The 72,089-nt window shown below is 34.3% G+C and overlaps 2 protein-coding genes and 1 non-coding gene across 8 annotated transcripts; 2 read left to right on the top strand and 1 right to left on the bottom strand.

The window, feature by feature from the left end:
- The first annotated feature begins 26,476 nt into the window (after positions 1-26,476).
- TRNAM-CAU lies at positions 26,477-26,560 on the top strand. The gene is given in 2 exon segments: positions 26,477-26,514; positions 26,525-26,560. It is a non-coding gene; the product is annotated as a tRNA-Met (tRNA).
- Positions 26,561-27,009: 449 nt separating this feature from the next.
- On the bottom strand, positions 27,010-44,498 carry LOC117918891 (N-acetylglucosaminyl-phosphatidylinositol de-N-acetylase). Of its 6 annotated transcripts, XR_004651968.1 has the most exons (13): positions 44,358-44,496; positions 41,652-41,771; positions 41,512-41,572; positions 41,017-41,087; positions 34,664-34,728; positions 34,361-34,405; positions 34,197-34,277; positions 33,476-33,543; positions 29,106-29,157; positions 27,715-27,875; positions 27,465-27,527; positions 27,217-27,300; positions 27,010-27,131 (listed from the first exon to the last, which is right to left on the bottom strand). XR_004651968.1 is itself a non-coding variant. In XM_034835858.1 (12 exons), exons 2-12 carry the CDS (start codon positions 41,758-41,760, stop codon positions 27,279-27,281), a joined length of 798 nt encoding a protein of 265 aa, XP_034691749.1. In that variant the 5' UTR covers positions 41,761-41,778; positions 44,358-44,496; the 3' UTR covers positions 27,010-27,278. The 6 variants fall into 6 exon arrangements, 5 of the variants coding, with proteins under 5 accessions (XP_034691749.1, XP_034691750.1, XP_034691751.1 ...); XM_034835858.1 differs by having other exon boundaries at positions 27,010-27,300; positions 41,652-41,778; XM_034835859.1 differs by having other exon boundaries at positions 27,010-27,300; positions 29,106-29,154; positions 44,358-44,494.
- A 13,492-nt stretch (positions 44,499-57,990) lies between these two features.
- Positions 57,991-59,019, top strand: LOC117918137. Its single transcript, XM_034834660.1, has one exon. It carries the CDS (start codon positions 57,991-57,993, stop codon positions 59,017-59,019), a length of 1,029 nt encoding a protein of 342 aa, XP_034690551.1.
- Positions 59,020-72,089: the final 13,070 nt, after the last annotated feature.

A 72,089-nucleotide genomic window follows, 5' to 3' on the forward strand; every position in this document is an offset into this window, starting at 1 on the left:
CCAGATTCTTTTGGAGATATGTCTTATAGAACGTGCAATACCTCTTTTTCTTAAGAGGTATATCAGTTTATGAGATATCCAAAAGGATTTCAAGGGTCATTACCTTTATATGCAAGATCCTCAGAAGGTGTTTGTTGATATAAATGCCAGACTTCTTATGAATACTATATGATAAGGAATTAAACAAAGAGTGATATAAATTAGAGAAAATATTAGAAGATAGTCTCTTTTTTGCACAAGATACAATGGATTCAAAAGGTAAGAAACATACCATTCCTATGATTTCCAGTACATCAATACCTCATTATAGTGGGAGGTTTATATTCCATATATGGTGATGAAGCAGTGAGTAGTATCTATGCTCACTTAAGACAATGAGCTATGAAAAGGTAGTTAGAATCTTTGTATTCTAATATAGTTTAAGTTCCTATAGAAGCACCTAAAGGAATAAAACCTATAGGTGTAAGTTGGTTTAAATGAGGAACACACGAGTAGATAGAAAGCTTGAGTTTTATGTGGTTAAGACTATAGCTAAAGGTTATAGTTTGAAACTTTGTTTCAACTATGAAAAACCTTTTCAATAGTGGTCATACTCAAATCCATCATATTTCTCCTATCTATTGCAATGTGTCTCATTTATGAGATATAGCAACCAAACATTTTCATAGAAAAGGGCCTTGTCATTACAAAAAGGCATAGGGAAGCATGGTGATGTTTTAAGATCTTGTAGGTAGATGATAATCTACTCATTAGATATGATGTAAGGATATTGTAATTAGTCAAGATCTAGTTGTTTACTCAGTTCTAGATAAAAATCTTAAGGCACAATATATTCTTGGGGTTAAGGTCTTTTAAGATTGCAAGAATAGGAAATTGTGTCCTATCACATACATTGATGGGCATTTTATCAAGTACATGATGCAAAACTCCAATAAGGGTTTGTTATTCTTTGGGTTTGGAGTTGTATTTCTCAAGATTAATGTCCTTAGACATCTGTGGAGAAAGATCGCATTAAGGCGGTATTTTATGCCTCTGCAACCTTAAGTATGTGATGCTATGTGCTAGACTAGATGTTTGCTTTGTTGTAGGAATAATGAGTGGATATTCATCCAATTCCTAATTAAAGCTTTGGGCGGATGTCAAACATATACTCAAGTATCTTTAGAGAATGAAGGATTATATGTTTGTGGCTCTTTACAATGATTTGGAACTCCCTCTGTACCGGGAAATTGGAATTTCAATTTGATAAGGACTATCACAGGTTTACGTTTGGGTTTGTGTACACTCTAAGTGGTCTTTATTGCTTCTATAGCAACAAAGGAAGCCTTTTACCCTATGGGTAGTTCCCTTGGCTATATTGTTTAAGATCCTGTTACGTAATAACAATAAGACGATGACATAGTCTAAAGAACTGAAGTACCACTAGAAGAGGAAGTCCTACCTTATTATGAGATAGAATAGAGAGATGATATGGTTGTGGAGAAAAATTTTTCTACGATACCCAGTCTGTTTTTTGTGCTAGTGGGAGTTTGTTGGGATTGAGTCCCTAAAAGAATGACATGGTGTAACAAAGTTAGACTTAACTATCTCATGCCTATCCTTTTGGTGTATTGAATTCATTTGAGCATTCAACTCATATCTCTTACATTGTATATGACTTGTGTGCATTAGGAGTTATATAGAAGATACAAGTCATGGGTTCCTTGTAAGTGGATAAGTTGTCCACAATCGATTCATGATTTAGGCAATCTAGTAGAGACTGTAGTGCATCATCTCCTAATTGGGAGAATGGCTTATCTTGGTAGTCAAGATGGGTTTCTTATGATGAGTACACTAATGTATGTGAAGCACACTAGACATGACCTATGGTGGATCATAACGCAAGGCTATCAATTGCCATGATTCACCAAGCTACTATACTGCATGGACTCTTAACCTTAAAAGGATATTGAGTTTGTACCAAAATCAACAAAAGGTTTTGACTTATAGGTGAGACCCTAAGGTGGTCATATATTCCTATAGATTGGGTCACTGTTGATGGAGGTTGGTGGCAATAGAGATTCTCAATAAAGGCACCAAGATATCTCAAGGGATTGAGACAGTGTACGTGTCTCTTTAGGTGATCCAAAAGACTTGTGATCATAAAATCTATTACCATAGTAATTCCTTTACTGGAATTTGACATGTGCTCCTTGGAGTTAAAGTATGTTAGTTGATCACATAATAAGTGGGATCTATAACTCAAGGATCTAAGAGGTAATATTGATATGTTATAGCACTACCTTGTTAGATTATGGACACTAGTTTATGGGGAGTCTGCATGTAGTGGATAATAAGTCATGGACCCAAACTTCATCTCATTGTTATTTACATAGGGTACTAGAGTGCAATTGATTCTCTTTAGTGAAATGTTGAATCAACTTCAAAATTAGATTTTAAGGACTCTTATGTGTGTCAGTGGTCCTCACTTTGAGCTCATATACCATGATGACACGGTTTATAAGGGTTAGATTGGATCTAGGTCCATTCTTATTCATAAGGGTGTTTTGGTAATTTTGTAAGGTTATACAAAGAATAATGAACAAAGTCTCTGGATTGGAGTAATTGATTAATTAGATGACCTTATATAGTTAATTAATCAATTAGGACCCATTTTGGGCTAGATTAAGTGACTCAAGCCTTGATGGACTCCTATCACTTAAGCTTAATGGGCAACTTTATAAATACCCCTTTTATGAGTTAAGGTTTCCTAATGACTTTTAATTAGTCGCCTTCAACCTCTAAAAAGAGAGAGAGAGCCAAAGTTTCCTCTCTTCCATTGTCCATGCTTTGGAGTGTCAAGGTCATGATTCAAGTCATCGGGTAGAAGATCTTAGGTATATGAGACCTCCAGATTTTTTAAGCATATTCTTCATCAAATGAATTTTAGTCTAGGAACATGCCATCCTTATCTAAGATCGTATGGTCATTGAAAGATGACTTACTTATTGATACAGAGCTCCAAACTAACATAAAAGCCCATAAAAGCAGCAATGAAACCCTCACATTCTCACACCCAACTACACCATTGCCATTGCTAGTGAGTATGGGGTTAAGGGTTAGGTTTTCAAAAAAAAAAAACAGGTAAAGTTGAAGAGTTATGGTTCAAACTGCCACAAAAGCCCACATAAGAAACAATGAAACCCTCACATTCTCACATCCAACTACATCATTGTCATTGCCAATAAGTATGGGCTAGGGTGAGGATTGTAAAAAAGAAAATGGGACCTGAGGGTTGCAGAAAAGAAAATAGGACCTAGAGGTTCAAAAAAGAAAATAAGACTTGAAATAGAGAGGTGTGTTGCATATGGGGTGAAGAGTGAGGGTTGTAGGAAAAAAAATGGAACCTAAAATCGAGAAGCAAGAGAAAAATGAAAAGTCAAAGAAAAAAATGGTAGAGGAGGGGGGGGACGTAATTCATAACTATGTTTTTGTTTGTTTTTTTAAAAAAAAAATACTGCTTCTACCAAACAGATGTCCACATGGGAAAAAGGTATTATATTGGATATTATTTTCAAATCCAATCTATTTGTAGGAATTGTTTTTCTAAAATAGTAGTATTTTGTTCCAAAACTCTCAATATCTCCATGTGAATGTAGTTAAATTTAGCACTCTTTGGTTCAAGTTTCTATGTTGTTTAAATGATTTCAAGATCATGAAATGACCATAATGCTTTTAGATTTACTCAATCTTGCTATATGAAATGTCCACAATTTGATGGGGCTTGTAATGGATCTTTCCGTGTAAATAGTGAAATGGGTATCATGATATGACCCATTTAACCCATTTATTAAATGGGTTAAGTTCATTTGTGTATAATTTGACATGATTATAATCGGTTACCACCATTCCAACTCACCAATACGAATGTAATCCCTTTAACCTCTAAACAAAATTTTAATACATTTAACCTATTTAAAATTTAAAAGTTATAAATATATTATTTAAAAAAAATTGTTATTTTAACATTTAAATTTTTTTTTAAATCTTAATTAATTTAATTATATAATTTTATTTATAATATGTTTATAATATAGAACTAAATTAAAATTTTAATTGTACATTTTTTTTTATTTTGTTTATTTTAATTTCTTGTATGGGATAATAGAGGTGGTATTATCTAAACTATCTTGAAGGCAACTAGTTGTGGTTTTCTAGAGAACTTTATTTCTTTCTATTTTTCTCTAATCCACCAATATTCTTGCACATTTTCTATTATTAATTAGAAATGGAAAAATCATATGTTTGGGATGAATCAACATTAGCAAAACCTTCATGGTTTTTGTTTATCCCTTTCTAAACTCATAGCAAAAGCTCACATAAGCAACAATGAAACTAAAAATGAATAATAGATGGGAAAAATAAGGCATATCATTCTCATCAATGATGATGAATATTTATATACAAATACAATTGAGTTCTATTATAATTCAAATTATTTTCTACTTTAATTCATACTAGTAGACTTCTACTAAGATTCAAACTCTATATTTTACTCTAATTTAAACTAATAATAAATAGATAAATACTAATAGTTAAATTAAGGATAAATACATTTTCTTTATTATGCCACTGCAAAATGGAGCTCCGGGAGAGGGTCCAATCTTGGTCTTAAGATTAAGTAAATGAGCTCACGGAAGAGGCTTTGTGAGAGTATCTGATAATTGGTCTTCTTCCAATGAGACATAGGTAACACGAAGAGTACCACACTGAGCTTGTTCATGAATGAAGTGATAATCCAAAGCAATATGTTTCATCCGAGAGTAGAATACTAGATTTGCACAAAAATTTGTAACACTAACATTATCGCAATAGATTATAGGAGGAATAGACAAAAAAAAAAACTCTAAGTTCAATGAGAAGTGAGCAAATCCAACTAAGTTTTGCAATAATAGTAAGCAACCAATCTATATTCAGATTTTGTTGAGGGGCCAGCAACCATTCGTTGTTTTTGTGAACTCTAAAAAATAGGATTGTGACTCAAGTAAACAAGATAAGCACTCGCAAAAGTATAGTCATCTTTATTACTGCCCAATCAGCATCGAAAAAAGCATTGAGTGATAAAGAAGATTGTTGATAGAGAAGAAGACCATCAATAGGGGTCCCACAAAGATATCACAATAGTCACTTCAAAACATTCCAATGGTCACAAATAGGGTTGTACATAAACTGAGATAGTTTGTTCACCACATATGCAATGTCAGGTCATGTGAGCAATATGTATTGCAGACTACCAACTATGGTCTAATATTCAAATGGATCTAAAAGATCAGTGTTGGAGTAAAGATCAAGAGTTAGAGTAATAGCAAGTTGTGTAGTAACTGGCTTTGCATCAATCATGCATGTACAAGCTAAAAAAATCCTTAATGTAATGACATTGAGAAAGAAGCAAGTCCTGTGGATGGGAAGTAACTTCAACTCTAAGAAAATAAGTGAGAAGACCAAGATCCTTGATAGAGAAGCGTTGAGCAAGAAGTGTAATGAATTTTTGCATAGCCCCATTACTGTCATATGTAATAATAATATCATCAACATAAACAAGAAGATAGATCATGGTACCACTGGTGATAAAGACAAAAAGTGAGGAATCTACATGAGAGTTGACAAACAAAAGGTAACAAGAAATTGATGCAACTCATGATACCAAGCACGTGGTGCTTGCATGAGACCATAGATAGCCCGACATAATTTGTAGGCATGATGAGGATGATCATGATCAATGAATCCTTGCAAAACATTGTTCACATCAAGTTGATGAAGCGACCAACCATAAGCAACCATAATATTGAGAATAAGACAAATGGTGATAGGCTTGACAATTAAACTGAACATGTAATGATAATCAACTCTAGGACGTTAATGAAACTTTTGGCAACTAAGCATGCCTTATACCTGTCAATAGAACCATCAGGGAAACGTTTAATATGAAAAATCCACTTACAACCAACTAAATTCTAAATTGGATCTAAGAGAACAAGTTCCCATGTTCCATTTTGAACAAGCACATCATGCTATTCTAATATAGCATGATGCCACTTGGGATCTTTAATGGCTTAGGTGACTATGGTGGGTTCAAGATTAGTGTTGGTTACAAGTTGGGTGTTAAGATTAAGTTTATGAATTGGCTTGTGAATATAATGTTCTTTGATTGGGTAATAATAACACGTGTAGTTGGGTCAACAGGCATAGGAAGTGGAATGTGAGATGATGGAAGGAAGGGAAGAGGTTGGGGTTAAGTTAGGCTAGGCATTGATTATGAGATGGGTGGGTTAAGGGGCGTTGGGCTTAGATGTGATGATGGGAGTGGTTGTGGGTTTGGTATAGAAGTAGGTGGGTTTTGGGTTTGGTCGAGAAGTAAAGAAGTTATGGGTAGCAATTAGGTTTGGCTCGGAGTGATAAGAGTGAGCAACATGGTAGAGTCAAGATCTGCATAGGAGTGTAATTCAATTGTAGGTGTAAAAGGTGTAGATGGGTGAGGAGATTATAGAGGCGAGGGCCAAGACAAATATGCAAGTTAAAACTAGTGAGAGAGAGTGACATTCAAGGAACAATGAAGATAAGAGTGGAAAAAAGAAAAAGAGAAGATGTTTTCAACAAATTTAATATGACGAGATGTATAAACTTTAGAAGAATAAGGTTTAAGACACAAGTAAACAATTTGAGTAAGAGAGTAACCAAGAAAAACACATAAAGCGGAGTGAGGAACAAGTTTATGGGAGGAATATGGATGTAACCAAGGATAACATAAACACCCAAAAACACAAAGTTTTGAATAATTAGGTAAGGATTGAAAAAGTTTTAGATAGGAAGAGGAAAGTTAGAGTATGGGAGATGGCATACAATTAATAAGATAGACTACAGTGGCAAAAGCATAAGACCAATATGACAAAGGCATGGAGGCATTAAAGAGAAAAGATAAATCGATTTCAACGATATGATGATGATGACGTTCAGAATACCCATTGTGTTCCAAAGTATGTGGGGGTGAAGTGAGATTTGAGATTCCCTAAGATGAAAAAATAGGATGAAAGTTCTTGATATTCCCCCAAATTATTAGAATATAGTGTGACAATTTTTTTATTAAATAATTTTTCGATAATTGATTGAAATCATATGAAAACCTCATGAACCTAAGATTTATGTTTAAGAGAATAAAACTAAATATATCTAGTAAAGTGGTCCAAAAAAACAACATAATATTTAAAATTATCAATGGAATAAATTGGTAATGTCCACACATCAAAGAAAATAATTTGGATAAGAGAAAAAAATGTAAGGGTATAAATTGAAAAGGGCAATTTATAGCTTTTATCGCATTGGCATGCATTACAATTGAAAGATAAAGATAATAGACTTGATAATTCTAAATTGAAATTAGAAACGAGATACTGAAGTATAGATGATAAAGAATGTCCTAATCTATTATGTCACTTAGATAAAGTGGTCTTGACACTAGAAAACGCAACTAAAAGAGATGACTTAGAGAAGACCAAACACTCGTACACACCATCTTTAGTTCATCCCTACAAAAGGATTACCCCCCTAGATAGATCCTCCACAAAATAGAAGAGGGTAAGAATTCAACAAAGGTATTATTCGATTTACAAAACTGAGAGATAGAGATAAAATTCATATGCATGTTAGGGAGAAAGTATGTTTTGTAAAAAAAAAAGTATGAAAAAGAGTAAAGAGAAGTGGAATCAGTGTGGGTGATAGGAAGACTTGAGTCATAGCTAATCATAATGTCATTAGAACCGTCATATAGAGTATGAATGGAAAAATTATTCAAGTCAATGGTGACATGGTGCGATGCGTCACTATTAAGAAGCCAACTAGAGTTTTTAGAAAAAATGGTAGTGGCAAGATTTGCCTGTGGTTGCCAATGTTATGAGGGTTAAGGCTATTGTTATTGGGGAGGACAAGGTTGTCATTGTTGTTGTAGTCAAGAAGACGAAATTGAATTTAGAGTTAATGGCAATAACTAATAAAGAAGACATTGTTGAGTTGCATGTCCTTATGCTTTGCAACCCTAACATTTACCCAAATAAGGACCACAAGGAAGGTGATCGCCTTAAGGGTTGGTAGAGGGGTTGTCAGGACACAGAAACGGGTGACAAAGTGGATGACACCCACTACAATCGAGGAGGACCTAATTGGTTGTTTTCGGAATTATGGTGGGTGTGTATCAGGTTTGTAGAAGCAAGTAATGCCAAAGAAGTGGATTGATTGGCACATAGCGAAAGCTCCTTATTAATCAATTTTTCATAAAGTTCATCAAAGGAGATTAAAGTCTCACATCCTTTAATAGCATATACAATAGATTTGTATTCATTATCAAGTTCACCGAGAATCTTTTCAACAAGGTCTTCTGTTAGGATAGAGCTCTTAAAAGCATGACATGATGTAATAAAATTGGAATTCATTATTTATTTAATGATGTTCCAGTTTCACTTTTATCTATCCTCATTCTATGTATTATACTTTATGAGCATCGTTTCCTACATCTTTTGCATTATACATGACTTACGTGCATTAGGAGTTGCACAAAAGATTTAAGTCATGAACTCTTTGCAAATAGATGGCTTGTTCAAAACCGGTTCATGGGTCTAGGCAACCCATTAAAGGTTGTAGTGCACCACCTCCTAATTTGAGGGATGGCTAGTCTTGGTTATTGGGTTAGACAGGACCTATGGTGAGTCATGACTTAAGGCTATCAAGTAGTCATGACCTCGCCAAGTTGTTTCATTATGTTGTCTCTCAACCTTGAGATAATATTGAGTTTGTGCTAAAGTTAGCAATGACTTTGACCTACGGGTGAGTGTGGACCCCATATTTCGCTCGATGTGTTCCCACTCGATTGGCAAGACTCACTTTTAATTTATTTGGTAAAAAATATGATTTTCTTGAAAAAGACTTGGAGTCACCACTTTTTTTTAAAAAAAAAAGGGGAAAACAAAATAAGAAAGAAAGCCCTAAGTATGACTCCTTGTTTGAAAAAAACAATATGTGGAAAACCAAAGTCAAATACGGGGGTCAAGTTACTTATTGGGAAGGTACAGTAAAGACCATAACACCCCTCTAAGCCCTTAAAAATGGGTTTCTACTAAATAAGGTGGCAAGCATGACAATTAACTAGGAAATCAATGAATACCAAAATTATCATAGATCAAAAGCAAGTCATGATAACGAATAAATAAACAAAGTGAAAGTGAGAGCGTACCTTAGCAGCAAGTAATAAAGCACTATCATGAAATAGACTTAGTGCATAATAATAAATACAAAATATATCACATGCATATCAAAGAGCAAGACAAAGATTAGGCAATATTCATTAAGTATAGCAATTAACAATCAGAAAAGAAAACTCATATGTAGGGCCCCCACCAAAGCCCAATTGAATTTTGCATGAATTAATTCCACAAATTCCATATTTTTGGAATTATGAAAATCATATTCATGCTTATTTAAAATCAAGAGAAACAAAAGATTATTTGAAAATAAAAGAAAATTTGTGAAAGTGTTTTCCTGAAGGGAAAGGTAGCAAGTTTATTAAAAACAATATTTTTTTTTTTTACCTAAAACCCTCATAAATGATGACAAGTTATAGAATTAAATAGATTTGAAAATTGGAGTGGAATTAAAATTATTTGAAAGAAAACTAGAGTTTTGAGAATTATTTGAAAATTGGAATTTTGAAAAATTATTTGAAAATGGGAGTTTTGAAAATTAAATTTGAGAATTGGAATTTTGGAAAATTATTTGATAATGAATTTTTTTTTTTAAATTAAATTTGAGAATTGCAGTTTTGAAAGTGGATGTTTAAAAATTGGAATTTTGAAGAATTATTTGAGAATGGGATTTCTTAAAAATTAAATTTAAAAATTGTTTGAAAATGGAAGCTTTTTTAAAAAATAATAATAATAAATTTTGGAAATTGGAATTTTGGAAAATTATTTAAAGATTAAAGTTTTGAAAATTAAATTTAAAATTAGAATTTTGAATAATTATTCGAAAATGGAAGCTTTGAAAATTAAATTTGAGAATTGGAATTTTGGAAAATTATTTGAAAATGGAAATTTTGAAAATTGGAATTTTGGAGAATTATTTGAGAATGGAATTTCTTGAGAATTAAATTTGAAAATTGTTTGAAAATTGGAATTTTGGAAAATTATTTAAAGATTAATGTTTTGAAAATTAAATTTAAAATTAGAATTTTGAAAAATTATTCAAAAATGAAAGCTTTGAAAATTAAATTTGAGAATTGGAATTTTGGAAAATTATTTGAAAATAGAAATTTTGAATTTTGGAATTTTGGAGAATTATCTGAGAATGCAATTCCTTAAAAATTAAATTTGAAATTTTTTTGAAAATGGAAGTTTTTTTAAAAATTAAATTTGGAAATTGGAATTTTGGAAAATTATTTAAAGATTAAAGTTTTAAAAATTAAATTTAAAATTGAAATTTTGAAGAATTATTCGAAAATGGAAGCTTTGAAAATTAAATTTGAAAAAAATGGAATTTTGAAAAATTATTTGAAAACAAAATTTTTTAGAATAAAATTTGAAAATTGGAATTTTGAAGAATTATTCGAAAATGGAAGTTTTAAAAATTAAATATGAGAATTGGGATTTTGAAAAATTATTTGAAAATGGAAGTTTTGAAAATTGGAATTTTGAAAAATTAAACTAGGATATCAAAATAAGAAGAAATAATAAATAAATAAATAAATAAAAAGAGGTGTGACAGTTGAGATTGGCAAAAGGTGACCATGCAAAGTGTGGGCCGATCATAGTTGGGCTCATCCTATTTCAAAGATTCCATAATACCATCCCATCCGACAATGTATTGAAACTCTCATCCAGACCATCCAAAGAGTGTGAACCATTTCCTCCATTCAGTTTAGAACCCAAACCATATATGTCTTGAGCCTTTTCAAGTTTATCAAGCTTTTGATAGAAGGAATCAGAATTTGGATTGCTCCCTGAAGTCCCACCAAATATCCGGTGCTCAAAGTCATCAGTAGACTCAAATGAGTTTGTACTTTGGTTATCATCATTTTCATTATTTGAAATTGGACTTGTAAAGAGTCTTTTGATCATCTGGGGCTGCTAAACTCGACATGATAAGCTATTGTTAAAGGACTATATTGCAACCCAAAACATCTTCATTTCTCCGGACCAAGGCAAAGAGAGAAGAAGATGGAGGAGGAGGAGTTGGAGCCATATACCCATGTGGTCCCCAAACAGGTGCTGGAGGAGGATGAAAAGGGGATGGACTTGAATAACCTGTATGTGTGTAGTCACCACTAGTTCTCAAGCGCTTACTTTGATCATATGAACTTGAATCTGCTACTATTCCCCTTTTAACAAAAGGGTTCTTCTTTGCCATTTCGGTGCGCAATACTTACTTTGACTCTGCATCAAAAACCATTTCCTGAAATTGTGTAACATTGATAGGGTTTACCATAAGCCAAGGGGTCTTCATTTCATGGGGTGATGGAAGCCACCAAAATCCTCATCAAACTCATTCATAAGTGAGACTGTACACATTAGTCGTATCCATCCGAAAACTGTGGTAAGCTCATTTCATGTTTTTCTTCTTGTCCAAAACTGAGTTTCATTCTCTTAAATCCTCTTTCTAATTTCTTATGCCCTAGAATGAACTCACAAGTAGTCATGCTAAGAAAACCTTACTCCAAAACACTCTTACGATAAAAAAACTGGAAGCATGCATCAACCCCCAAGCCGCTAGCTTGCAAACATAATTCCCACCAAAAGACACCTTGGTGGGTTTCCAATTTTCATGGATGTTTAAAGGCTTGTTGGAGTGGAGATAGATAAGGGCAGAACATCTGCAGCCAAGTATTGTTCAACACCAAAGGAGTTTGTATGGAGCTTTAAAGAAGTTGAATCCATATTGGGCAAAATGTTCTCTTTCTAGTCATCACGAACAAGTGCCTTATTTTCTTTCACCACCTTGTGGAACTCAATCCCACAAAGAAATGAATCAATCTCAGCTTTTTCCGGTTGGGGAGGAGAGATGGCCATCCCATATCCTCCATCTATAGCATCAACTATATTTCCACCCTTTTATTTAATACAAGATCACGAATTTCACCATTGAACTGAGGGAGAGCATTCAACAATCTTCTTATTTCAAAAGATGTAGTCTCAGATAACAAATCAGAATCCCAAATCCATCCAGAAGTCACTCCGACATCATCAACCGTTGAGGCACATACTCATGCATGCCAGAAAAATTACCAATAACGGGAAGACAAAAGAATGGGAAAGAAAACATGGAGATAAAATATAGAAAAAAGTATAGAAAACACCAAATGAAGCTCTCTTTCATGGGTCATCAGTGAGCTTGCAAACTGGTGGGAGAGACCAAACTGAACTTTAAATATAAATAAAAAAACAAGGCCGCAGGCATCTTACAGAGAAAAACAAAACAGAGCAAAAAAAAAAAAAAAAAAAAAACAAAGTGTGATTTCAGATTCTATAGAAACAAAGAAACCAAACAGAAAGTGTTTGCAAATGATCTCATATATGCATGTTTTCTAATGTTCACACTCAATCATCAGAAATGAACCCAAATATCAACAAGAAATAGAGCAAAATGATGCAAAAAATGGGATAACAGAGCATGCAGTGACTCTACCTGAACGACTCCCTTTGAGCGAGGATTGCTTGGCTTCAAGCACTTGATTCGATAGCTTCTCCAAACTCACCAAAAGCCTTCCTCCTCTGCTTTTCGGTCTTCACCCCTCCAGACTCTTCCATAGCTTTTCTTTCCTTCCAAACCCCACTCCCCCTTCCTACAGCTATTCCTACCAAAACTTGTCTCCCCGCTCCTCATCTTCTGAATACTTTCCTCTGTAAAAATAGCCCATCCACTGTTTTTTCCAAAATCCCCCATTTTTTCCCCATGTAGAAACCCTTTGAAAAACCCCCCATTTTCATCATTCCCAAACTTCTTAATACTTTCCCAAATTTTTCTTTTCAAAGCGCCTGAATTTTTTTTTTCCTGAATTTTTTTTTTTTTCAAAATAAATAAACTTAGTAGTTAAAAAATAAAAATAAAAATAAAAAATCAATATGCCTATGTGTATAATTTACAAAATTATTAGACTCAATAAAATCATTTCACAAGAATATTAATTTTAAAAAACACATTTTATGAAATTGTTAAATTGAATAAGATAATTTTTCAACAATTATTAAATAGAAGCATTTTTCAAAAGTATTATTTTAAATAAAAGTATCTTTCAAAATTATTAAATTAAAATAAAGTTTTTTTTTTCAAAAAAAAAGTATTAAACTAAAGAAAAGAATTTTATGAAATTATTTAGATTAAATAGGAGCATTTTACTAAATTATTAAATTAAATACATGAATAAGATAAAATTGTCATAAATGTGTATCTAGTATCCAGAATGACTCCAAGATGTAAGATATGTGAGTAACAATAGACTTCCAAGAACTGCTATAAAGTATTGAAAGAGTACTTATTCAAGGTATGTGCCAAGGGAACAAAATGGAGGGTCTACAGTGAGATCATAAGTTGATCATATATTCTCTATGGATTGGGTCATCATTGATGGAAGCCGATAGCAATAGGTATTCTCAATAGAGGCACCATAATATATCTTGGAATTGAGATAGTGTGTCCACTTGGGTGATCCTAAGGAGGTGTGTTCATGGAAACTATGGCCATAGTAGTTCCTTAAGTGGAACTTGACATAAGCTCTTTTGAGAGCTAAGATATGTCAATTAAACACACAATAGGAGGATTTGTAACTTAAGAATGGTAGAGGTAGTCTTGAAAGGCTGATAGCTTTCACTTTGGTAGACTACGGACACCAAATCATAAGGAGATTGAACACAATGGATAGTAGGTCATGAACCTAAGCATGCACTTAGTGTCTCGTTGTTATTTACATAGGATATTGGAGTTCAATTGATTCTCTATAGTGGGATGTTGAATCAACTTGAGAATTGGATTCTAAGGGACCCAATATTCCTATGGGTTCCAATGGTCCCCACTTTGAGCTCATATACATTGTTGGTATGGGTTATGAGGGTCGGATTTGCTCTAGGTTCACTTTTGTGTATAAAGGTATTTTGGTAATTATGCAAGGTTTCATAGGAGTAAGTAAATAAGGTCTCTGGATTGGGCTAATTGATTAATTAGTATGCCCTATTGGGTTAATTAATCAACTAGAACCCATTTTGGGCTAGATTAAGTGACCTAAGCCCATGTGGGCTAAAGTCACTTAAGCCTACTTATGAACCCTATAAATACCCCTTAGGGGTTAGGGTTTCCATAGCTTTCGTCTTCCACCATCCAGAGAGATTGAGTGTCATAACATCCACCCTTTTTTCTTCCCTACCAAAAGTGTGTCAAGATCAAGGTTCGAGTCATTGGGTGGAAGACTTAGGTTTCAAACTTCTGCGATTTCGATCTTCATTTTCACCATGTGGATTTGATTTGGGAACATCCGAATCTAAGGTATGGTTTTCGTTAGCACTTTCTGAATCCTTTTAAAGTATAAAAATGTTATTTTTCCGCTGTGTATAGGATTTAGAAAAAGCCTAGGATAGTTATGCATGTTCCTAACCTGATCCGAACTTGGGAAACGGAGAGATCCGAGTTTTTCCCTTCAACTGGTATCAGAGCCACAGGTTAGTAATCGTGCTAGAACCATTCTAGGGTGTGCTAACTTGTTTTTTCAAGGTTTTTGTTTATCCCATGGCCTTAGGGATAATTAATGTGTGTTCTTTATTATGATCTTGTTATGATATGATGGTTATAATTGTGATTGCTTTTTATTAGGGATGTAGTAATTACTTGAATTGGTTTTTACTTTTCCTAGATGGGTTGTAAGCCTCATAAGAGGTATAGGATTTTTGTTCTTTTGTAAAAATCCTTTTTTTTATCTTAGAATGATATGTAAACTCCAAATCTGTGGAGTACAGGAATTTGTTGTAAAAATCCATTTTTTTTATAATTCTTTGTAACCTATGGAGAGTATGGAAGCAATCTGAAACATCACAAAGTGTTTGTGCACATTCCCTTGCTAGAAAAGATAAAAGAAGGCTTCTTAAAGTTTCTTTCATGACTTTATATGGTGATTTAATGGAAAAGAAAGAATCTTGGAAGTTCTTGACTTGAGATCCTTGGTAGCACAGTTTTGTCATCTTTAACTTAAAATCGGGATGAGTTATTGTGAATTTCTTGAAGCAAGACACCTATATTTTTTAAGCTTAGGAAGTTACGAATCCAACGCTTCAAACGGATCATGATTCGGAGTTGAAACGAGGGAGTTATAGCTGATTGAAGCTAGTCTGCGCAAAGAGCATGGCAGCACAGTGACGCTGAATTCAACTCAAAATCGAGACTCCCTCCTATGAGATTTTTGGGGCAGACCACATACATTTTTTAATCTTAGGAAGTCAAAAATCCAAGGCTTCAAACAGATCGCAATTCGGAGTTGAAACGAGGGAGATATGACTGATTGAAGCAAGGCTGCGCAAAGAGCATGGCAGCACAGTAACACTGATTTCAACTCAAAATCGGGGCTACCTCCCATGAGCTTTTTGAGAGAAACGACATCTGGTTTTGAAGTTCAAGAAGTTAGGAATCCAGTGCTTCAAACAGATTGCAATTCAGAGTTGAAACAAGGGAGATATGGTTGATTGAATCAAGGTTGCGCAAAGGGCATGCAATTACGGGATTGAGTTCGGGCCAAATTGTTTTTTATTGTTTGGGCTCAATTTTTGGGCCTCTTTTTGGGCTTTTTGTGGCAATTGGGCCCATTGGGTTTTTCTTTTTCCACTAACCCAATCTTTGGTTGTAGGGCTATTTTGGTAATTTGGATTTTATCCAAGTTTTAGTTACCTTTGCCATAGGATCCCTAAGGCCATGGGAATTATTTATTTAATTTCCTTTCATGTCTTTTATACTTTTTTATTTTTGACATAGAATATATTTTGGTATTCTTAAGTTAATGAATTTTCTTTTTTTTCTTTTTTTAAATAATTTATTAAATTGGAATGTGCTAGGAATTAGGACATTTTTATTTTAGGTAAAGACAAGTTGGAAAGAAATAAGGAACTTACTTCCTTTTCAAAATTAAACTCTTAGAGATTTTTTTTAAATAAATCTTTTTTGATTTTAGATCTCTAAGAATTTTTTTTATTGTAAGGAAAAAGTTTTATTTTTCCAAAATCTTTATGAAATAAAATCTTTCCTATTTAGCACAAGATTCTAATTTAAATAAATAAATTATTTTTGGAAAAATATATGATAGATAATTCATGATTAAGATAGCTTACCAAGATATTGTTTCAATTAAAATGGTAATTTTGGATTTTCTTAAAAGAATAAATTTTCATGAGTTTTATTTCCACTATTATTTATTTAAGAAATTGGTTGTTGTCATTTGGAATTTCAAATTCCTTTTGGGACTTTCCTTTATTTGGGTTAGGTAGTTCTCCAAGCTCTCTCCCCTAGAAAGAAGGAGAATGACACCTAAATTGGTCCTCCAGGTTCTCCCTCCCAGAGAGAATGAGGAAACCGTCTAATTTGAAAAGGAAAGTTCAAGGATAAGGAATATGAAAGATATCCCTATTTGGCACAAGAGTCCCAATTCAAGTAATAAATAAAAGTTTTGGAAATTCTCATGATAGATAATTTATTTTAAGATAGTTACCAAAATTATCTTAAAGTCTCTCTTTGAAAATATTAAGTGGAAACGGGTCATAGGCAAGTCCATATCCTCCAAGACTGAGCCCATCACCATCCTAAAGATGGGGTGGCCTAGGGAATCAAGGGATATGGACTATCCTTTATGGACAAGACTATATATGTTTGTAGTGGGTGTGGTCAATCCTAAAGATAGAACTCTTCACTTGGTAACATTGATGTCAAGGATCTTGGTTACACACTTAACTTAGACATGAAGTGGTAGAATCACCTAAAGTGGTCCCATTTGCATGTTCTAAGGGCTAAACATAAAGGTATATTGATCAAGGACTTAGGATAACCTTTAGAGGTTTAAGGCGGGTTGATTAATTAGAGAGGGTCTCTCCCTAATAATAAGAGTCATGACTTGCCTAAAGTAGGCTTGATTCTTATGGTACTAAGATACCTTGCATGAATATATGTAGTTTGAGAGCACTACATTTTTGCTAAATATGTTACCAACTTACCTTGAATGCTTAGTTTCTTTTTATTAATGCATGGAATTATTATATTTATTACAGATATCATGTCTTTAACATGTCACCTATTATCTTTTGTTTAAATTGGACCTAATTATATACTGAAATAATCTGGATATAGTATTAATTGCATAGAAGTTGATTTTGGTAAAGTTTGTTATTTCCTTTGAACAAATATATCATCAAGTAAGAGAAACATATCAAAGGTGGCATAAGACAGATCAAAAGACTAAGTCTATCATACTTGCGTCTTTAGATAATGTGTTTCAAAAGCAACACATGTCTATTGCCATAGTCTATGATATTCTCTTTAAAGTTGCAAGGGTTATTTAATGATAAGGACAAGTTAACTAAACAAGTTACCCTTAAGACTACTATGAACACCAGGATTCAAGTTATCTTAGAGATCTTACCAAATTCTTTTGGATGGGTAAGAAGAGTTTCAAAGAGTAAAAGGGTGTACATATGGAAGTCAAGGTTCTTCAGGCTTTTCTACCAAGAAAAAGAAGAAAAACACCAAATAAGGGAAGTTCAATAAAGGAATGAAAGAACAAACTCATGGGCATTGATTCATTTGTGACCTTTTAGGACACTAGAAAATGAATGTTCATAGTGCCTAAGGATAGGCAAGTACACATCATATTCTCATTATTAAATAAATAGTGGTGGATTTCACTAATTGTGGTGGATAGATTCTAGTCCCACTATTTGTAGTTCTTTACAGGGTTTTCAACAAGTGAGAAGGTTACATGATAGGATTATACTTACCTTAACTTCAGTTGCAAGGTTAATTGTACAAGCTAGTGGGAAGTATTACCTTTTTTATGTGAGACTCTATTATCATTTTTCCATGTAATGAGAATAATTAGATCTCATTAAAAGAAAGAACCTAGCACTAATCAAACATTTGGCTTCTAATGCCTAGGTCATATTAATCTATATAGGATCCAAAGACTAATTAAGTCTAGACCTTCTTAATCCAGAAGATCTTTCAGTCTATGAATCCTATACAGATGGTAAAATGACCAAGAGGCTCCTTTATTTTTTAAGGACTTGGAACCAAGGAATGTTTGGAGTTAGTGCATACTCTCATATATGAACCTTTGTTTTTTTTTATATATATATGGAAAGTATGGGTATTTGATCATTTTATTGATAAATATATATATATATATATAGGAAATTTGATGCCTTTGATAAATTCATTGAATTTAAGATGGAATTAGATAACCTATTGGGTAAACATATCAAGACACTTCAATTAAATTGAGACAATGTGTCTAGTAGGTTCGATCCTTTCTATATGGAGCATGAGATGATATCCTAGTTGTGTGCACAAGGACTCCATTGCAAAATGGAGTAATGAAAAGAAGATATTGAACTTTAAAAGACATAGTGAGATCGGTAATTGGTTTCTCATTACTTCCCATATTCTTTGGGGATATATCTTAAAGGATGTATAATACATTTTTTTCTAAAGAGGTATATCACTTTATAAGATATCCAAGAGGATTCAGCGATTATTACTTTATAGTCAAGATTATCAAAAGGTGTTTGTTGTTATAAATACTAGATTTCTTATGAAGACTATATGATATGAAATAAGGCAAACAATGATATAGATTGGAGAATACTAGAAGATAGTCCCACTATATACAACATACTATGGATCCAATACCAACCATTCCCATTTCTCATACATCGATGCCTTGTCGTAGTAAGAGGGCTGTTAAACAACCAGACCGATTCATGAATTTTTGGGAAAGTCTTTCAATGCCATTCTAAAGGAACATGAGATCGATCCCATAGATTAAGATAAAGCAATGAGCGATGTGGATGCACATTTTTGGAACAAAGCTATGGAGGTAGAGTTAGAATCCTTGTGATTCTAATGTAGTATGGGTTCCTGTAGAAGCACTTGAAGGGATAAAACCCATAGATGTAAGTTGGTCTACAAAAGGAACAGAGTAGATGGAAAAGTTGATTTTTATGTGGCTAGGTTGTAGGTAAAGGTTATAGTTTGAGACATTATTTCAAATATAGGAAACCTTTTCACTAGTGCCCATATTCAGATCCATTAGAGTACTCGTACCCATTACGGTGTATCTTATTTATGAGATAGTGCAATAGGATGTCAAGATAGTGTTCTTAAATGATTATCTTGATATTAGCATCTATATAATGTAATAAGATATTTTTATAGCAAAGGGTCTTGTGTGTACAAGAAGATGCAAGGAAGCATGGTGGTCTTTATGATCTTGTATGTTGATGACATTTTACTCATTAATAATGATGTAAGGTTATTATTATCGATTAAGATATGGTTGTCTACTTAGTTCCAGATGAAAGATCTAGGAAAAGCGCAGTATATTCTTGGGATTAAGGTCCTTAGGGACCGCAAGAATAGGAAACTTGTGTCATCTCAAGCTACCTACATAGATAAGCTTTTGGTCAAGTATGTGATGTAAGATTACAAGAAAGATTTGTTACCTTTTAGGCATGGAATTCCTCTTTCTCAGGATCAATGTCCTAAAACACCTAAGGAGAAAGAGCGCATGCAATCAATACCCTATGCCTTTGTAGTGGGTAGTCTTTTGTATGTGATGTTATGTACTAGGCCAGATATTTGCTTTGAAGTGGGTATGGTGAGTAGATATGAGTCTAATCCAGGTTTAAAATATTGGACAACTGTCAAGCATATACTTAAGTATCTTAGCAGAACAAGGTATTATGTGCTTGTGCTCCAAAGTGTTGAGATATTTTAAAGGGTGACATCATGGTTAATAAGAAACCTTCTATGGGGAACCTAGTGAATCCCTTCACCAAGACATTGACAAAAAGAGTCTTTGTTGGTCATAGGGATAACATAGATTCCAAATGAGTATCTAGCATGCTTTATAGGCATGATGCTTTGAGAGCTGGTGAGAGAATGTTGGGATAGAGCCCTTAAAAGCATGACATGATGTAATAAAATTAGAATTCATTATTTATTTAATGATGTTCTAGTTTCACTTTTATCTATCCTCATTCCATGTATAATAGTTTATGAGCATTGTTGCCTACATCATTTGCATTATATGTTACTTAGGTGAATTAGTAGTTACATAGAAGATCTAAGTCATGGGTTCCTTGCAAATAGATGACTTGTTCACAACTGGTTCATGGGTCTGGGCAACCCATTAGAGGTTGTAAAGCACTACCTCCTAATAGGAGGGATGGTTGGTCTTGTTTATCAGGATGGGTTTCCCATGGTGAGTGCACTAGTGTGTATGGCTACATACTGCTTCATTGTGTTGTCTCTCAACCTTGAGAGAATATTAAGTTAGTGTCAAAGTTAGCAATGACTTTTACCTACGGGTGAGATCGTAAGTTGATTGTATATTCCCTATGGATTGGGTCATCAATGATGGAAGTTGGTAGTAATAAGTATTTTCAATAAAGGGACCACGATATCTCTTAAGATTTAGACAGTGTGTCCCCTTGGGTGATCTTAAGGAGGTGTGTTCATGAAAACTATGCCATAGTAGTTCCTTAAGTGGAACTTGACATAAGCTCTTTTGAGAGCTAAGATATGTCAATTAAACACATAATAGGAGAATTTGTAACTCAAGGATGGTAGAGGTAGTCTTGAAAGGTTGATAACTTTCACCTTGATAGACTACGGACACCAGTTCATGGGGAGACTGAACACAATGGATAGTAGGTCATGGACCTGAGCACTTAGTGTCTCATTGTTATTTACATAGGATACTGAAGCTCGATTGATTCTTTGTAGTGGGATGTTGAATCAACTTTAAAATTGGATTCTAAGGGAGTCAGTATTCCCATGGGTCCCAGTGGTCTCCACTCTAAGCTCATATACCTTGTTGGCATGGGTTATGAGAGTCGGATTGGTTTAGGTTCACTTTTGTGCATAAAGGCATTTTGGTAATTACGCAAGGTTACATAAGGGTAAGTGAACAAGGTCTTTAAATTGGGATAATTGATTAATTAATAGGGTCTATTGGGTTAATTAATCAATTAGAACTCATTTTGGGCTAGATTAAGTGACCCAAGCCCGTGTAGGCTCAAGTCACTTAAGCCCATTTAGGAACCCTATAAATACCCTCTAGGGGTTAAGGTTTCCATAACTTTTGTCTTCCACCATCCAAAGAGATTGAGATTCATAGCATCCACTCTCTTTTCCTTACCATCGGAAGTATGCCAAGATCAAGGTTTGAGTCATCAGGCGGAAAATTTCAGGTTTACGAGACTTTTGCAATTTCGATCTTCATCTTCACCATATGGATTTGATTCAGGAACATCCGAATATGAGGTATGGTTTTCATTAGCACTTTCTGAATCCTTTTAAAGTATGAAAATGTTATTTTTCCATTGTGTATAGGATTTAGAAAAAGGCTAGGATAGTTATGCATGTTCCTAACCTGATCTGGACTTAGGAAATAGAGATATCCAGGTTTTTCCCTTCATCTTCATCCCATGGGTTTTCCTAGAAGAGCAAGTTCATCAGCACGTGTCTTTATAAATTACATGTGTTCAATGATTGTTTAAGAACCTTTGGTAGCATGCTTGAGTTGTTCCTTAATCGGCTTAATGTGGCCTCGAGAAGGATGTGCATAGGTATTGGCAAGAGTAGTCCAAGCTTCATGTGACGTTTTGGCCTATTGAATGAGTGGAATAATAGACAAAGTGGAGAGCTAACTAAGGTACCAAAAATTAATTTATCCTAACATGCCCAAGTGTGGTATTCCAAATTGGGTGCAATTGTATTAGTTTTCGTGATAGTGGCTAGGGACCATGGATGAGATCCATCAATAAATTTTTAAAGATCATAACCAGTGAGAAGTACTTTAATTTAGAGTTTCCATAAAAGGTAATTAGTGGAGATAAGTTTGATGGTGTTTTGATTGGAGATATGAAAGAGTGAAAGGTTTATTGGGTTCTTTGGGCATTCAATATGGCAATTTAAACATTTCCAACAATGATGTGGTGGGGAAAGAGAAAAGAAGAAAAAATAGGCAAAAAAAAAAGTGAAGCTCTGATACCATAAAGAGGAATAATAGATGAGAAAAATATGGTATATCATTCTCATTAATGATTATGAATATTTATATACAAATACAATTGAGTTCTATTACAATTCAAACTTTATTTCATACTTTAATTCAAACTAATAGTAGACTTCTACTCTTGTTCAAATTCCATATTCTACTATAATTCGAATAATAATAAATAAATAAACACTAATAGTTAAATTAAGAATGACCATTTAAATTATATATTTTCTTTATTAAAAACCCGCACATCCAACTGCACCGTTGTCATTACTGGTGAGTATGGGTTAGGGGTAAGGATTGCAACAACAAAAAAAAAAAGGACGTAAGGATTGCAAAAAAGAAAATAGGACCAAAAGGCTATAAAAAGAAAATGGAACCTAAAATAGAGAAGTGTCCTACGTATGGGGTTGAGAGTGAGGATTGCAAAAAAAATAAAAAATAGGACCTGAAATGGAGAAACAAGAGGGAAACAAAAGGTTTAAAAAATGGGGGAACAAGAGTAAAAGGGTGTCCATGTGGGTAAAAAGTGTTAAATTGGATATTATTTTTGTGAAACCAAGGTTTGGTTAATCTCAGTTTTGATGATAATAAAACAAGGTTTGGAACTAATGATTATATTTCAAATGTGATTAGGAAAGAAGATTTCCAAAATGGTAATCACAAAGACAAAATCAAGTTAAAGGAAAATCAATAAGAAGAATAATACCTCAAAGAGAAATGTTTTTTAAGACCTAAGCTTCATAGGATCTCTTTATAAGGTTGGTGCACTAGGTTTTTCATGTATTACATTTTTTATTTATGCACCAAAATCATCCAAGAGTTATTTTTGTTTTAAATCTTTTAAAATTGGATGATTTCATGTTTTCAACTAAAACCTTGTGTCAAATGCTTTCCAAACTTGTTTAAAAGGTTTTTAAGTTGAAAAATATGGTTAAATGGCTCAACCGGTTGAACCAGATAAGGAATCGATCGATCTATTTAACTCAACCGATCGAGGGGTGCAAAAACCTTCTCTTTTTTCCAAAATGCTTGTTCAACCAGTCGAGAGGCGGTCAAGGGGCGGCCGAGGTCCAACGGTCATCTGCCACGCATTGAATGCTAACAGCTAGTGAACCGGTCAAACCGGATCTCAATCGAACAAACCCTTAACGGATAGTTTGATTTTTTTTTCCTCTATAAAAATGCTCAAATCTTCATTATTTTGAGAGCTTAATCTTCCTAAACATTTCTTGAATATATTTGAGTCTTAGGAGAGTGTTTTTTAGTGCACCATTGTTCTTAAACTTGCATATCATTAGTGCACCTTTCAATCCTAATTTTTCTTGTATATTTAAGCCTAAAGTTTTGTACTATGATATTATGAAATTGTTTCTTATCTTCATTTATAAATCTTTAAGATGAAGAATCTAAGTGTGAGGTATCACTTAGAGATTCTTAAGTGGGGGGTATCACTTAAGGGGTTATTCAAGAGTGAGGTATATGTTGAAGATTGTAAAGAGTGTTCGGAGCCTAAAGTCCAAGAGGATGGATTGGAACCATAATCCAATTGTATTGTTTGAAGGGTTGGTTTGGAAGCTTTGAATTAGTGGAACCTCAAGCTTGGAATTGAAGTTAGAGGAGAGTTGATGGAAGTCGGGTTATGTTGAACCACTATAAAAATCTTGTGTTTTCATTATCTCTTCCTTACTTTTTTACTTTATATGCAATTGTTTTTATATTGTTTTATTATATATTTGCATATAATTGTTTCTTGTAGTCACATAATTTAAATTTACAAAAAGAGACCATTACCCTATTCACCTCCCTTATAGGGTGATTAACTTAAATTAAATTAGCTCAATTTTTCTAACAATTTTCAAATCCAATCTATTTATGAGAAAGCAAATTTCAAAATAGCAATATTTTGGTCCAAAACTCTCGATATCTCCATGTGAATGTAGTTAAATTTAAAACTCTTTGGCTCAAGTTTCTATGTTTTTTAAATGCTAATGCTTTTAGATTTACTCAATTTTGCTATTTGAAATGTCCACAGCTTAACAGGCTTTTGTAACGAATCTTTCCATGTAAATAGTGAAATGGGTAGCGTGATACGACCAGCTAAACCATTTAATAAATGGGTTAAGTATTGACATGATTATAATTCGTTGCCAGGCACATTTAACCTATTTAATTTTTTTTTTAAATAGTTACTTTAACTTTAATTTTTAATTTTTAAAAAATCTTAATTAATTTAATTATATAATTTTAATTATAATATGTTTATAATATAGAACTAAATTAAAATTTTAATTTTACACTTATTTATAGTTTTATTTAATTTTTAATTATAAAATCTTTTTAATTTATATAATGAAATATATAAAATTTTATTTAGCTAATTATTTATTTATTTTTTTAACTATATGATATTTATAATTAGAAAAAGTATTTTAAATGTTTTCTAATTTTTAAATATATAAAATTAATAACTTTATATGGTTAAATAGGTCATAAATGGGTTAGATCATAAATGAGTCATTTTGATATGATTAACTAGGTGGTGTTTGTTTTTTTACTTAATTCTAAATAGAACCTTAATACTTAATAGTGTTAAATATTAGGTTATTTGCTTTTGTAGTATTTTATTTTTATTAAGTATTAAAAAATAAATAAATAAACCAATATGTTATTTTTTTTCTATTTAGAAAAAGCTACATATTTTGGCTTTTTCTGTTTAGTAAAAAGTTTATAATAAGTCATGAAAAAATAGAAAAACAAACAACCTAAATTCTAAAACTAAATTGTTTTCAGCAAAAAGCTAAAAAAACAAACACCACCTAAGTAGAACAATTTGACAAGAATAAATAAATAGATTAAATAGTTAAGCTCGATTTATTTATTAATAAAACAAAATTCCTAATTTTTTTTATTAATTGTTGACTTAAAATAAATCAAATAACCATATTTCATATAATTGGAGTAAAAATAAATGTACCACGAATTAGGAAAGTTGACTTCAAGAAAAATTGAATATAACTAATACACATTCAATTTTTTTTCCTTTTCTCTCTTATTTATTAAGCAAACTTATATTTAAAATTTTTTTGAAGAATCCTTATTCAAAAACCAAACCAATAAGAATCAATTAATTTGGATAAAAAAAATGGGTCAAAAATAAAACCATAGATTAATAAATCCATTATTTTCGTATCATAATTCATCCCATTATCAACTAATTAAATTTTGTAAATTTCTCAATATTCTTTGTTTGGAAAATAAAAACACTAAAATCATATAATTTGGATCACAAGTAAATTTTTCTATAATTTTCTTAAATTCAGACCCTTACAATATAATAAAACCAAAATTAATTAACTCTCATCAATTGAAATAAAATTTCTTTTAATAAATCTCTAAAACATAACTCTCACTTGTATAAATATTCATTAAAATCAACATTTTCCATTAGCTTTGAAAATAAAATTTTAAAATTTGATGTTCTTAAATTCCCCAAATTGAAGTTCTACAAAATAATGAATTAATCCCAACAATTGAATCTAAATATGCACCATTTACAAATAAATGAATAATTATGAAAATTTTGACCATTTGTTTACTTAGCAATTTAAATTCTAATTTCCTAAGTAATTTTATAATTTACCATCTTAAACTTATTTCCTTTGTAATCTCTTTTCCGTTTTGGTATAATTAGAAATATATCATATTACCAATTTTTTTTCAAATATTTTATTTTAATTATAAAAGATTTAATATTTTTTTAAAACTGCTCTTTGTTTTTGTTGACTTGAGGTGCATTACAAGTAATGTGTATAATTTAGTATTAGAAAATCGATTGTTTCATCTCCCCAAAAGACAAAAAGAGCCTATTACCAAGACTCTTTCAATTTAAAAGGAATAGAATAATTAATATGTTATATAAAAGGCTAGTAAAACTAAATTATCTCATTATTGAACTTTATTAATGGTTAGTAACATAATTTGATAAGACTCAACACTTAAATTAGTTTCAAAATGAACTATTACATAAAAATTATACACATTTTATGTTTGAACATGCGAGAAAAAAAATTAATTAAAAAATATGGAACAAATAGGAAAAGTATGATTGATTTTATGTAAAGAAGAAAAATATTTGTGTCAAGCTTATCGGATGGGGTGGTGGCGCAGTTGGCTAGCGCGTAGGTCTCATAGCTAAGAGTAATCCTGAGGTCGAGAGTTCGAGCCTCTCTCACCCCACCAACCTTTTTATTTCGTTCAATTTATTTTACTAGTGTCATTATTATTTTTTATTTCTTTTTTAATAATTTTGAAAGGACTTAGTGGGTTATTTTATTTTATAAATAAGGATTGCCCATCACTTTATTATTTTATTTCATGAATCAGGATGATAAAGACATTTTACTGATTTATTTTATTAAATAAATATTAAAAGGAAAAAGAAAAAAATATAAGTTTTTCTTCACATTTGATTGCTAATGAAAATATCGCTCTTATCCAAGGAAATGAAGAAGATGTCTCAACTATGAGCTAGGAGCTATGCAAGGCATGTTTGGAAGACCCTTCCTAAACATTAAAGCATTAAGAGAACATAGATTTTAAGGGTAGATAGAATTCTCAAAACATGGATCAAAGAAGGAAGCAAATTTTTTTTTAATTATTATTTTTTTAAAATATCAAGATGATCCTTATTTTGAATAAAAATGTTTATAAAATACAACTATTCAAACATAAAATTCAATCACATCAACAAGAACTACTTGCTATCCTACTACTCTTCAACGCCTTGTGTTAGTCCTGCACTTGATCCCTATACAAATCCCAAGCAAGTAGCAATCCAGTGGGAAAAAGCTTTTTGCTGCAAAAATACAATGCAGTCAGGATATGTGTAATACCTTGTTTGCTTGCAAGTTATTTGATGTGACCAGTAGGTGGACAAATTGTGGTCTTCAAGCTCTCATAACACCGGATTGTGAGCTCTGCCAGTCAAGTTGCCAAACAAATAATAAGTTAAGAAAGGTGAAAGGCAAATATGCCAATTCCTAAGTCGAAGTGACGAAACTAGTGGGTGGATCATCAGTCGACAAAAACAGGAGACTAGTAGTAACTATTCATTATTGATTGTGAAGGCTCACACACCTACTTGATCTTTCTAAGCCTGTTCACGTAAGTATAACTGGAAAATGATACAAAAAGCTTCCGGAACCTGCACAAGTAAAATCAATATCACTACCAAAGGAAGAAAAATAACCGAGTCAGCCACTTATGTTTAGATCCATCTCGTTGAAGTAGTGAAACCTATCATGAATTTACTAACATTGACAGATAAGGAATTGTTCAAGGATTCCATCCCATCATAAAGTTAACTCAGGCATATGGGGAAGCATACATACCAAACCCATTGGCTCCGGTGTTGGGCCATTGCTAGAAAGCTTTTATGAGGATTCTCGTTAAGCAAGCAATGCATATTTTCACTTGGGTAACGCATGGAAGATAAGATGGACAACCAGATATCAATTGGTCCACTATACTTGCGTAATATGTTTGTACTGACCTGAAAAACAATGAGATCAATAAATATGGTAACTGGAAACTCCTGTGGAATAAAATGTCAAAAAGAAGCCCCACAAAACCTTTAGGAAAAACTCCAAGAAATTATTCAATCCCACAATAAAAATAAATTAAATGAACCATGTTGGACTCCTTGTCTCCTGAGTTTTTTACTAAGCCAGACTGGATCAAAGCCAGGCAGGGCTAAGGATTACAGTCCAGGCAGGGCCCAGAGTACATCACCTGCCTGGCAGTTTTACGCCCCTAGGCATACTCATACTGGCCATCTAATCAGCATGAAATGCAGCATGCTTATTTTAAAGGTCGGATTCATGATTTGACATTGCCCTATTTAGGAGAATTACTATAATACAGATTGCATTAGTTAGTAATTCAATTTTTTCAATTTCTTTGAACAATTGAAAAGATTTTAAGAGTAATCTCACCAAAGAAGCCGGTATTCAAATCAAATGGTGAGATATCAATCTTTTATAGTTATGCTATTAACTTGAGGCCACCAAGTAGTGGAAATACCTAGAGCAAGTATGCAAATAAATGCTAGATGTTTATCCCAAATGGCTGCATGCTCTGGCTGCATACTCCCTCACAGCACCAAAGCAAATCCACTCAAATGGATTTAGGAAAAAGGGGTGTTTTAACACACACACACACACACACACACACACACACACAAAAAAAAAAAATGGAAAAAATATTTTACACATTTCTTGTGGATCGATAACTATTTCCATGGCTTCCAGGATTGAATAGTTTTAAAGGGGTGTAATCCAACCTTCAATTTGTTCAGCACATTCTTTCCCTTTCAGTTGGTATAGAGTATAACCATGCAAGAATTTTACAGCTATACCTTCTTCACCTAATCTATGAAAATTATGAGAGGGAGAGACACTAAGGTGGTGTTTGTTTTTTACTTAATTCTAAATAGAATTTTAATGCTTAATAGTATTAAGTATTAGATTTTCGTTTTTTTAATATTCTATTTCTATTAAACATTAAAAAGTAAAGAAAAACCAACACAGTATTTTTTCTATTCAGCAAAACGTTTATAATAAGTTATGAAAAAATAGAAAAACAAACAACTTAAAGTCTGAAAACAAATTGTTTTCAGCAAAAAGTTGAAAAAACAAACACCCTCTAAGTTGATGAAATGCCAACAAAATAGCAAGTGAATAAAAACATGAGGAGAAAAACAAACAAACAAATAAAGACATACAAGTTCCCATGCTTCAATATTTCTCTCTGAAGTATCATGTAAGAGCATCCTGCTTACAGTACAAGAAATGGGAAAAAAAATTAATTTCAGAAAATATTGTAGTGAATACCATCTGTTGACTTTGCAGATCAGTTCAACCAATGTAAGAAACCAATATAGCCCACAGGTTGCAGTTTTACATCATCAGATTTTAGATTTGTGATTATATAAGAGTTTTTTAGTTTTTAACTTTCAATTTTCACTTAAAAAGAAAGAAAAGGAAAAGAATAAGAAGAAGAAAAAAATTATTCAACAAAAAGGACGGCACTAGGAAGTGTGTCATCACATATTACAGTAAGTTAAGGAACATTAAAAAATCATCAGAGCTCAAACAATCATAATGGAAACCACAAAACTGATCATTTGATCAAATGATACTAGGTAGCATAGAAATTATACAAACTACTACCATACCCATGTTAGCAAAAATTTGGTGAATCACTGCAACTCAACCACTTAAAACCAACCAATATGGCTTGAAACAGTTAATCTTGCATTGCCCATGGATTAGGTTCAAAGTATACCATGGAACTTTATCCAAGAGAAGTTTGCACAGGTTTAAAATACTAGAACAGTTATAGAACCAGGGAACTTCATCCCAAAACTTGAGATCGGCTTTAAGAATCAAAGTATGATCCATCAAGGTTTGAGATTATACCCACAAGCTATGCAAATTAAGTTATTGATAACCCAAAGGTAACCAAGGATGAAAATGTAGATTTCAATGGAAACATCAATGGTTCGATTTTATGGAAATATTGATATCAATATTGGTTAAAATATTTAAATCATGAAATTGAGGTCAAAACATGGAATTTTAGACGGAATTTTGAGAAATGATAACATAATCAATAATGCACAAATTAAATTGGTTTTTTTTTTTTAATAAAATAAGATATGTATAATAAAATTAGTATCATTTGTTAATAATATAATGTGTGTTGATAACAAATAAGACTTTGAGAGTGAATAGCTGATACTGAAGTGAGATAAAAAAAAAATTTCAATAAATTTCAATATTTGAAAACACATTACATTTAATACTGAAATGATAACCTATGTGCCTAGAAGATAATTGACGACAATCAAATACTATCTTGGTCTAAACAATATTAGTACCATGTGATGGAGTTTGCATAATTTTGTATGTAGTTATGAACATGTCAAACATAGGTCTTGATTCCTTTCCACTACTTCTCCATGAATAGGAAATTGTGAGTCCACTCAAATGTTTATTTGAATTTCTCCTTGTGCCATATTAGGAACTCTATATGACATTTCTCGAGAAGAACAATCAAAGATCTCCTGACTACCATATGTTAATCATTGTCTATGACTATAAGGATGATAACCTTGAGGTTGAGCCCCATTAAATGAGTCACTACAATGAGTCCCTACACTCATGAATACAAAACTCAGGGAAAGGAACTCCTCAACATATGATGGTAGCCTTACATGCTTAGCACCATGTCTTCTCATATATTGCTTCCCAACAACTTCTATGTCTAGACCTACTCCTCCACACCCATGGTCTTAGTGTTGTGTGCAACATATATGGTCAGCTTCACCAATAAACGGGCTCAATTGTTGTTGACTTATGTCCTGTTGCCCACAATCCCCTCCATAATTTCCTCTATCATCTCCTTTCCATGTTGATATTTTCCCAAAAATATTAGGAAATATCAATAATATTTTGGCACATGTAGTGTTCTATCATTCTCATATTAGCAATATGGAGATTGTGACAAAATTTTGACAATTTATTGGCACTATTTTAAAGAGATTTTGCAGATTTCAATTTTAATCCACCTCCCATGATGGCCCTTTCATATAGGCAATAATATCAATTCCTTCATCCTTAGTGGCAATGGATTAACCAAACACTTTAGTCATCCTTAGTGGCAATGAATTAACCAAACACTTTAATGGCTCAGGTCAAATTCCACATTCATGGCGCAAACTTTTTTTGGAGGGAGTTGATCTAAGCCTTATATGGCTCGATCCCTCATTCCAAGTTGAGTAAGGCAGATTTGATGGATGGAGTCATTGAATCTCTTACAAGAACCAATCTATTGTTTACCTTTCACAAAAATTTCAAAAGCAGAAGGGTAGTGAAGCTCCTTCAAGGCCCAATTGTTTGCCATTAGGAATATGACTTTGAATCAATACCATGGCAATGGCAATGCTAGGATGTGATTATGGGTGGACATTGTACTACTTTTTACAGTGTGCTATAATTTTGTTGCACTATTTTATGTTTGTATACTAGGATGTGTTACACTTTGTGAGTAAGAATGGTGTTATTACCTGTTTTATTATAGGTATTTTTATGTTTACATTTTTTTTTTACATAAGCTTTTGTGGATCTATCAACTACTATTACTTCATTATTATTATTATTAATCGAATACAAAATCTCATTGCCATTAAATGATTAAGTACAAAGAAGGATGGGAAGTCCTTCCCCCATAACAACCTTACAACACTAGATCAAAAAGTAGGAAGGGCTATAAAATGATACCCTCTTGGAGTTAGAAAATCACACAGAAAAGAGATCAAATATTTTAGTCCCCTCTTTATTAATGAATCCATTTCTTGATCAACTAAGCAAAGAATTCAACAAAAGGAGCACCCCACTTTGAGGCAAAATCAAAATTAGTGACAACCCCCATCTAGCTTCCATGAACCTCTTCTGTTTCACTTGTTATTTTGTGAAAGATGATACAAAAATCCGCTTTTGGGGGGACTTGGATTAAAATCCCTTACTGAGCAGTTACCAAACATCTATAGAATAGTGAGGTTGAGAAACTCTATTATTCCCTCAGTGCCGGCTTTCTCCTCCCTCTCTATACCTCAGAACTTCAATTTTTGTCATAATCTCTTAGAGCAAGAAGTTGAGGAGCTAGCTTGTCTAATGTCTGCTTTAGCACATAGTCTATTTGCCACCCACTTTTCCTAACACAAAAGCTTGGTCCTTGATGTCCTTGGGAGTGTCCTCAATTAGCACCATTTTTAATGCCATCTCTGCTTCGACCAATTTAAACCCTTTTATTCCTACAAATTTTATTTAGAAATCCAAAGCTCTAACAAAAGTGAAGGCTTTTGCATGGCTTGTGGCAAATAAGAAAGTTAATACTAATGACTTGCTTTGATAGAAAAGATCATACAAAGTGATTAGTCCAGATTGGTGTGTTATATGCAAGGGGAGTAGGGAGTCTACAAATCATGCTTTTTTACATTGCTCTATTGCAATGACGTTATGGCGTAGATTGTTCCAAGTTGCAGGAATTGATTGAGTTTGACCTACAAAGGTGGAGGACATGTTGATTATATCGTTTAAAGTTTTTAGGGGACTTCCTCAAGGTAGAACACTTTGGCACATTACTAGCCTCACTTTGATTGGACCATTGGGTGGGAAAGGAACGCAAGGATTTTTGAGGATAAATAGAGAACCTTAGAATCAATTTGGGACTTTTTCTATTTCTATTATTTACAATGGGCTTCTATCAATGAAGCTTTTGCAGACATCCAATTGAACCTTATTATGCTAGATTGGAACCTAGTTTGCAAGACCACGGGATATAACTATAGGCAAATCTCCCTCTACCAAAAGATTAAAAAGACCTTCAACTTTGGCTATCTTCAAGCCGTCCAAAAAAGCTAGTCTCTTCCTTAATGGCTAGGTCCTCTGCAGCATGTTCAAGAACACTCATACCAGTATTCCAAGATGACCTGTTAGCCAATTCCTATTTGTCCTAAATCACCCAGAGGACATCCGCCAAAATTCAGTTTAACAACACCCATGGGAAGAGGTATCCAAATAGGTAGTGTCTCCTCCTTTGACAACCTAGTACATTTGCACATTAGGTTCTAATCTAGATAATGCTTACAGGACTGCCCTCAGATGTTACAAAAGTCAATACCTAGAGGGATGAAGAGAAATAGAATTGATCCCACTGTCTTTAAGGCTCTCCATCTATTTGCAAAAATCCTTGCTTTCCTTTCCCATAAAATTTCTTCTGCATGACCATGTGATTACATTAGGCATGGTCATAAAAATGAATAGAAAAGCACTTACATACCACTCATAACCAATAATGGTTATGCTAGAATTATTCAGCTACATCAACTACCATATTGTCATAAATAGTAGCTACTCTCTGTTTTGGGGAAATTTCTTCTATATAACCATGGGATTATAGTAGCCATTGATTTTGCATAGTAAACTCATCCATAGATTTAAAATCATTATTGCATGTACCATGATTGAAGTGGTTCTTTGAACATAACAAGTTTATAAATGGAATTTAAAAGTAAAAAAATCAATTTACCATAACCCTCGATGCACGTCAATATGATTGCAATGGCCTGAAACACCATAATCATCGAAAGTAATTATCTGAAAGAACAATATGAAAACGGAAGTTTAGAAACATAAAACAAAATTAGTGTAGAAGATAGAGATAAATGTCGTAATGGAATGAAGTAAAACATCTAGCCAATCAATAATACCAAGTAGCATTATTTAAAATCTAAATCTTTGCATTAGGATAAATTGAATTTAATTAGAGGTTATCATGAATTCAACCTAGTTTAATACCAATCACTTAAAATTATAGGTTAAACCCAGTTTAATGCTAATTACATTTAGTTAGTGCCTCACGGCTAGGGAAACATAAGAGTTGCTAGACAATTAATTTTCCTAATATATATAATCAAATAAATTGACATTTTTGTAAGCTATCATTTGCATATTTTTTATGTTCTTACTTTATCATAAACAATTATAAGATCTTAGGCCTAGGAAATCACATAATTGTCCTTTTACGCCATCTCAAGTTTCAAAAGTTTGAGTTAGATCCTTGTGATTTTGGATTAATTTATGAATTTGAGATTCAGGGTTTGACACACTCCTTGTTGCAACACCATCAAAAGCTAAAAGGTTGAAGACCCTTTAACAATGCAAGAATTCATGTCCATACGATAGATAGTGAATAAACTCACTGTGGGCTAAGGAATAACCTAACTAGCAAATGGAAAGCAAGATCTTACTGTGTCAATGGCATGAGAAATAACTTCCTCTTCAATGATCTTTGCCAGTAAAGCATGATTCCACACTTTCCCAAAACCATCCTAATAATGGCACTCAAGTCAGATTATATCCAAACTTATACCTCAAGATGTATTTCAAACTATACTACCAGTTAAGGTGGAACCTGGAAATCTGGGTGGTCCAGGATCTTCACTTGTTGAAGTGGAACCTGCATATAGAAGTTAAAATGAAACAAAATAATAGGGTAATTACTGGATGATTTTTTTTCAAAGCTTACAGCTGAAGAACTCTATGTCCTGTGAGCACCTATCATTGGTATGAATGCAAAGCTGGATAAATAAACTCAGGAGCAATGAAAACATAAAAAACTAGGTGGAGATGCATATAGAGAAGCTTGGATTTTTAGCTGCCAGAATGGTGCTGGGAAAATACAAAACATGCATTGTTCTTTTGACCTATTACGCACCTTCAGAATTGCACTAGCCTGGTAGAGCTCTTCTTTTCTAATATTTCCCATGCCATCTGCATTGCCTACATAACAAATAAAACTGATGGAAAAAAAATCCATAAAACAATATATCAAACATATCATAGAATTGAAGATGTTATTCAATGTGCCCCTGTTTTAACTTCCTCAAAAAAAGATGCATTAGAAAGTAAACACATAGCTAATATAGGTGTACACTTTTCTTTGGATGGGCGTGACTAGTAACACTTCAAATACCCCAAGAAAGAAAAAAGAGTGAAACAAATAGCAAAAAGAACCACTCAACAGGAAATCCTTCCCCCGGCTAACACTTTACTAAATTAGGCCAGAATTGTGGGATCAAAATCCTCTAAAACAGTAAACTTCATGTTTTCCACCAGTTGTAATTCAAATCGCAATCCCCATATAAAGTGCCACTGAGACAATAATTGGAAATAAAATATCTCGTACATAAGTGAAAACCACGAATTTTACAGTTTCTCTTATCATGAATGACCTACAAACTATCAAAGGAAAAATAGCTGAAATAACTAGTAGGTTCCTGTTGTGTGATAATGGATTTCACATTAATATTGTACAATCCAAAGTAAGAGGATAATCTTTTTATAGGCAAACAACAGATAATAAAAGTGCCAACAAAAGACAGCGCACCCTCTATACACAGGAAGTATGCAAGAGGCACTAGAGGTGGAAAAAATAAAAAATAAAATAAAAATAAAAATAAAAACAAACAAACAAGAACAAACATGCTAGCCAAAAAACAGCAAGCTAAATGTCATAGACTGTTTGTCTGGTGTTCATGACTATAGCGAAAGTATTGATCAAGATTAGTATGTTGACTGATTTGAGCATAAAAAAATGGGAATTGCTCCAGGGAAAGGGCATGAAAGTGGTGTTGGAAGCTTTTTCAAAGTTCAGGCAGGCCAACCTGGTTAAGTTTGGGGAGCTTGTCGCTAGTCAAGGACTTGACAATAAAGAGGAGCTTGGCCACTCCTACATAAATTGATCGAGAGCTAGAGTCGTTCCCTTAATGAGTCCATGGCAGGACAAAACCAGTCAGCATAGAGCATTTGAAATGGATGGCATGCAGACTAAGCCCCTTGATTCATGCCCACAAGGGTTGCTACATGGGCCGTGCCGCTACATTGGAACTCTAGGCCTGTGACAAGTGGTATCAGAACGAGACAGAAGGTCAAGCATAGCAGTGTTCCCTTCTAACAATCTTTGGCCAAAGAGTTATCTCCCTGATGGCAATACAAGTAGCCTATGAAGCCTCATGTTTCGACAGTGGAAAGATTGGCATTGTGGCGTGTAGCGAAGCTACACTTATGAGGACCTATGAGGGAATATGGGTGCCTCTAGATTGCAAGGTGTCGCTGGTTATTCTAGTAACACATAGGGGTGTCGCCTACTAAGGGTGGAAGTTGGTGTCTAGGTGCACACTTCCGGGGAGTTACTGGGTTAACAGTTCTGGGGTGTTACTGGGTTAACAATTCCGGGTGTTACTGGGTTAACACTTTCGGGGTGTTACTGGGTTAATATGACGAGTGGATGTCGCATCCTGGGTGAGTGGATGTCCCCTTCGGCCCATTTGGTATAAGCAGCGGACCTTTGGTGATTAATGACTCATGGGAAGCAGCAACGTTTGAGGGCATCATTTGGCAAAGACATAAACCCCTACACGAGGGCGTGCAAGAGATTGGGTGGGGGAGAGTGTCACGAACTGTTTGTCTGGTGTCCATGACCGTAGCGAAGGTGCTGATCAAGACTAGTATGTTGACTGATTTGAGCGTAATGAAATGGGAATTGCTTCAGGGAAAGGGCATGTAAGTGGTGTTGGAAGCTTCTTCAAAGTTCAGGCACGCCAACAGGTTAAGTTTGGAGAGTTTGTTACTAGTCAAGGACTTGATAATGGAGAGGAGTTTGGCCACTCCTACACAAATTGGTCGGGAGCTGGAGTCGTTCCCCTAATGAGTCCATGGCAAGACAAAACCAATCAACATAGGGCAATTGGGATGCATGACGTGCAGACTAAGCCCCTTGATTCATGCCCACAGGGGTCACCACAAGGGTTGTGCTGCTGCATTGGAACTCTAGGCCCGTGACATAAAGCTAACTATTCCTACTTGAGATTATCTAAGAAATCCATCAATCTAAAATTCTCAATCCCCAATGAAGCCCTAGACCACTCCAACAAGGTTCTAACAAAGCTCTCTTAATTTTTAATCAAGAAACTCTGTCATTCAATATTTGATCATCATGCTCTCTCTAAAAGCATCAAAACAAGCAAAAGGAAGCCATATGTTACACTTTCTGCTACTTATCCAAACCTTGAACCTTCTATCCCATCAGGAGATCTTTAACTGAATCTAGAAACATCCATTGCAATCTAAAATTGCCAATTAGAATGTGATTTTCTGATTCTTCATTAGTTTAACTTTAGACTACAGCCGTTCATCATCATCCACACCTCATAAGGAGTTCAATGGTTGAGATCTTCCTCCATGTCATTCCTAGACAACAAAACATGTTGTCAATGGAGCATAGGTACCTCAAACTTTTGGGCCAAGGGACAAACAATGTTTTCAAAACTGAACTAGTCATTGAATCAAAAAAGTTATTGACCACAATTCATTAGTCAAATCGGTGGTTCAACCACAGTCAAACCATGATATCCACATGACTTCATAAATATATAATTTATACTTTTATTAAAACTAATAATAACTATAATAAATTAAGAATATATGTATATACATAAACAATTTAAAAGCTTAGCAATATTTTATTGTTTTATCTTTAGTATTAAATTAAATCATGAACAAATAAATATAAATGTATTAATAGTTTAATTTTATTAAATAAAACAATGTATAGTATGTAAGCTTGAACATATATTCAAGATAGATGAAAATTTCCATTATTTAATTTTATCTACATATCAAAGTTATACATCCTATTATTTTATAATTTTAAAAATTATTACATTGTTTAACTTATATTATTTTCATACTTATCATTACAAAAATAAATGTGGAATTAAATATTCATGTTTATTTGAGCAAAAATTTAAAACATCCAATTATATATATATATATATATATATATATATATATATATATATATATACAACATTATTTTACAAAAGTGGCTCACTGGCCAACCCTTGGCCTGCAATAACATCCTTTTGCATAAATTAAATCAAGATACATAGAATTGGACTCATGTGTGCATAATGGGGAGTGGCCTAATGCCATCCATTTTTGCATAATGGAAACTAGAGAGTGACCTAATGGGCTTTAGGTTTGAAACGGGTCACCCCAGTGTCCCACACCGGAAACTAATAGAGTTGATAAGGGCTTTAAATTAATTCCTGAAAGATGAGGTTACAGCACATGTGAGCCACAGTGAAGAGTTGATTAGATAGTTGGTTAGTGGACCTTGGTCTTAATCTTGTTTCAGTGCAATTTCCATTTTAGCTCAAAGCTACTCCACCCTTTTTGGTAAAAAATTCTCTATCCCATCCCACATCGAAAACAAATAGGCTTGATGTGATCTTTAAATTAAATCTAAAAACAAGCATCTATAACACGCATGAGGCGTATGGAGAGTGGCCTTTTGAGTTCAAATTTGCTCTACTGCTTGCGAACTCATAACATAAATGAGCTCCATTAATAGATCCACCTCCCATATCTCTCAATCCTAAAAATATCTTCCAAAATGAGAGGAACAATGGCCCCATCCTCCCATAAACTATCATTCTAGCATATCTAGCAGAGGCTATACTTAAAAGCAAAGGGAAAGCCTTTTATAAAGAGCACTGCACTCATCTGTCTAACCCGAACCTAGTCCCGAGCCTATTCTTGACCAGAATAGAAATTCTAAGGTAGAATTCTTCTCATTCTCCTATAATATCTTTCCACAATCCCACATGAAGGTCTCTCTCACCTTTAGCGCACCGCTCCCCCAAAACCTCTTCATCTTGCCAAACTTGCCTTAGATGATCTTTCTCTATGACTGTCATACTCATAAGCATATCTCCACAACCATTTTCCAAGAAATGCACCACTTAGAGCATCCAACTTTCTAGTAAGGCACCCTCTATGTTTGATATCCTTCCATACAACCTTCTAATTCCCTGGGTGCACCTTTCTCCCCTTTGAATCTCTCCCCCAACAAAAAGATTCTAAAATTCCAATTTGATTCACTTTTCTAAAAATTACAAATAAGGATAGGAAATATGTTGGAAGACTCAAAATGTTGTTATTAATAAGGGACAACCTTCTCCCGTCAAGTGAATGCCACTTCTTCCAAAAGACCAATTTACTTCTCCACTAAGTCCCACACCACAAAAGACCTATGAGCTGCTCCCAAAGGCACTCCAAGTTCATGGAAGGAAGGCTTGCAACCCTACAACCAAACAAGGAGGACAATCTATCCACCCCTTCACCTCACAAACAAGAATTATCTCATTCATTTGCAAATTAAAGTTCAAGCTTAGCACAAGCTCAAAACAAATCAACACTCATTTCCAATGTCTCTACTTTACACGCTATCCTCATAGAAAAGTAAAGTGTCATCTATAAACAAAAGATGAGAGACTTTCGTCCCTTCCCCTCTACCTCCTACCTTAAAGTCACTATTAAAATCCTTACTACCTTCTCTAGATATCACATAACAAAATGCTCCAATAATTGAAACAAACAAATAATGAGAGTGTGGATCACCCTATCACACATCTTCTAAAGCTTCAAAAGAACATTGTAGTACTATTCACCAAAATCAACATTCTCAAGGTAGACATACAAAAATGAATCCACTCTTTGCTCGAATCTCATTTTTTACTTGATTGAATTTCTAATTTATGTAATCGTAGGCATTCTCTACATCTCATTTGCACAATAATCCCACCTCAAAGCTTCGTTCCTGTGAATCTATAGCCTCATAAGTAATCAAGGTTGCAACTAAAATTTGTCCATCCTCCACAGACATTTTGGGACTCTAACACCACATTTGCAATCACCTTTTGTTGGCTTGTTCATCAAAACTCTTGCTAGAAGTTTATAAAGGCCCCCATCAAGGTTTCAAAGCCTTGATGTGATCAATGCATCCCCATCCCCTCTAACTCGCCTATCCATCTTTTATGAATAAGAATCAGAAAAGTGACCTTTAGGCTACATTCAAAGAACTCATTAAGATGAAGTTCCTTCAAAAACTCCATTGCCTCTCTTCTCATGATAGGCCAACAAACCTTTCGGAAAGCCATTGAAAAGCCATCTAAGCATGGCGCTTTATGTCCACCCACCTCTGAAAGAGCTGCCATCACCTCCTCTTCTCCAAAGAGAGCCTCTATACCTTATCCATACCATCAACAGCTTTGAAGAAATCACCCTCAACATCGGGCCTTCTAGGTATTCTAAAACATGAAATAAAAAAATTGACAAAATTCCATCATTCCATTATGCTTCCTTATAAAGCCAAAACCCTTTTCGATTAAATTGGCTTATAAATTGCCTTCCTTATAAGTATTAGCCGTCCAATGAAAACTTTTTATGTTTCTACCCCCTTCTTAAGCCATAAAACTCTCAACTTATATCTACAAGAAGTTTCCTCCAAAATGGCTAAATGACTAAATATTTTCTTTACCAATATTTATTTTGCTTTAGCTCCTTAGAAAAACGATGATTAGAAAGAGATAATTGAACATGATCTGACTAACCATGCCTGCCTCTTATGTATGAAACTACTTTTTCATTGTAAACCATATGGAAAATTGTACAGGATGCAAAATTCAAGACTTGCTTCTAGTATCTATATACCAACTCAAGACATGCTATACAACAACCCAAGACATGTGAACCCATGATTCTAATCTTCATTTGAACCGTTATGTATTTATCATTCTCAGTACTACGTATTTATCATTGATTGATTTAAACAATGTATGGGGTCTATTCAAATTTATTTATCAAAATATATATATTGTCCTCCTCAAATTTAAACCAATCAATCTGACATGATCCAATAAAGACACTCAAACATTTGATGAGAGCTTCAACTTTCTCTATGTTCAGCAGCAAGATGCATAGCATGCTAAGTGTGAAACAAAAGTTCATAATGGAGACAGGACTCAAGTTCATAGAATCATTAACAGAAAAGTGTATTCCAGTGGAATTTGATGCATTGCAGATAGGTACCTTTTTTTTATGAGAAAATGGCAGATAGGTACTTCAAATAATACAATACAACTAAAGATAAGAGATTCACATAAAACCATATCTAAATGGCCATAAATTCAAAGATTGAATCACAAGTCAACAACAGTGCATTACCAGTTGACATGCATAATAAATGAAGATTATGCCCCCTTGAATTCAGGAAAGTTATTGTTGGAGAAAAGAACCTGCAGTAATGATAAATAAGTTCTCAAACAAACACAGGATCACACAACATATAAAAATTGATTAACTCCCATAATAACAAACACAACAAATATGCATGTCATACCAGAAATAAATCAAACAAGTACAAGTGGAACATGAAAAACTGACCTTACTCTTAAAAAGAGAAAAAATCCTAGCATTTCAGTCGGAGTTTATAAGCTACTGAATCCAACTAGTATTAAAACATAATCATACTACACCATTATAAGACTTATAGGACTGAGTATGGATACATTACTGATGTTCCAGAAACCTAATTGTAGTAGATAGGATAAGATTACAAAAAGTTGCAAACTAAACTGTCAAGCAATAAAAAAAAATTCATGCAATTATTAAAGAAAAAAAAAAGAGAATTTGTCTGTGTATATGGATTTTAAAGCTTACATAGACTCATCATCAGGATGGGCAATAACCAGCAAGACATTTCTCTTTTGAAGAGCCTCTCCTGATTTTGGTAAGTAAAATTTATTAAAACAAACGATAAAAACCAACAATAAGGAAAATCTTATAAGGATTTTTCCCACCATTATTCAAGAATACAGTCTTGGATGGCGAGAATGATGCTTGGCGAGTTTTACATAGAGAAGCTACCCAAACTAAAACAACTGATATGATAATCAAGAGCCACGCCATCTATCCCACACCTGAAAACTATGAAAAATTAAAATTAAAAGATAAAAAATTAACAAAAAAATAACATAAATTCAGCTTAATATTTTACATTGTTGTATCTTATTATAATATTACTTATAATCAAATTGAAAACATTGAGCTTGTTTGGTAGTGGAAATGAGAAAAGTTTTTTGTATGTCAAAACAAAAGAAAATGAAACTTACACAAAAAACACATTTCATAGCATGTTATCCACATAATTTTCTACAAACATTTCTTCAAAAAAGGTTCACATAAAATGAAATTAGGAAAAAAAATCCAAATAGAAAGAGAATGATAAAAGAGGGGGGAAAATAAAAAAAATAAAAAAAATAATCATCATATTCGTATTCATCATAAAAACAACTGAAATGATTAATGATTATCAGTTCCAATTTCTTAAAGGAACTTGAAAGAAAAAATTGTTAAGCTATCGTATTCATATCTACAGGTCAAAGGATTTAGATCATTGAATATGCATGAGGAGCTAAGTCATTGAATAAAGAGTTAAAAATGGGATCAAAATACAAATAATGGGATCCAAAAGCATATACATGATACTATTAATACCATTAATTGATAATGTCTTTTTAATAGATTCGGAAAGAAAAAAAAAAAGGTAGACTTGGGTGCTCAAACTAGACCCAAACAATTAATCCTCTTGTATTGTTGACAAGTTGCTGCATCAGTCATTGATCCATGAATTGGGGGTAGGCAGTTACGTCACCATTATCCTGTGATTGAGAATGGCTCTTCACTGTGACCAGCCACAAAGGTACTTGATGAATATATAGCTGGCACAAATAGAATATAGCAAGACACTCACTTGTCGTATGTGAAGGACACCTACCACCTGCTTATTCTGCTATGCTTTACTACCATTTTGTGGTTATAAATTTTCCATGTCCTTATTGTAAACCAGCATACATATGAGTGTGCAGGTATATAGCTTGATGGATAACTAAAGAGGGACACTTAGGGCTACATATGGAAGCACCTGGCAACTATTTAAGGCAAATTACAACTTGTTATGCATAATAATACTACCTTAAGCTAGTTTATAAAAGATAGGGATTAATCCTCAGTATGGAGGACTGATCTCCTCTTTATGGACTTGTGGACTGTTGCATTTTTTTTTTTTTTTTTGATAGGTAAATAAAAGAAATATATTAAGAGCGCAAAAGGTGCACTTATAGAAAGGCCTCAATGGGGACCCTCTATATTGGTCTAAACCGTGAAAAGAGCCACCCACTACTGCACAGATCAGCAGGTTTACCATGCCTTAACAATTAACAATTAAAACTAGAGAGCCTGATGGACAAGATGTTGTAATTTTTTACCAGAAACTAAGGCGATTGGACCGACTTTTATCTATAAGGGTATGAAGTATTGGGCAGATATAAGATTGATTTGTTCAGCTAATTTTGAACAAGAACTGGAATACCTGCAGGATTGGTTGCAGAAGATTGACACAGGTTTCAATAGCAATCAGCATTCTAAGACAGACCCGACATTTTTTGGTATACCTAACTGGGCTTCATTAAATTGAAAGAACACGGCCAGTTTATTAAACCTTGGTTCATGTTGGGACTTGATTCCAGCAACAACTGGAAATGGTGGTAGTTGATCTTTAGCTATTGGTCCATCCAAACTCTGGGTTCAACTGAAACTAGAAATGAGGATGAATAACTTCCATATATGTCTGCAGTGTTGCACCACCGCATAAAATCTTCAAAAGTATTCTCTGATTTTAATGGCAGAAGAATTCGATTCCGTTCAACTGTGCTGGAATTTTAACCCAGCCCACAATGCAAGTAGCCATTAATTAGTTTATCTTTAATGCTATATCTTCCTCCATTAAACTGAAATTTATTGGGGTTTCCAGGCAGTTTTGTTGAAAAGTTGGGTTTGAAAAAGAACAAATTGAATGTTGACTTAAGCAGTCTTACATTACAAGTTCATTAATCAGTCATTCTTTACTTTCAGCAATCTGCAAAACATTACCAAGTCTAGCCAACAGAGAGATCGTAATAACAATAACAATAAAAATAAATATACAAAACACCAAGACAATGGGTGAACAATTCAGCTGATAAGCATTGAGTTCACACAAGGATGCAGCTGAAACAACAATTTACAAATTTGATTCACTGATCAAGCCCAGAGTCGACCAAAATAGAAAATCCCCCAAATCAAATAGGTTCGGAAATTAACCCAACTGCTGAAAATCAAGCATTTTGACCAAATAATATAACAAAATACTTTCAATCAAACCAAGACATGCAATCTCTTTGACAAAAATAGCATCCAAAGAACCAAAAACCCATCTCACATCTTACTTAAAATCAAAGGAACTTTCCATCAAAGTCTCAAAAATCAGATTCCTCTAACATTGCAAACAAAAATAAACAAAAAAAAAAAAAATATACACAAATCAAATGCAAAAAAGAAGAAGAAAAACCTAGAAAATCAAAAAAGAGAAAAACCTCAAAGTCAGACGAAATCTCCACGAAGAAGCCGAAAAAATGGGACAGAAATAATGAAAGAAGGGAAGAAAAACATGATAGAAAAACCCTAACCTGAGAGACGGGTCTCTTCTTTGTCAATTCTCTACGTTCCGAACACTAGGAACCCCTTCTGTCTGTTGTCCACAGGCTCGCAGAGCAAGGAACCTACTCTATCGTCGACGGTTCTTTTCATTTTTTTTTAATTTTCTTTGGTTTTCAAAAACTATAGTGAACAGGTGAATGTTCTCTAAATGTTGTGTTTTTATTAAATCTTGTTTTTAAAAGCAATTTACCAAACATGTAAAACAATTTAAAACCTAGGGCCGGTGTTTTTAAAAATTGTTTTCAAAATAGATAAAAAAAAAAAACAGTTTTTAAAAATTTTTAAAAAACAATAGTGTTTTACAAGATGTTTTAAAAAATAATTTTTAAAATAAAAATCAAAAAATCAAAAAGCTTGTTTGGATGAAAAAAATTGCATTATTTTTAAAAAATTGTATTATTTTTAAAAAATAATATCTTACTTTTATTTTATTAAAAAAATTATAAATTTAATTTATAATAATATGAAATCAAATTTAAGTTAAGTCTTATTGAAAAAATAAAAATTAAATCTACAATTTTGTATGAGTTAAAGATAAATAAATTTTTTTAATTATAAAATGATTTTTTTTATTTTACTGAAACAAAAATTTCTTTAAAAATAATTTTAATCCTCATTTTTAATACAAGTTAAATAAGAATTTTAATTATTTTTTTGTTTGAACATGGTTTTTTATGTTTTTTTAAGTATTACAATATAAAAATAATTTTAATATTCATTTTTAATACAAGTCAAATAAGTATTTTAATTAATTTTTTTATTTCTTATTTGACCATGATTGCATATGCTTGTTTTTAGAAATTGTTTTTAAGTTAAAAAACCAAAAAAAAAAAATGTTTTATAAAAGGATATTTAGCAAGTTGTTTTTATAAAAGGGTTTTAAAAATAAAAAAATAAAAAAATAAAAAACAAAAACAAAAAATAAAAAGACTTGTTTGCATAAATTGTTTTTCTAAAAAAAAAATTGTTTTGATTTTATAAAAACATTTTTAATTCAATTTATATAATATTAATTAATTAAATTTAACTGGAGTCATATTGAAAATGAATATATTTTTTAATTACAAATTTTATTTAAAATAAATAGTTTTTAATAAAACATAAATAGTAATATTATAATAAAATCATAAATTATATTTTTAGTAGAAAATATACTATTTTATTATATGTTAGAAACATATTAACATCTTTGCATTTTTTTTAAAAAAATAAATACTACTAATTATCAATAGTGTTTTATTTAAAATGAATAATGAATAAAGTTTTATTTTTTAATATATAAATGAGCTAAGTTTTTTATTACACATGCACAAATTTAATACTTAATTTTGAACATAATATTTTATAATGTTTTTATTTAGTTTACAATTAATTGAATCAGTATTTTTTATTATAAATTATTCTTAAAAATTAAAGGATTTATTAAAGAATTTAAATTATTAATTATGTGTTAATTTATAATCTATTCACCTAGTGAGAAAATTAAAAAAAGAAATAGTAATTATTTTTTGCTCTTTAACACCCTATAAAAAAAATTAAATATATTATATTGAAAGATAAAATGTCATATAAAGAAAATATCTCATCATGATAAAAATAAAAATATGAAATAACTACATTTAAAAAAATATTTATTAGTGAAGAATTTTTATATGATATTTTCATAAATAGAGTAGAATACAATTATTTACAATAATTAGGACATTAGAAATTATATAAATATTATAAAATTGGTGTGAAGTAGGAAAATAAAATTACTCTTTATAATTGTGAAATTATGTACATGTTGGTAACTGTTTTCGAAAATAGCTATAAAAAATAATTTTTGAAAACTAATTTATAATGTTTTGTAAAACACAAATTTGTTTGGAAACCTAAAATATTTTTAACATATTTTTAATATTTTAAAATACTTTTAAAAATTATTTATATGTTTAATATTTTATTTTTAATCATTTTACGTGTTTTTATAATTATGTTTTAAAATAACCCATAAAAAACAAGTAAAAATAATAAAAAACAACTGAAAGTTATTTATTTGAAAACACCATGTTTTATGTTCTTAATAACAGAGACATAAAACATTTTTTGGCTATTAAACGTAGTTTTCTATTTTTTATTTTAAAGAATAGAAAACTATTTTTGAAAATAGTTACCAAATAAAACCTATTTGATTATTTTTAATGGTAGGAACAATGTGGAGTAGGCTTTGGCTCCATCTCAAAATTTTCAAAGATTATTAAGAACATATAAGAGAAACAAATAGAAATTTTGACTCTTTAAAAAAATTAAATTTTAAAAGTTAAAAAATATTTTTAATTAAATAAATAATACTTATCCTTAATTATTAATGATAGTTAATTGGGAGAATTATGATTTCAGGTGTGAAAAGTGGTGTAATTGTGGTAAAAGACAAAAATTTGTAAAAAGTGATAAAATAAAAAAGTCCATGACAAGTAAAATTATAATATGCTAAATCATGATTCTCCTTATTTTAAATTGTTTGATTGATTGAATTATTAAAAATCTATCATTTTCATATTTATTTGAGTTTCTTTATTTGAGTTTCTTTATTTGAGTTTCTTTCACCATATTTTCATGCACATTAAATATTGAAAATTATTGGAAAATATAAAATATTCTATAAAAATTAAAGGGCTTATTAGTAATATTTCAAAAGGAAATAGAAATTTAAAAAGGAAAATAAAATAAAATAAAATATTTTATGCAAAGATTTGAAGTTAATTTTACTATTATGGTATCAAATATTTTTTATTTTAAAAAAAAATTGACATGTAAATGGTTACCATAGTTAATTTCTTTTATTAAAAATAAAACAATGATTAAATGGCTTTCTCTTCAAATTTATATATGGAATAAAATTAAATAATAATTATATTAATGTGGTATTTACTTAATATTTTACGACATTATACATAGGATTTAGAAGTAACAGAAAAATGAATGATTTGAAAATGAAAAAAGAAATTAAATTAATAAAGTAAAATATCTATAGTGCTTACATAAATTAAAATATTTGAAATTAATATTATCATAATAGTGAAAAAGTTTTGAATAACATTTTCCCCAAATGCCTAAAAGACAAGTAAAATTTGACCTTCAAACTATAGTTGCCATGGCATTTGTAAGAACAATTTCACCATTGAAGCCCACATCAATTTGGCAATTACCCACCTTACAAAACATTGATCCTAACAGAAAACCAAAACATTTTGGAGAAGCAAATTACATTATGCATTACTTTAGGCAAACTGCGCATCCTGATCCAGATCCAGCTATAGACTTACTAGAGCTACTACGCATCTTAGAATTGGGGGAAGGCATCTAGACGCCTAAAAGAAGGCATAAATTAATGTACGAATCTTCGTAAAGTAACAGAAGACATGGAAATCACTAAACCTTGGTTTGTGAGGTTTGTTTTCCTTTGTTTGATGACACGGGACAATGTGATACAGGGCATGGTTGATGGTGGCCTCGAGAGCCCAATCATGTCACTAGAGTCAAGATAAGCAAGGTGACCTTTAATGAAAAACCTGACATCGTAGCAAAAATAACATCAAATTTGCACCATGAAGAATATAGTTGTTCTACTGTTATACTTTTATTATTACTTAATTGTACAAGTATAGGCAATTTGGTAAAAAAATTGGAATCACAAAACATGCCACTTCTCGTCTATGTTTACAAAATTTACCCAAGTGATGGTGGTAGGAATCAGTAATATACATCTTAAGTTACATATACCAAACTAAGATTCTCAAAAGAGGGTCCAATTGTAGATTTTCACTTTAAATTCTAAACCGTATTCTTCTAAATAAGGATCCTTTTGTAGCAAGTACCTCAGTTTCTTGGTAGAGTCGGCATTCACAAACTTATATTTGCACCAAAATCAGTTTTGCTTGCTAACAATATCAAGACCCAACCATTCCCAAAAGACAATATTATTGATAATGGGTGTCTCCACTCGAGGATAACTTGGAGGGGTGTAGACCCTTCTTTTTAGAGGATAGTTTTTTTGTTTTACTATTATTTTATTGTTTTTTAAAGGGAATGTTGTTCTTGGCTTTGCACAGTGGGGATCACCATTTTTTTCTTTTCCAACCTGGAGACCCACCAAGCTCCCAAACGTAGTTCTGGAACCCAGGCCACACTAGCAGGCGGCTTTATCTCAACACCCAACATGTATGCACCCACGACCCTCAACTCCATCATCTCCATTACCTCTATAGCAACCTTTGCACCCATCCTAATCATCATCATCTTGCTGCTACCCACATTGTGGTCACTTCCACGACATTCCATACCCATTCCATATGGAACCAGCCTTTACGCCACGCCTATAGCACCACCGCGCCTCAGCCCACGTAGTACCACACACCTCTATCTGCATGGAACCACACATCTCTATTTGCATGGAAGATGCCACCAACATCATAGCCACCACTTTCATCTACACCGGCATGGCTACCCTCGGGAAGAGCAAGCTGAGGAGAAAAAAAAGATAAACGAGCAGCAAGAGGGGAATGAGTATACCGTAGATAGGGAACAACTCTAGGTAAGTTTGTCATGAAACCTATTTTGAATTACATACTTCTCTTCTCTCATTCCTTTTGTTTGCCTGGTATCACTTTATTGATTTAGGTGTGGATAATATGGATTACATGTTGAACTTTATTTATTTTGGATATTTCTTTTTATATAATTCGTTGTTGTTGATTCATCTTCTATTCTCGTGGGTCGATTTTGGGTTACCGTGGCTTTGTTTTATATACACTGCATAGCAATCTGGAAGTATCTTTATTCATGTTTTGAATCTTCTTTAGGTTTTTCCCACCTACTTCAAGCTCACGAAAGACATATGAAATGAGGCTTCATGCATTTAATCTTTACCTTATTTTCAATTTGTTTTTCTCTATTTTTCTTTCTTTCTTTCTTTCTTTTCATTTTTTTTTACTCTGCTCGTCTTTGCTCTGTTTCTTCATATACCTTCCTGTGAGTCTCTTATTAGGTTGTACGAGGTTAGAAATGGAGTATATGAGATTGTTGAATGTCATTGTGAAGCTCCTTTTTGAGTTGGGTGAGTGAAACCAACAAATTTCTGGGCTTTTTGGGTTAATGCATAATGATGGATGGAAACCTGATGCTCCAGAGCTTTAGGTGATTGTGATGGGTTATGCAGTTTGGTCCTCAGGTGGGTGCAAGAGCTTCAACCTCATAAGGGTCTTACAGTTGAAAGAATTTTTGTTGAATCGGTGGCCAATTCTTGATGAAAGTGAAACTGACTGGAAGAATCATGTTGCCTACTCAGTCTATTCATTTGATTAAGAAGCTCTTACAGTGGAAGAAACTAGTATTACTTACTTAGTTGAATAAGTCATACCTTGGGACTAGCTTACCACCATCAACCCTACATCACCAAACCCATCATACCCCTATCCCTCACTAGTTTACCCCCATACACCTATCACAACCCACACAGTCACCCATCATCCTTCATAGCCTGAGACAACCCAAATAGTCACCAAGCAGCCTTCCTAGCTTGTCACAGCCCACACAGTCACCAAGCAGCCTTTCTAGCCTATCACAACCCACGTAGTCTCCAAGTAGCCACTTTGCACCCCAGCCCCCCACTTCTACATGGCCATGCATGGCCACCCTTCTAGTGCACCATCCAATGACCACATGTCATTATCTTAATTCTTCATCTTTTGGTGTCAAAATTCCAATTTTTTTTTTTTTAAATGGTTTCAAATAATTTTCCAAACTCTAATTTTCAAGTAATTTTAAAAATTCCAAATTTCAAAACTTCAATTTCCAGATTTAATTTTCAAAACTCAAATGTTCAAATAAATTTCAAAAACTTCAATTTCTAAATTTAATTTTCAAATTTCCATTTTTTTTAAAACTTCGATTTTCAAATTTAATTGTCAAATTCAAAAAAAATTCCAAAATTTAAATTTTCAAATTTAATTTTTAAAAATTCCATTCTCAAACAATTCTTCAAAATTCCAATTTTCAAAACTTCTATTTTCGAATAATTTTCTAGAATTTCAAATTTCAAATAATTTTCAAAACTCTAGTTTCTTTCAAATAATTTTAATTCCACTCTAGTTTTCAAATATTTTTTTAATTATACCAGTTTTCATCTTTCATTAAGGTTTTAAGTTACTAAAAATCCTGTTTTTAAATAAACTTGCTACATTTCCTTTCAGGTAAGCACTTTCACAAATTTTCTTTGACTTTAAAATAATTTTCCGCTTTTCTTGATTTTTAATAAGCATGAATATGATTTTCATAATTCCAAAACAATGGAATTTGTGGGATTAATTCATGCAAAATCAATTGGGCTTTGGTGGGGCCCTACATATGAGTCTTCTCTTTTGATTGTCGATTGCTATACTTAATGAATATTGTTTGATCTTTGTCTTGCTCTTTGATATGCATGTGATATATTTTGTATTCATTATTGTGTACTTACTCTGTTTCATGATAACACTTTATTACCTATTGTCAAGATACGCTCTCACTCTTTGTTTATTTATTCGTTATCATGACTTGCTTTTGATCTATGATCATTTTAGTATCCATTGATCTCCTAGTTAATTGTTATGCTTGCTTCACCTTATTTAGTAGAGACCTTATTATAGGGCTTAGAGGGGTGCTACGACTTACCATCGTAGTTTCCAATAGGTAACTTGACCCCCGGACCCGATTTAAGTTTTCCATAGACTGTCTTTTCCAAATAAGGAGTCACACTTAGGGCTTTCTTTCTTATTTTGTTTTCCCTTAAAAAAAAAACGGTGACTCCAAATCTTTTCTAAAAATCATATTTTTCACCAAATAAATAAAAAAACGAGTTTCGCCTTTGAGTGGGAACGCTTCAAGCGAAATATGGGGTCCACAAAATGGTGACTTTGCTAGGGAAGTTTGAAGGTCAAGCTTGAACTTAAGTTGAGGCAAATGTGGCGTTTGATTAGTCAGTTGATGGATACCTTCTCTTTGTGCTTCTCTATGCTTGAGTGATTATAACACATTGAGGATTTTGATGTGGCGATTTTCTATGCTTGATTGTTATATCCATTTGTGACATTGATGTGGTGATGATATCGATTGATCCTCTTGCTTGTCTTAGCATACTGGTTCTACTTTTGCCATAATTATCCTGCTCACTTTGGCATGTATATTCACATTGTTGTATATATTGTTTATCTTAGTGTTGATTCCTTTGCTTGTATATTATCTCAATCATCTTTGAGCATGCTATCCTTGTTGCTATTCATCTTGATTGTCATGTTCTTGTTTAACTTGTGTGTGGACATGGATGATATACTTGTGCTCTACTTGATTCCTTGTTGCATGACTGCTATTTTCCTATGTGATTACATGTTACTTGTCTATGTGGGTCACACATCTATCCCTTTACCTCCAACCCTCTGGTTTTAGTCATCCTCTTCATTTCGATTCTTACATTTGCAAGTGTAAGGCCTTGTGTGTGTTCGTTTCTCTAACTAAGCTAGTGGTTAGGAGTAGGGTCTAGTGACGAGCTATATCGATGTTTGGGAGCATTGTGGAGGAGGCCAACACATTGATGCTGATTGAAGTCCAATCTTTGAAGACCTATATGGCCCAGAGCTAAGTGTCATGGATAGTTGTGCGATCAATATGTTTCCTCTTATGCTTTAGCTTTATAGGGTTTTTGGATGCACCCATACCACTCACTGGCACTCTAGTTGATTATTGAGTGTTGAGAGTTGCATATTTGGAGTCACGAAACAAGACATGGGATGACTTAACCCAAGAGTTTCTGCGATAGTTTTCATTTAATACTATCGTGGATGTGTTTAGGAGAGAGCTTAAGGCTTTGAGGTAGAGATCTGAAGAGTCCATTTCTTCATTTATTTCCCACTGGCGCGAGAAGATAGCAGAGATTGTTCATAGATCATTAGAGAGAGATAAAATACAGATGGTTTTGAGGAGTTTGTAGCCTAGGATTGCTAGACATGTGGTCGGAGTACCTTTTACAGATTTTGGTTCTCTGGTTTTAGCTTTGTATGATGTTGAGGATGGTGTATCGAGAGAATTATAGACAGATTCTTCATCTACTGATGCTAAGGGGAAGAAAACATTCGGATGACAAAGAACAACTGATATGGGCACTATCACTTCTACTAGTCAGAGGACTCCCAGGCAACATCAGTCAGTTCCACAGCCTACTAGGACTCACCTTTCTTATCCTTCTCAGTAGTATAGGTCATGAGTACCTCCTTAGCCGTATGATCAAGCTTACTTGCCTCCCACACTAACACTGCCTTACTATGCCGCACAAGGCATAGAGAGACCTCCTGTTTCATATCCTATCCCGGTACAACCATACTACGCAACACAACTTGTAGCGAGACCCCCAACTTCTTATCTTAGACCTAGAGATCTACAGACTTCTGTTCCTTTTGTTTTAAGGGTGCAGAGACAATTCTCACAGTTGGGTATGTCATTGAGCCAGACTCTTTAGAAGCTCACAGAGGCCAGATTATTGACAATTCTTGTTCCTAGGCTGTTGCCTTAGCCTGTCTCGCCACAGTTTAGGATGGATTTACATTGCACATATCATCAGGGGCCAGGGCATGAGATAGATCATTGTACCACTTTGAGACATGTCATCCAAGACCTGATTGATCAAGGTTTGGTTCACTTGGGTCAACGAGTGTAACCACAAACCCATTACCAGCCCATACTACACATGCAGTTTCCCCTCCGGCCGATGACATACATTTCATTGACTTTGCTGAGTTTGATGATCATATCCACATGCTGAGTAGGGATAAGTTAGAGTCGGAGCCTATAGTAGTAGATGGGATTTATGAGGTAAGTGGAGTGACCTTGGGCCCACGGATGCCCACACCATTCAGATTGGTTGTCGATGTGACAAAAGTATAGTCAACTGTAGTTGAGCCATTGACTTTCCTATGTTACAGTGTTCAGACTCCGTTTGTTTTGATTTCAGATGTTGATGAGGCCCATACTCCATATGTTGATGATGTTCATACTCCAGATATACAATATGTTATTCGCAAAGGTAGGGTAGTACAACAACAACCCCCCACAGCCGCTAGACCCTTGGAAGGGAGATCCTCTCATGAGGAGGTCAGGAGAGAGGATGATGAGATTCTGAGACAATTGTAGAGCACCTAGGCTCGTATATCTATTTGGAGATTACTGGCATCTTCTAGCACTCATAGAGATGCATTGATTCGGGCCTTGAGTCAGATTAGGGTTAAGACTACCTTTACTCTAAACGGGTTGATCCACATGATGAGGACTAGTAGAGCCACTTGCATTGTATTCTCTGATGATGACTTGCCACCCGAGGGTTCGGACCGTACACGTCCTCTATACATCTTAGTTGGTTGTTCAGACCATTGAGTCCCATCTGTCATTTTGGACAATGGTTTGTCCTTGAACGTCTGCCTGTTAGCTACTGCCATTGATCTCGGTTATGCGGTCTCAAACTTTTGTCCCTCTACTCAGACAGTCAGAGCATATGATAGTACTAAGAGGGAGGTCATAGGCACTTAGGAGATCGAGTTATTGATAGGTTCGACCACATTTCCTACTCTATTCCAGGTTTTGAGGATTCTTACATCCTTTAACCTGCTATTGGGCTGACCTTAGATTCATAGAACTGGAGCTATTCTTTCTTCCCTTCATCAAAAGGTGAAGTTCATTCATGATGGGCAGGTCGTCACAGTGCAGTCTATTGGAGATATGTTTGCTTTTTCCGAGCTAGTGCTTTATATCAGTCATAGTGATGATGACCTATTTTTGACTTGGTTCACATTTGATGAGATGCAAACTCTTGAGATTGAGGACATTTGCAGAGACTTCGTGGCTATGTCATTTGATCAGCACAACAACATAGTGGTACTTGACATGATGAGAAGCATGTCTTATCTGTTTGGCATGGGATTGGGTCAACGTTAGCATGGGCCCAGTGAGTTTATAGTTATCCTTGATCATGATGTACCATTTGGACTCGGGTTCATTCCTACTAAGGCCAATTATCGATATATGGCACGATTACACAAGGAGAGGGTGAAAGCCCAATTAACTCACACACCATTTGACTATCCTATTTGCCCATTGATTACTACTCAAAAAGAGCATATTTTAGATAATAATTCTCATGAGTTTCATGTCTTTTGAGTAATAATTATGCCTAAAATACTCAATTAGCATGTTGTTGCCCTTGCAAGAGTTACTAACAAGTTTTATGAAGTTTTAGAGTCATTTTAAGGTATAATTTTGATAAATTGGTGACAAAAGAGATTAATCAAATTGAAGAAAACAAATAAAGTTGATGATGATCCAAATGCATAATGAAATAAGCAATGCAATCAGTTTGGATTGGGATTTGGAGCTTAATTGAAGGTGGTGGAGATGGATTAAACATGAAGAAATGAGAGAAATTGCAAAGAGGAGTCGGAAAAGCATATTTCTCGATTTCACATGACCATGCGAAATTTTCGCATAGTCATGCGAAATGAAACAGCATGGGTATTGACTGCAGCACATAAGGGAATTGTGAAAAGCAATTTCGCATGACCATGCGAAATTTTCGCACAGTCATGCGAAACGCTCCAGAAAAACGAAAATGAAGCGATGGACTCTCCACTTTGCACCATCATGCGAGATTGCTAGGGGCTCGTGCGAAAATGCATTTTCTCCAGATTCCTTGATGAAGAAGCATCCGGAAGACCTCTAAAATGTTGCCAAATGTCTTTTTTACCTTGGCCTATAAATAGAAACGAGATGAACTCATTTAAAAACTTTTAAACTTTTGATACATTTTCTAATTGTAGAACTTTTTAGATTTCTTTTCTCTATATAATTCTCCACTTTACTTCAGTTTCTCTCATTTTCTCGATAGCCAAACATGTCTTGTGAGATCAAATCTCCAAGCATGAGTGGCTAAATCTCATTTTTCTCAGAGGAGGGAGGATCTAGAGGCAAGATCTATGGTGAATTAGAGAATTGAGCCTGAATTACAAAGGTAATTTGATCCAATTGATTGATTAATTGAAATTTGGGGATTTTTCTCTTCAAATTGTCTTGGATGATTACTACAATGCAAGCTAGGTAGATTCATCAAATTCTTAATGCTAGATTTGATGAAATTGAATAGTTGCATTGTGTGAATCATTGGAAGATAGTTTAAGATGAATTGAATTTATGATTCAAATTGATCTCTTGGATTAGATTACCTAATTTGGACAGAAATTAGATCTAGACCTAAAGCTAAATCAAAAATCGGTTTAGATGAAAATTTAGGTTTTCAATCTAACTTGATGAAAATTAGATCTCAACATCTATTCACCATGGAAATTGCTCTCTAGAAAATCCTAACTCCGAGAATCTCACATCTTATTAATTTTCTTCTCCTTTTCACTTCATTTTCCTCTCAATTTGAATACATTGTTATTTTGGAATTTTATCATGCATTTTCAAATCAATTTCATTTGATCACAATCATTTCTTATCATCTCATTCAAGCCTTAATTACCAAGAATAATCCATCCTTGTGGACGATACCTAAAAACCATTATACTACAGTAGTTTGTACTAAAACCACTTTTTGATCGGGTACAAATTGCTATAGAATAGTGAATTAGGTTATAAATTTTGTTTTGATCCAATAAACGACAAAATCCGAGCGATAAAAAATGGCGTCGTTGCCGGGGATGGTGCCAAGGTGATTGAGGCATTTTCTTTAGTGAGGATTAACTCTTGTTATCCACATCACAAGATTGGTGAAGTTCTCTTTACCGATTCTCCATTTTTTTATTATTTTTTTATTCCATTTTTTATCTTTTATTTTTCTCTTTTGTTCTTTTTGTTTTGTTTTGGTTTTTCTTAGCTTGTTTTGTAGGCTCTCCATTGCATGCTACATTGAGAATAAAATTCAAGGGAGAGATTGAAAAGAACTTACATTGCTAATCATCTTTGGTTTGTGATCCAATTGTTGAGGAAATGGAAAATCAAGGGGAAAATCAACAAACTCAACAAGGACCAAACAATGGCAATTCTCACATGTCTAAATCAATGAGAGAATATATGCATCCTCAAAGGATAGGCATGGGATCATGTATAGTTCTTCCTAATGAGTCTATTGTGATAAAAACTCACTTGGTACCCCTTCTACCTCAATTTCATGGAATGGAGAATGAGAATCCTTATACTCACATCAAGGATTTTGAAGAAGTTTGTCATACTTTTCAAGAAGGGACTGCATCCATAGAACTTATGAGATTGAAGCTTTTTCCATTCACATTGAAGGATAAGGCTAAGTTGTGGTTTAACTCGTTGAGGCCCCAAAGCATAAGGTCATGGTTGGAACTACAAACAACCTTCTTAAAGAAATTTTTTCCCACACATCGCACAAGTGGCTTGAAGAGGCAAATTACCAACTTTGTGGCATTGGACAATGAAAAATTTTATGCTTGTTGGGAAAGATATATGGAAGTAATCAATGTTTGTCCTCATCATGGTTTTGACACATGGATGTTGGTGAGTTACTTCTATGAGGGCATGTCGCCAACTATGAAGAAATTGCTAGAAACCATGTGTGGAGGTGACTTTATGAGCAAAAGTCCCGATGAAGCTTTTGAATTTTTGAATTATGTGGCTGAAATATCAAGGTCATGGGATGAGCCACATGAAAGGGATTTACACAAGTCCAAGTCTCAAAGCAATTCAAAAGGAGGAATGTATATGTTGAATGAAGATGTTGATCTACAAGCTAAAATGGTAGCTTTGACAAAAAGGCTAGAGGAACTTGAAGCTAAGGGATTTCATGAGGTGAATGCAATATATGATAATCCAATTTACATGGAGCAATGTTCTAATTGTCAATCTATAGAACATGAAGTGAGTGGTTGTCCTACAATACCAGCCATGGGGGAAAGACTTGTTGAGAATCATCCGAACATGTCATGGAATTGTGGACAAGATCAATTTTCTTCAAGGCAATACTCACAAAGCCAACAATTCATGGAAGACTCTCCACAACAAGTTTCTTTGGTTGAGCAAGCTATTGTAAACTTGAGTAAAATTTTGGGAGATTTTATTGGTGATCAAAAGAATATCAATACTCAAGTAAACCAAAGGATAGATCATGTGGAGACATATTTCAATCAGAAATTTGATAGCTTGCAAACCAATCTCACACAAAAGATTGAGAATATGCAGCTTGTTATTTCTAAACTCACAAGCATGCATACGGTGCAAGAAAAAGGAAAATTCTCTTCACAACCCCAACAAAGTCCAAGTGGAGTCCATGAAATTGGAGAGACAAGTGAAAGTTCTATTGAGAAGGATGAAGTCAAAGCAGTCATTACCTTAAGAGGTGGTAAGCAAGTTGATCAACCTATGCCAAAACCAAAAGAGAATAAAGGAAATGAACAAAAGGAAAATGTGAAAGAACAAGAAAAAGGGAAAAAGGTGAAAGAGGATGATAGATCAAAGGAAGATGAGATTGTTAAAGAAGAGGTTAAGAAGAAAGATATGCTCTTAGCTCCACCTTTTCCCATGGCTCTTCAATCCAAGAAAGTGGTAAATAATGCTCCAGAAAATTTTGAAGTTCTCAAGCAAGTCAAAGTCAATATACCACTCCTTGACATGATAAGACAAGTTCCAACCTATGCCAAGTTTCTTAAGGATTTGTGTACCATAAAGAGAGGGATGCATTTGAAAAAGAAAGCTTTCTTGACTGAACAAGTTAGTGCAATCATCCAATGCAAAACCCCAATCAAGTATAAGGATCCGGGATGTCCAACTATCTTGGTGAATATTGGCAACACTTTTGTAAAAAGAGCACTTTTAGACTTGGGGGCAAGTGTGAATCTTCTTCCTTACTCGGTATATAAGCAATTGGGGCTTGGAGAACTAAAGTCTACTTCCATCACACTTTCATTGGTGGATAGATCGGTTAAGTTTCCAAGAGGAATTATTGAAGATGTGTTGATCCAAATCGATAACTTCTATTATCCGGTTGATTTTGTGGTGCTTGATACGGAACAAGGAACTAGTGGAGTCAACCATGTTCCTATTATACTTGGTCGACCTTTCCTTGCCACAGCAAATGCATTGATTAATTGTCGAAGTAGGGTAATGCAACTTACCTTTGGTAACATGACAATTGAGCTGAACATTTTTCATTCATGTAAGAAGCATGGTACCAAAGAGGAGGAGGAACTTAAGGAGGTTTATTTGATTGAATTGCCTATGGAAGAGCTAGTGAAAGAAAAGGTTGAAGATAATTTTTTAAAACTCGGTGAAGCAATTTCCAATGAACGGATTGAAGTTTGGAGGATCAATGAAGAAATTCAACCTTTGAAGTTAATGAAATGGTCTTTTAGCTTCAAGAAAGTGAAAACAATGAAGCATGGTATGAAAAATAATCCAAAGACCATGAAAAAGAAGCTCAAGGAATGGCATGACCAACTTATTCAAAAGAACAAGTTCAAAGAAGGCTATTTCAAGCCACATATTTTTCCGGGAAAGCTTAAGTACCAAGGAGTTGGTCCATTCATTGTTTGCAAGCCATATCCAAATTGAGTATTGATGCAAAGGTTAATGGGCTTAGTTATGTCAATGGCTAGCTAGCCTAATGGTTTTTCATTTCTTTAGTTTTCTTTGGATTTTGATTTTTTTTTTAGTTTCCATTAAATAAATTCATCTCAATTCTCTGATTTGTGTTTTGGAGGACTTTCCGGATGGATGGAATGCATGAAGCAAAGGAAAAAGGAGTTTTAATGACCCATCACCATTTTGCACAGTCATGCCAAAACAGGGAGGTCATGCCAAAATAGCACAATCATGCCAAAACAGGGAGGTCATGCCAAAATAGCACAATCATGCAAAAACAGGGGAGTTTTCATACCTTTGAAAATGTGCAAACCGAGTCTGTCCCAGTTGGCATGATCATGCGAAATTCTCGCATGATTGTGAGAAACTGATAAGGGTAGTGCAAACAATTTTTTAACCCTTTGGACCATTTTGCATAACTATGCGAACATTTCACATGACTATGCGAAATCCATCTTAAAGACTGTAGTAAAATGAGCCATCTGGACCACTTCGCACACTCATGCGAAATTTTCGCATGACTATGCGAAACTAATGTGGATGACTGCAGAAATTTCATGCATATGGACCATTTCGCATCAGCATGCGAATTTTCGCATGACTATGCGAAAATTATGCTGAAGGCTATAATAAGATAAAACTCTCTTGACCAATTCGCATGTACATGTGATTCATGCCTAATTGGTGTCTCAGCTGATTTGTGTCCAGCTAGTGCTCCTTGATGGCGGGAGTAATCAACAAAATTTTTAACCTATAACACCATGAACTAGGGTAGCAAATAAAAAGCTACTATAGCATAGTGGCTCTAGGATCGTTCCACTGGGAAGGGTACTCAAGTTGAAAATGATACCAATTCAAAGTGAATTGGTGCTGTTTCATTTCAAGATTAGTTAAAGAAATAAAACACAAACTTTGGTTGGAAAAAGGGTTAAGCTTAAGTTAACAACACGGCAAGTGATGAAAATTTACTTAAGAAGAAAAACATTCCTTGGAGATTCAGGTATACAGGGGAGGTTCCTCATGCAATAGCATAGCTCCGGTCAGTTGGTTCAATTCCTCACATTAGAGAATTAACTTAAAGTCAATTCTCTAACAGGTACTGCACAAATGCATCCCTCAATTGGATTTCAGCTTTAATTCTCTCACTGATGCAACTTGTAATGGTTCAAACCTCTCACTTAGCCTTTACCATTCAAGGTGATCTTTAACCTTGGATTACCCGTCAAAAGCTCGCAAGAGATAACTAATGGATGTCTCCTAAGAGTCCAAAAGCTTACCAAGTGTTGGCTATTCTAGAAAATCCTACCTTCAAGTCACCTACCAGAGGCTCGCAAGGGGTAAACTAGTGCATCTCCATGGTTAGAGATCACTTGCCTTACCAAGTGTTGGCCCAGGTGACTCCAAGGCGTTTTAAGTTAACTAAAAAGATTAGAAACCATTCACGGGACACACTCTCTCTTCATTCATAGCTGAAACCACAAAGCTTCTGATTCTTGCACTTGGAACCTTTCCCGACAACCTTAACTCCAAGGAACTAAAAGGTTTAGTTACTCATTCTCTGGGGAAAACTCCTCAGAGAGTGCATAACTTAGTAAAATAAGTAAAAACACAATCAAAGTGAGAAGGTAAAGCAGAGCTCAAGCTCAAGCTCTGTGTATTTCTTCCTTTGAAACTTGTACAAAAGGTTCATCACCTTCAGAACAGGCTCCTCGGGCTCTCTTTATACCAAAATTACATTTACAACTATTACATAGATATTTTTGCCAAATTCCTAACTTATAAACTAAGGAATCCTATCATTGGTGACTTACAAGGAGAATTTGGGCATTTAGGCAACAAAAATCTAATGAAAAATATCTCCAAGTGTTGGTTACAAATATCGGGAAGCACTAAGGACCACTTCGCAGGTGAAAAGTGAGGTCTGCGAAATTTCGCAGGTGCACAAGAGTGGCTGCGAAATTTCTTTGCAGCAAAAGGCTGATTCAACACCTTCACGAAGTTGACTTCCATCTTGTGGTGTTTGGCTTCCATCATAGCGTGAAGCTTCAGGGGAAATCCACAGCACTGTGCAAAAGTGTTGCGAAATATCTCGCAACAAAAGGCTGATTCCGCAGCACTTTTCTGAATCCTTCCTTCAGCTTGGAGTAGTTGCCTTCCAAAGGCTGTAACTTCCTCATTTCAGCTCCAAATTGTACACGGTTTGAAGCATTGGATTGTTGACTTCCTAAGCTTTCAAATGACATATAGCATGCATAATTTGGACTTTAGGAAGTGCTCCAAAAGTGGCTGCAGTGACTGTCATCAAGAATGCTTCATGGCTGGATTCTCTTTGCTTTCCCTTGCATTCCAGACTTGTTTATGGCAAAAGAGCTTCAAAGCTTCGATTCTTCATGCCTCTAAGCTTCCCATTGCTTTTCCAAGGATTCCATAAAACTCTCCTCAATCTCATAATGCTTTGGTGATCAAAATACTAACAAAAACACCAAAACTTACACAATTTGATTAGAATTGATTGAAAGGGGCCTTAACATGCTAATTGGGTTAAAAGGCACTAACTACTACTCAAAAGTGTTTAAAATGATTAATTAAAAGCTATCAAATAGCACTTTTTGAGTAGTAATCAACATGCAAATTTCCGCATGATTGTGCCAAATTATTTCAAAAGAAGAAAGTGGTTGCAACACACTTCACCTTCTTGTCTAGTTTGCACACTTGTGTGAAATTTTCAAAAACTCCATGAGAATCATTGACTTATCATTGAAATCATGTTTTCTTTGGAAATTGTCATCATCTATGCCTTGATTTTACTCCATACATTGTGTCTCTAACATAGTTTTTTTTGGTTTTTAATAGATTTGTTTTCATATTTTCTTCTCTTATGTCATTCATATTCGACAATTCTCATGTGTGGTCTTATTTTTGTTTTAGCTATTGAAGCTGAAATTCATGAGAGATTGAGGTATCTTCCCTTTCTTTCTTTGTATATTTTCATTACACATTGAGGACAATGTACAAGTTAGGTTGGGAGGAGGGTTAAAAATGAAGAGAAGGAAATATGTTATTAGATTTATTAGTTTTTCTATAAATTTTTTTTTCCATAAATCACATTTGTGACTTATTTGGTGAGATTTTTTTGAGATGACTATAGCATTTGTGATTGATGAATGAGCAAACCTAACTTGAAAAAAGTTGATTTAGAGTACTAGCTTTTTTGCTTGATCTTAGAAGATTTGTTATGTGAATTAAAGTTGATTTGACTTTGAAATCTTCATTTTCCAAAGGGTCATTTCTATTTGAGTCTTGACACATACTGTGCACTTTAGACCCCGGATATAAGATGAAAAACTAGTCTGACCTTAAGACTTGGACTTAATTGTCTTGTAACATTGATTAGTCTTGAATTGAGTTGAGACACCTTAAAAAGAGGCCAATGTGCCCAATTGAAAAAAAAAAAAAGTTGATGATTTGATGAATAAAAAGGTTGAGTTATGCTTGCCTTGAAACCTGAGCAAGGTCCGAGGGGTATATGGCCCAAAGGTCTTTAAAGCCTGGTGCCCTAAGCCATTTTGGTTGGGAGCCACTGACCTCAATGCTTGTTACATGGGTGGATAGGTGGAGTATGAGCTCAATTGTAGGTGCTAAGGTATTGGATCCTAATTTGAGGAGTCCGGGGTGAAGTCCGAGGAGTTAGTGGCTAGTTAAATAGTCCTATAAACTTGGTGCCCTATGCCTTATGGTTGGGAGTCATCGATGAATCCCCGCTACATGGACCATATACTTGGAGATACCTTTAGCATTGCACTCCTACAATAAGTCATTTGAAAAAAAAAAAAATAATAAAATAAAGATAGGTGCGTTCTTGACCTATGAGAGAGTGATTTTTGTTGTTTGAGATAATCTGAGCTAGGTTGGAGGGAGGATTAGTTTTGAGTACTATATTTGGGGGCTAGCTTAATTACACTTAAGACTTGTTTGGAAAAATTGTTTGGGAAATGAAGATGGATATGTTTTTGATACCTTGACTTACATGATATTCTTTCTATTAGAGATAGTAAATAAGTTGGGATTTTGTTGATACCTATGGATAGTAGGGTGTGCTTGTTTATCAACCATTTATGCTATGGAAATTTCAAATATATTTTTTCAAATGATTTGCTTATGTGACTTATGATTTTTTTTGTTTGGTATTATTTTTCTTTCCTTTTGTTATACCATTGCTAAGGGACTAGCAATGTGTTGGTTGGGGAGAATGATTACTACTCAAAAAGAGCATATTTTAGATAATAATTCTCATGAGTTTCATGTCTTTTGAGTAATAATTATGCTTAAAATACTCAATTAGCATGTTGTTACCCTTGCAAGAGTTACTAACAAGTTTTATGAAGTTTTAGAGTCATTTCAAGGTATAATTTTGATAAATTGGTGACAAAAGAGATTAATCAAATTGAAGAAAACAAATAAAGTTGATGATGATCCAAATGAATAATGAAATAAGCAATGCAATCAGTTTGGATTGGGATTTGGAGCTTAATTGAAGGTGGTGGAGATGGATTAAACATGAAGAAATGAGAGAAATTGCAAAGAGGAGTCGGAAAAGCATATTTCTCGATTTCGCATGACCATGCGAAATTTTCGCATAGTCATGCGAAATGAAACAACATGGGTATTGGCTGCAGCACATAATGGAATTGTGAAAAGCAATTTCGCATGACCATGCGAAATTTTCGCACAGTCATGCGAAACGCTCCAGAAAAACGAAAATGAAGCGATGGACTCTCCACTTTGCACCATCATGCGAGATTGCTAGGGGCTTGTGCGAAAATGCATTTTCTCCAGATTCCTTGATGAAGAAGCATCCGGAAGACCTCTAAAATGTTGCCAAGTGTCTTTTTTACCTTGGCCTATAAATAGAAACGAGATGGACTCATTTAAAAACTTTTAAACTTTTGATACATTTTCTAATTGTAGAACTTTTTAGATTTCTTTTCTCTATATAATTCTCCACTTTCCTTCAGTTTCTCTCATTTTCTCGGTAGCCAAACATGTCTTGTGAGATCAAATCTCCAAGCATGAGTGGCTAAATCTCATTTTTCTCGGAGGAGAGAGGATCTAGAGGCAAGATCTATGGTGAATTAGAGAATTGAGCCTGAATTGCAAAGGTAATTTGATCCAATTGATTGATTAATTGAAATTTGGGGATTTTTCTCTTCAAATTGTCTTGGATGATTACTACAATGCAAGCTAGGTAGATTCATCAAATTCTTAATGCTAGATTTGATGAAATTGAATAGTTGCATTGTGTGAATCATTGGAAGATAGTTTAAGATGAATTGAATTTATGATTCAAATTGATCTCTTGGATTAGATTACCTAATTTGGACAGAAATTAGATCTAGACCTAAAGCTAAATCAAAAATCGGTTTAGATGAAAATTTAGGTTTTCAATCTAACTTGATGAAAATTAGATCTCAACATCTATTCACCATGGAAATTGCTCTCTAGAAAATCCTAACTCCGAGAATCTCACATCTTATTAATTTTCTTCTCCTTTTCACTTCATTTTCCTCTCAATTTGAATACATTGTTATTTTGGAATTTTATCATGCATTTTCAAATCAATTTCATTTGATCACAATCATTTCTTATCATCTCATTCAAGCCTTAATTACCAAGAATAATCCATCCTTGTGGACGATACCTAAAAACCACTATACTACAGTAGTTTGTACTAAAACCACTTTTTGATCGGGTACAAATTGCTATAGAATAGTGAATTAGGTTATAAATTTTGTTTTGATCCAATAAACGACAAAATCCGAGCGATCAAAAATACAACATGAGCTTGGTAGACTACTTTGTAAGGGCACCAAAGATATAAACGCATTCAGATGGGATCATTGGGGGATTCAATACTGTTCAGGAGGTCGAGCTTCAACATTTTGTCTATCAGTTGCAGTTGAGTGATGGGGCTTTTGGCACTTCCATTTGCATTAGCCACCCCATCATCTCTAGATCATATGAGCCTCATGACACTCTATTTCCTAGATAAGGTCGATGACCATGGGACATTTGCCGAGATTAGGGACATGGTAGATGGAGCTATTCCACACGACGAGTACATTGATAAAATGCTCGCGATGAGTATGAGCTAGATTGATGGGATAGTTTAGTCTGAACTTGCTTCACCATTTGATCTATTTGGTGTTCATCATCGAGGTTGCTGAGGAGATCCAGATTGCTCATGCTCTGGAGTTTTCAGAGGATGATGTTATAGTTGTTGATGATTTGTTTGAGGGCCTTATTGGCCCAGTTGAGGGAGCGCCGGACTTTGTGAACCTACTTCTTTCATTTGATGTTTTATCGAGATTTGTATCCCATTCTAATGATGTTCATGATTCTTCATTTATGAATTTGAGCATTTTTTAGTACCTACCCGTCTCTTGTGATATCACTTTATTTGCACCATTTTCACCCACATCACATATATTTGATATAGATGATGAGATTGCACAACATGATTCAAATGATGACTCATTTTCTACTTCTGATCCGGGCCCCATTGATCAAAGAGTTTTACTTGCTACATGAGACATAGAGATTGTTGATTTCGGTACAGTAGATCAACTTAGGGAGTTGAGGATTAGATTGGATTTATCTACAGATGAGAGAGATAGCCTAGTTTGGTTACTTAGATCATATTTGGACGTTTTCACATGGTCTTATGAGAACATGCTAGGCCTTGATCCATCTATCGTCCAACATTGCTTGCCACTTTTACCCCATGCCAAACTGGTTAAGCAAAAGTTGAGATGATTGCACCATCGCTGGAGTTTGCAAGTGAATGAAGAGATTCAGAAGCAACTCAATGTGGGATTTTTATCAGTGGTCGAGTATCCCAAGTGGCTGGCCAATGTCGTCTCTGTTTCCAAAAATGACGGCAAGGTGAGAGTCTGTGTTGATTTTCGAGATCTCAACAAGGCCAGTCCTAAGGATGATTTTTCTCTCCCACACATTGACATGCTAGTTGATAGTATGACAAGTTATTCGATGTTGTCCTTTATGGACTGGTTTTCCGGATATAGTTAGATCCTAATGGCTCTAGATGACACGGAGAAGATGCCCTTCATTACCGAGTGGGGTACCTACTGTTACAAAGTCATGTCATTCGAGTTGAAGAATGCAGGAGCTACCTATCAAAAGCAGTGACTACCCTCTTCCATGACATGATGCATTGGGATGTCGAGGTTTATGTAGACGACATGATAGTGAAATCCCTAGATAGAGCAGATCACCTAGCAGCTTTAAAGAGATTCTTTGAGAGGATTAATCAATTCAGATTGAGACTGAATCCCAAGAAGTGCACTTTTGGAGTGACTTCTAGGAAGCTACTAGGATACATGGTCAATGAGAGAGGCATAAAGGCGGATTTAGATAAGATCAGAGCCATCCTTGACATGCCTACACCGAGGACTGAGAGAGAGATTAGAGGCTTCTTGGGTAGACTACAGTACATCAACAGATTCATTGCCAGATTGATAGACATCTATGAGCTTATTTTTCGACTCTTGAGGAAGAGTCAACCTATTGTTTGGAATGATTAGTGGTAGCGCACATTTGAGAGTATCAGAGAGTAGTTGTTGTCACTTCCAATCTTAGTGCCTTTTACACCAGGCTACCCCCTTACTCCTATACCTGTCCATCTCAAACATAGCCTTGCCCAGTAGAGTTTAACCACCAAGTTCGGGATGGATTGGTAGCGCACCTACACATTTTCATCAATGTTGTTTTTTGATCGGAAGACCGGGAGCTAACTATCAATACTTTAGGTTATCTGGACACATACTCCCCCTTACAGTATCGTGACAACAGTAGAGTTTAACCACTAAGTTCAGGATGGATTGGTGGTGCATGTTGGCTCAGCTCAATGATTCAGGAAATGAGCGAGCTATTTATTATTTGAGTAAGAGGATGCTAGATTATGAGACGAGATATGCCATGATTGAGCTCTTCTACTTGGCATTGATTTGGGCTACTTGGAGACTGAGACATTATATGACAGAGTATTTAGTGCACTTGATATCTTGTCTAGATCCCTCGAGATATTTGTTTGACAGACTTGCTTTGGTTAGTCGACTCATGTGGTGGTAAGTACTCTTGATTGAGTTTGATATCCATTATGCTACTTAGAAGTCTATCAGAGGGAGTATTGTTGCAGATCACTTAGCTTCATTACTAGTTTCTGATGGTAGAGCTATTGATGATGATTTCCCAGAGGAGGATGTTGTTGTTGTGACTAGTTTGTCAGGCTGGCGCATGTACTTTAATGGTGCGACCAACCATTCTGGATACGAGATAGGTGTTTTGTTGATATCTTCTCATGGCGACCACATTCCTAGATTTGTTCGTTTGGCATTCTCTGATCGACACCCTGCCATGAACAATATTGTTGAGTATGAGGCTTGTATCTTGGGATTAAAGATAGCTGTTGAGCTTGAGATTAGACAGATGGAGGTGTTTGGTGACTCCAATCTAGTATTGAGACAGATTCAGGGAGAGTAGAAGACTAGAGATGTGAAGCTTAGGCCTTACCATGCAAACTGGGAGCTATTAGTTGGGATATTTGATGATTTGAGGTATACACATCTGCCTAGAGCGTAGAACTAGTTTGCTGATGCCCGCGGATACCATTGTTCACCCTCTACTAATTGAGTAAAGATCCATTCCTACCTATTGTTGTCTAATTGACAAGACAAAGTTAGATGGTGGCTTGCCTTGGTACCATGATATATACCAATTTTTTAGGCTTGGTGCATATCCCGAGGCCACCACGACCAAGGATAAGAGATCATTGAGATAGTTGGTCGCCTAATTTGTGATTTGTGAAGAGATATTGTACAGACGATCAACTGATGGGATGTTACTATTGTGTCTAGATCGTGCCTCTACCAATCGAGTGATGAGAGAGGTACATGTGGGAGTCTGTGGACCATATATGGAAGGGCATATGTTAGCCTGTAAGATCATGAGGATTGACTATTTTTGGTTAACCATAAAGACAGATTGTTGCAAGTTTGTTTAGAGATGTCTAGAGTGTCAGATACATGGAGACCTCATTCACGTGCTACTTTTAGAGTTACATGCATTGACTTCACCATGGTCATTTTCAGTATAGGGTATAGACATCATTTGAAAGATTTCGCCGAAGTTTTCTAGTGGTCATGAGTTCATCTTGGTTGCCATTGATTATTTCACCAAGTGGGTAGAGGTTGCCTCGTATGCAAGATTGACATCAGGTAGGGCTTGCTAGTTTCATCAGATAACACATTATCTATTGATATGGAGTCTCTCATGAGCTGATTTATGATAGAGGAGTACATTTCAGGGCAGAGATTAACACCCTATTGCAGAGATATGGTATCCAACATCATAGGTCGTAGACTAATGGGGTAGTAGAGGCCACGAATAATAATATTAAGAGGATCTTGCGGAGGATGGTTGAGATTTCTTGGGATTGGTTAGAGAAACTCCATTTTGCATTGCAGGCTTAACAGGCTTCTTTCTGCACCTCTATTGGAGCCACACCCTACTTTTTGGTATATGGTATGGAGACAGTGCTACCAGTTGAGATTGAGATGGGTTCATTGAGGGTAGCATTAGAGCAACAGATTTTAGAGGTAGATTGGGCCTAGACTCGATTAGACTAGTTTGATCTCCTAGATGAGAGGAAATTGAAGGCGGTAGACCATGTTCGTGCATACCAGAGGAAAATGGTCTGTGCTTTCAAGAAATAGGTGACTTAGTCTTGAGGGTCATCAGATGATTGATCAGAGATCCTAAAGGTAAGTTCAAACCCAATTGGAGTAGACCTTATTTAATTAGGGAGTTAACCTTAGAGGGTGTGACACAGTTGACGGATCTAGATGGAACCAGTTCTTAGAGCCAACCAACGTGGATCATTTAAGGAGGTACTATGTTTGAGACCATGGTCACATGATGGGTGGCCATTATTTTGGTTAGCCATATACCCTTTTACCATTTTGATATATAGACCATTGCTAGCCCATTGAGCCTCGCATGTGCATTATAACATTTCTTTCTTATTATCTTGCTCACATTTTTGCACCGGGATAGGGGCCCTTTAGTGTATACATTCTTCATTCAGGAGTTTCATGAGCCTTGGCCCTATGGGCGCATCTTTCTCTCATTATTTTTCCTACCATCACACTACTAAATTTCATCACATCTCATTGGTTGTGTTCTTCATCTCTTCTTCTTTATTCTATCTACTATTTTTTTTGCTTCATATTCTCTCCACCCTGAGTGGTGATCCTCCTTAGTTCATTACATGGAGGATAGTCACATCATTTCCATTATATATCCCATGGACATTGATTTAAAGATCCTTAGTTTGAGAAGGTCATCTCGTTAGAGAGAGTTATGTTACTTTAGCACTTGCGAGTGTCTATCCATTACTGATCTTACCTCTTTGGGGCTCATTTTTTTTATGTTCATAGGTATGTGCGTTTGTATATATGTAAAAAAATAAAAATAAAAATAAGCACATGTGTGTATGTGCATAGTATTCTCCATTGTTGGGCATGTATATTGATATTCGAGGGTCACTTTATTGAGTATGATTGTTGGTGAGAGTTTGTATGTGAGCTTTCTGAGATAGTCTTTACTTTGTATTGACTTTGTCATATCTCTTTGAGAGTGAGATGAGTGACCTTCTCCCAGGAGCTCTGGGTCATTGTCCTTTCCATTATTACCTTCATTGTTGATGTGACTTCACTCTATGTTTGATTTGAGTTGATCATCACTTTTTTTTTCGTATATTCATTGTTTCGCTATCATCTTTGTCATTGCTTTTGATTCATCCCCTTTGCTTCATCCTCTTATTATTTTCTTACACTAACCTATTCTAGGTTTGATATTTCCCTTGCATCATTCGTACGAATCTCATTATCAGTTTGGTTCACTTCATTGTCTCATTATTGATATTATATTTACATTAGGCACCCTCAAGTCTAGGCTCATGAGCTTTTCTATACATGTTGCATTTTATACATGAGGACATAGGTTTTTTATCATTGGGCACTTGGGCCCAGTTTTCCTTCATTTCTATTACCTTATCACCCTAGCCTACATTATGTCCCGTGTCTTAAGACCAACCTAAGGCCATGGGATCATATGTCGTCTTCGACAGCCCCTACTTGGACAGGTGTTTGAGATTTGGTTGATGTTTAGATATCCTCATGCTTCTTCTTCTAGGAGACGCCTCTTTGATGTTTGGACCCAATTTAGTTGGGGATATGGATGACTAGGATCATGCATTTGATGATGGATAATTTGAGGTTGTCCGATTTTCTGATATACCATACATCTAATGCCATATTGGAGCATATTTCCCTTTCGATTGAGATTTGTAGATCTTCATGGTGTCACATGATCCTCATCACTCATGAGATGCATGTCGAGTTGATAGTCTATTATTGTCTTATCATGATCTCTCAGTGCAGTCTCTCTTGGGCCATTCAGTCAGGCTCACACTTTTTGACATTTAGATATCATTATGTTTCTTTTTTTGGGAGACACTTCTTTGATCTGTGGATTTGATTCAACTGTGGACATGGATGATTAGGATTACACACTTAGTGATGGATGATTTGGTGATTCCTACCACACATCTGATGTCATACTAGGGCATATTTCCATTTTGGCTAAGATTTGTAGATCTCCATTGATTTGCATGATCATCCTCATTTATGAGATACATGTTGAGTTGATGATCTGTTTTTATTTTATGATGATTCCCTAGTGAAGTCTTTCTTGAGTCATTCAGTCAGGCTCATACTTTCTGATATTGTCGTGATTCTTTGATGGAGTTATCTCAGGCGCATAGACTCTCATATCATCATTTTAGTGGAATACATGCCAAATCTCTTATACATCCCCATTGAGTTATTGTCGAGTCTTTAGGACATACTAGATGTACTAGTTGCTATATTGGGGTATATTTTCCTCGATTACCTACATGGCGGGATGCGTCAGTTGCTAAACTAGGGTATATTTCCCCCTTTTTGTTGTGGAGATGATCATTTTCTCATGGAGTTGTTACCATTTTCTTTATTCAGTTGAGGGATATTTATTAGCATTATTGGTCATAGTATTGATGATTTAAGCCGAGATGAGCCTGACCTTTGGGTTTTAACTGTCTCATTACCTATGACTCTTCAATAGATCATTATGTTGAGGTGGTGATAGTTGCCCCTATGGACTATTTTTCTTAAGAATCCCTAGTGGATCTTTCCTTGGAGACACGATGGGTTTCTCCAGCAAAGTATTTTAAGCTAGAGACATCCAGATTATTATGATACTTTTTCAGGCTTTATGATTTGTGGGTCGAGAGTTGTGGCAACACGCCACACTGGGGCATATTCCCCCTCAGTCGTCCTTCATAGTTTGACACTTAGAGCCATTGGTCAGCTTGGCATTCAGAGCCACCATATTTCTTCATTCTTAGCATTTAGAGCCTTGAGCTCATGACCCAGAGTCGTTCTTCTTATTTATGACCCTGAGTCATTCTTAGCATTTAGAGCCTTGAGCTCACGATCCAGAGTCGTTCTTCTTATTTATGACCTAGAGCAATTCTTAGCATTTAGAGCCCTGAGCTCATGACCCAGAGTCGTTCTCTTGTTCATGACCCAAAGTCATTCTTAGCATTTAGAGCCCTGAGCTCACGACCCAGAGTCGTTCTTCTTGTTTATGACCAAAGTCATTCTTAGCATTTAGAGCATTGAGCTCACAATCCAGATTCCTTCTTCTTATTTATAACCCAGAGTCATTCTTAGCATTTATAGCCCTAAGCTTACGATCTAGAGCCATTTTCACCCTTTAGGCGTTCGGAGCCACCACTTTCTTTCATGGGTGTTTAGAATTGTAGGCCTTTAGAGCCATTTCTCCCATTGGCCTTCAAAGTCATCTATTCCAATTTAGGCATTCAGAGCCATCTTTTTTAGTTTAGGCGTTTAGAGCTATCT

Source organism: Vitis riparia, chromosome 7 (assembly GCF_004353265.1).
Source record: "Vitis riparia cultivar Riparia Gloire de Montpellier isolate 1030 chromosome 7, EGFV_Vit.rip_1.0, whole genome shotgun sequence".
In the NCBI taxonomy this organism is placed as follows: Eukaryota; Viridiplantae; Streptophyta; class Magnoliopsida; order Vitales; family Vitaceae; genus Vitis; species Vitis riparia.

Coding starts and splice junctions, on each gene's coding strand:
- LOC117918137 (XM_034834660.1), top strand. CDS start 57,991: ATGGCTCTTCAATCCAAGAAAGTGGTAAATAATGCTCCAGAAAATTTT.
- LOC117918891 (XM_034835858.1), bottom strand. CDS start 41,760: ATGGCGTGGCTCTTGATTATCATATCAGTTGTTTTAGTTTGGGTAGCT. Junction 41,088..41,511: donor CATCCTGATGATGAGTCTAT/GTAAGCTTTAAA, acceptor TCATTACTGCAG/GTTCTTTTCTCCAACAATAA. Junction 34,406..34,663: donor AGGCTAGTGCAATTCTGAAG/GTGCGTAATAGG, acceptor TTCTATATGCAG/GTTCCACTTCAACAAGTGAA.